The 72,089-nt window shown below is 39.5% G+C and overlaps 2 pseudogenes; one reads left to right on the top strand and one right to left on the bottom strand.

The window, feature by feature from the left end:
• LOC107077573 (zinc-binding protein A33-like) overlaps positions 1-1,847 on the top strand; it is a 13,516-nt pseudogene extending 11,669 nt beyond the window's left edge.
• A 30,912-nt stretch (positions 1,848-32,759) lies between these two features.
• LOC102686880 (zinc-binding protein A33-like) lies at positions 32,760-68,780 on the bottom strand (annotated as a pseudogene).
• Positions 68,781-72,089: the final 3,309 nt, after the last annotated feature.

Raw genomic sequence — 72,089 nt, 5'->3', positions numbered from 1 at the left:
TTTGCAGTCTTTCTTTGTTGTGATCTTTACTCTGTTATTAGCTGGAATGTTGTAGTCACAAAATTAGAATGACAATCCTTACTGGTGACCATTGTGTTCTTAAGAATTCCCACAGAAATATACCTCATGTTGTTATTTTTCAGAACTACAAGGAATCAAAGAGCAGGTATGTGAACTCTAGCCTGTCCTCCTGTCGTCCTCTTTTCTATTGTTCTAAGTTCAAACCCACAGCAGCACTGACTCCTGGATATAATTGCAGAGCCCAGTGCACACTGCAGGATTCAGAGGGGGTTTCAGGAGCATTGATACATGTTGCCAAGCAACTGAGCTCTTTAAAGTACGGAGTCTGGGAGAACATGCTGGGGATTGCTCAGTACAGTGAGTATAGGGATCACAAGGGGAAGCGGGATTGTGGAGTCAATCAGATAAAAGCAGTGAGAGTGTGACTGTCTGTGTAAGAGCCCTGGATTGATGTCACTGATGTCTTCAATTTGCTCTGCAAGTGTCACTACATCGCCAATTTGATGATCTTCTCCTTACAGTATCTGTAGTTTCCTTACTGTTTACCTGTTGTCTTCTTGCTTCACTGACTGGATTGAACTCGACAAAGCAGTGAATAGACTTAGAAATATTGTTATAGATAGAAAAGATTTAGCTTTAAAGTCTACATTTCCATCCACAGAAATTATGCAAACAAAAAGTCCTCTGTACTTTTCTGTATGAGTTTTTAAATTTACAAATATCCTACTGCCACTAACTATAATCTTCTCTTCTTCACTTAGAATTTAGTCTGTTAGTTGGATCATTGGCTTCCCCAGGCAATGCCTGGGTACTAATAATGGGTGTGATGTGAACTTTTTGATTAATTGCTCCCCTTTGAATCGCTCCATTCTGAATCCAATCTGAATCACTTTAGAACCAGTCACAGTCCATGTCTTGCCAACCTCTATAGATTGGCATATAGATATAGATTGTGCAGCCCTCTTTGTACCTGTGGGAATGAGCAAACTATGCTGCACATCTCATAGGACAGCCAAATCCACAGCCTCAGTGGAGGATTGCTCACCCTCAACAAAGCTGGACCAGAAGCTATTGGTTATGCAAGTGTTCATTATTCCTGCCTTCTGTTATTAGCTGATATCTCATTACAGGAAGAAAGAGCTGACGGCTTTTCCTTGTTTTTTTTTACTTATTACTAGTTAACAGTAAATAAATAACCCACAAAGGTATTCAAGATGCAATCAAATAATTTATTGAAAACCTATATCTTACATCTATTTATACTATGTGGTAGAGGAGGATAGTGATAGAACTTTTCTACATGTTACTTCAATTGTATGCTCTCTCATTTTAATACCAGATTTTATCATAAAGGCTATTGGCATGTCACTTGTTTATTATTCTTTCTCTTTCCATTTCAGTTTCTTTAACTCTGGATCTCAACACAGAACGCTGGCACTTCTTTCTGACCGAAGATTTAAAAGTGATATTTAACAACAGCTTCCTGACAAACCTGAAAGATTAGACTTAATGGATTTGTGCTGGGCTCTGAGGGATTCACCTCAGGCAGATACTGCTAGGATGTGGAGGTGGAAGATAAAACTTGCTGGGTATTGGGTGTGGCCAAAGCGTCCATCAACAGGAAAGGATTAATCACCAGGGGCCCTGAATTTCGATTCTGGACAATATGCCTGTCCAATGGGAACTACAGAGCATTAACCTCACCTGTGACACTACTCACTCTGGAGAGGAAACCACAGAGAATCAGAGTGCAGCTCGATTATGACAGAGATAAGGTATATTTCTATGATTCCAGTGACAAGACAAACAAGAAAAGCATGTACTGAGAGGGTGTATCCGATCTTCAGTTCAGGAAGTGATCCTGGTGCTCTGTTAATCAGGTATGTGAAAGTTTATGTTTACAATAAACATACTGAAGGATAGTATGGTGTGTTAAGGGTCAAGAAAATTCCATACAGTTAATTGCAGATGCACGTACTCAAATGGGAATTATTATTTTTTTGCAGGATACTCTTATTTGATTGAAAATGGTCTTTTCTTACATAGCCAAATTGATTTATACAATATTGAGCAATTCACCATTTTTTAAAACTCAATGGTGTATGAAGTAGAAAAAAATTCATACTTACTATAAGATTCACTGTATGTGAAATAATAAGTATGTTTAATATGAAGTGTACCTCTACTTTATGTAGCAGAATTAAAGGAGAAATCGGGGTCAGGGCATATAATTAGGAAATAAGACACAAGGACTGTGTGGGCATCCCTGTTCTTTATAATGTTGAGGATCTTTGGGTAACTGGTCTTCACCATACAGGCTAGTGGAAACACACAAAGTTACAGCCAAAAGAGATATAACAGGACCTCAGAAACAGAGTAATTAATGTTTATTAGTTTGGAGAGGGATACAGAATATTTTCTAAACACTTGAGACTCCATTCATCCACTATGAGACAGACAATCTATGGATGGAAAATATTAAATACCAGTTACAATACCCAAGACCGGACGGTCAATATTAAATCACACTCTGTTATTAATTATTTAATATAACATAAATAATATATAAAAACTTTACATGCAATATTGTATTTCTTATTTGATAATAAGTCTACCCTTATTTGGGTATTAAGGTATAACAAGTTTATGCTTGCTTTAAAACTTGTGTAACAATGTAGTGATGTTGCCAACAATGTAGGAATCTCTTGCAGTGAAAATCATCTGGCACAGAGCAGTTTGCTGCTCTCTAGAGAGTGGGGATTGGTTTTGCTCAGCTCAGTAACTGTCATGCATTTTTTGCATGTTTTTTTTTTACATTTTGAAACTAGTTTCCCTGGTTCTTCAATATGTACAGATTTGGGTTTTGCAAAGGGCTTTCGCAAAGCAGGGAGCAACATATTTACAGAAGGAATTAAAAAAATGTATACTTGTGAGCAGAACAGTGCACATAACTGCACTTCCTTCTCTTTCACACACATGTATCTGAAGAAAAATATATGCAGTGCCTTATGAAATGAACAGTGAAATCTTAATTATGGAATTGTTATATGAAGGAAGCAAAATTAACAGACATCTCTCTAGCTCAAGTTCAAGTCTTATTACTGAGTACAATGAAATGCTTACTTGAATGTTTTCCTCACATGACAAATGGCATAATAGATTATTTGAAAAATGACATTGACATAGAAAATGACATTATAAAAGACATCACAATTCTTGGAGACATGAACAGGGTAGTGGCTGTAATTTTAACCAGCATTTAGAAAGCAGCTGTGCGCAATTCAGAAGAAGCAATATTTTCAGTTCAAAGCAAAAATTCAAGTAGTAGCAGTCTTTTGAGTATAGAGCAAAACAGAAGGGGAATAAGTGGGGGGAGAATTTAAGATGTGAAGTTTAGGAGTCTTATGGCTGTGGAGTAGAAGCTGTCTTTGAACCTAGAGGTCCGGGCTCTTGGTTTTTGATTCTATTATTCACCTTTCTGAAGCAGCGTGTGGTCTGGATGGAAGGGAGTTCTGTACCAGTGATGGCCTCAGCTGTCTCCACCACCTTCTGTAATTTTCTTTTTTCTTTCATGAGCAGTTACCAAACTGTAATGCATCCAGTGAGAATACTTTCTAGTACGTATCTGTAGAACTTTTTGAGTGTTTGTGAAGCCATACCAAATCTCTTGAGTCTCCTGAGGAATTAGAGGCACTGGTGTGCTATCCTGATTGCTTTGTCAATGTGATAGGACCAGGTCAGGTTCTTGGTGATGTGAATGCCCAGGAACTTGAAGATTCTGACCATCTCCACAGCAGCCTCATTGATGTAGATGGGGGTGTGACCTCCTCCCTGCTTCCTGAAGTTAACTGCCAGCTCCTTAGTTTTCTTGAAGCTGAGGGAGAGGTTGTTGTCCTGCCACTATACCACCTGGTTCTCAACTTCTCTTTTACTCTGTTTCATCATTATTTGTGATCAGACTTACAATGGTGGTGTCATCAGCAAATTTAAAGATGGAATTGGAGCTGTATCTAGTCATACAATCGTGGGTGAACAGGGAGTAGAGCAAAGGACTGAGCACACAGTTATGGGGGACTCCTGTGTTAAGGATCGGAGTGGAGAAGATGCTGTTGCCTATTCTCACAGATTGAGATCTACGTGTCAGGAAGTCCAGGATCCAGTTACAGAGAGTACTAAGAGAAATACTAAAGCCCAGGCCCGAGAGCTTGGTGACTATCTTGGAATCCACTGAAGTGGATCAGAATTGTCAATGAAGCCAGAGTTAATGTGTGTCATTATTAACCTCTCAAAGCATTACATTTTAATGGATGTGAGTGTTATTGGGCAATGGTCATTAAGACACATTACCTTATTTTTCTTTGGTACTGGAATAATGGTGGTCCTCTTAAAGCAGGTAGGAACAGCAGACTGTAGAAGATAAACGTTAACTCTAAATACATTCCCCGGAATCCTACAGAGATGAACTGCTGCATGTCATCATTGTCTATATCCAGTAATTGGGATTGGTCAGGTAACTACATGAATCATAATGAGAACGTCTCACCTTAAAGTTCTGAGCTCAGAGTCACAGTGGCTATCATCCTTTAGGACTATGGTGATATTAACACAGTTTTCCTGCACATACTGTTCTTGGTTCTTTGTGTTGTAGACATATTCAGTGTATCCTCTCAATGTGATTCTTCTCCTGATGGTGGAAGATACATAGTGAAAATGCATATGAACCATTCACTCCATGGGTGAAGTTTGTACTAGCATTACATTAGAATATTATGTGAGTTTGGATCTAGTACATCGAACAAGTGTCTTTCTTCAATGCCTAACTGGAGAGAATATTCAGAATGTGATTGAAAACATGTGGCCAGAAAGGAGTAGGATACATGATTCTGTTGAGTGAAAAATAATCTTATATACAGTATGTATTTTGCTACTCTAAGTTAAACTCTCTAAATAGTACTAATTTTGCCTTGCCAATCAGATATGATGCATGCATTTTAAAAAAATATTATTTTTTAAAAATTTGCAATACATTTTCAAAGCAAATGCATGAGTGAAGCTTTCGATCTTTAAATACAGATGCAGCCATTCAAAGTGCACGCCGCAGACACGTACCGGAGGTAATTGGCTACGGCCTCGCGCATCGTGACGCGCAATGACGCAAAATACCGCGGTACGTGATTGGTTGACCGACAGGGGCACTCATGGTGCGTTGGTCGGTCGTAGAAAGATTTAAATGTCTTTACTGTGCCCGTTTAAATATTGAATATTTATATGGAATTTTACCACTGAAGGAAAATCTTAGTAGCTGAGCATAAAAAGAATAGGAGCATACCGTAACGCGTGTGAAGGCCATAAACGATATTAATTTTGGAACATAAACATACAGTTTATGGCTGGTCTCGGTACTTTAAAGAAAACATACACACCAGTATTCCATTTCTCCCTAAACATTTTAAGCATCAAAGTCTTTAACTAACGTGATACAGAGGTCAACAAGCATACTTTTAGAATTTGATTAAAAGGGAATATAATATGGAATCGCGTATCTAAAGAAATTAATAGGGCTTTTTCAATGTAACCTTGCCAGTAGCGCTGTGGGTTAGGTTCCTGGCTCCCACATCACACGTTAGGTGTTCAAATCCAGCTGGAGCCATTACTTTTTTTTAACAAACATTTCTTTAAAAAAATAAAACGTTTCCCTGGGTCAGAGATTAAATAAAACTTCACTTGCACCAAACAAATTTATATTTCTAAATATCACAACATGATCGAATTTAAGTCATTTTAATAACAATGAATAGTCACCTATGCGTTACAATATAAACATTTATATTGATTTAAATCGCCTTTAAATCGCCTTTATTTAAAACCCATAAATAAAGCTGATACTGTTTAGACTTTTAATTATTTAAATCTGTATTACAGCAGCACAATGCACAATGCAACGTAAATCGCTATCTTTGTCTTCTGCGTAATAATGTTCACTTCTCTGTCCAGCAAATTAACAATAGTAATAATAATGAACTTTGTTGTATATGGCGCCTATAAAGGTGGCTCCACAAAGCGCTTTACAGCATAAAAACAATAACAACAATACTGTTAGGCTGGGCACACAATTTTTTTTTTAAGAAATACAAAATGAGATATAATGATGTGTTCCGGCTTAGACATTAACGAAGAGCATACCACGTGGGCGGCGTAGTGGTTGGCTCTGGCTTTCCCATCTACTGTATACACTGCAAGTACAACTCCCCTCTCTGCAGAAGTGCTGGCTGTGATGAATTTTTTTCAAAGTAGAAGGGGGCGAGATTTCCAGCGAAAGACACCTCCCCCCCTCCAAAACCAAGGAAGTACAGTACTTACTAGTTAAGAAAGCTAGGCTCCTCAATGAAATCGCTTTAACATGGTAATGCGTTGGTGTAACAGTCCGGGCGTGGCAAGCTTCTAATGTCAACCCGACTACGGCGAAAGGAACCCTTGTTTCATTGGAAGACAATGAACATATTCTAGCCCTAAATGAATTAATAGCAAACATGGTTTACATAAAAGACATTTTTCCAAGAAAGTTTAGCCTTTGTCACTAATGAAACCACTAAATAAATACATAAATATAGAAATCTTAAGATTTTTCAAATACATGACTTTGCTAAAATTTTGCTAAAAATAAAAACGATTACAAACGCCAGCGGAGAGAGAGAGTGCTTACTTTATCACCAAAATACAATGCTTTTGACAAAAATACAATGCTTTTATTCATTCTTAATCAGATGGTGAGAGTGAAGGGGGAGCGATAAGTTTGAAGGTGAGGAAAAAGAAGTGAAAGAGGGGGAAGCTTAATTGACTAGAACAGGGGAGGGGTGTTGGTTTTGCATAAGAGGCGGGGCTATGGAAATGAGGTCTATTTGGGAATGTGGAGTTACATGTTCTGGCTGTTTGTGAATTATCGTTGTTGATTATGGAGTGTTAAGGTATTGATTTTGTGTAATGCTTTATGTTGAAAATTGAGATGGATTTTGTTTATGATAAAGAGGATAAACTGGGATGGGAGGAGGGTTTGGTTTTGCATAAGGGGTTGGATTATGATAATTAGAAGAATTTGAGAGAGTTTGCAGGCTGTTTTTGGTTTGTATTTCGAATAATTCGTACAAGATATTGAGATTTGTTGATAATTGGAGGATGGTTTTGCATTAATGGTTTGATATATTTGATTTTGTATTGAGGTTGTTATCTATGTTTTTGGTTGGTATTATGTTTATATGGTTGTTTTTGTTGGTTGGTCGTTATTATTATGTTTATTGTGTCATTTTTTATTATTGGGTGTCATAATCAAAAGAGAGAGAGAGCAAGCGCCTTCTTTTTACTTTTGTAGCCAAAGGGCCTTGCAGATTAGATTCCCTTCCCCCTATGGAAAGACAGACACATGTTTTCACAGTTTAGAAGTCGCTATTCAGACGCAGGTGAGCAGCCCCTAGATAAAACAAAGATAACAATTTATGTTACATTTGTCTGATTGTGAATCAAAAAATACATTTAATTAACTGCTCTCGGTGACAGCTGACAATCCTCCATACACTCAAGTGAAAAATTAGTAATGGCAATGTAAACGTCGTATTTACAATTTGTTGATAATAGAAATGTTAAGTTCTCTAAAGCTTTGTAAGGCAGCAAAAGGCAGCAAAAGATTCGAACACCCTATATTGTAATGAGCTGCTGAGCTGAGAATGGGTTATGTTCCTGCTGTCAGAGGGGGTGGAAAGTGCCCACAGTCATTTAATTAGTATTACAATTCACACTGATTCCCTTGCGAAGATATGCACATAAGAATATTCGTGCATGGTCAAAAAATGTCATTAAGCACTTAAAATTAATATGGTTAATAAGAGTAAACTGTAACATGCTGCAACAAGATCGGCTAAACTGGTATCTATCTCTTACACCTGAAATTGGAGCTGTTCGCAGCGCAGTGAATAGCGACTAATAAGTCTGTCTTTCTGTGGGGGGAAGGGAATCTGATCTGATCTGCAAACCTCCAACAGAGCTGTTCAATCGGTTTTTGTCGGGCACCTCAAGTGTCAGGTGTAAGCGATAAATATATTTAGCTGAAAAGCTGTACAACACAAAACATTTCGTTACTCTATTTTAAAAAAGTCACAACTCTAAAAATATTTGGTGCCGTCGTCTCCGCTTTAAAGGTACCCCCGTGCTGGAAGAATTTCACCTCGGAACGTTTTCCCAGTGTACATATAGGCACATCCTGGAATTTTGACTTCACGGTGTAATGAAGAAATTTTAAAGACTACTTAGTGTGGATAAAAAAGCTTGGATTCCCATGGACAGTATCTTATACAGTACACATATATTTTTCTATTGTCTTTGTTGATCTCTTGAGGATCCTTGTGATATTTTGAACTCTCATTGAATGATAAAAGTGTTGCAGTTTAAATAATTTTCTTTGTTAGAAATTATGAAACGCTCTGTTAAAAGCAAGGGAGTTTTTATATCTGTTATAATAAAAGAAAATGCCTGACGAACTAGGGATTGAACAGTTTTTCAGTACTTGTACAATCAATGGAAATGTTCAAATAAATGTGCTAAAGAAATAAACAAAAAAGTTATTCCTTTATCATATTGGCTAGCTAATGTCCCATCCTTGTTAGTTAGATCAACAGAATGCTGTGGTGGGTATTACTTTTTGTCGATGAAAAAATAAAGTCGTTACAAATAGTGTGGATCAGCGTAATACTTTGAGTTTTACTGGTGGAGCTCATACAGCTGTGTCTGGATATCTTGGTTAAATATTCAGCTAGTGTGTATTGTCTGTTTGGGGTTCTGTAGCATTCCACACGGCTCGGCAGCTTGTTCCCCCCTCCTGCTGTTTAGGGAGAAATTGAGTATTGGTGTGTATTTTTTCTTTAAAATACCAATAACAGCAACATACAGTTTACATAATATGTTTAAGTTCCTAAATTAATATCGTTTATGACTTTTATGACCTTCGTTATGCTCCTCTGCGTTTTATGCTTGGCTACTAAAATTTCCCTTTTTTGACCGGGGCGGGGGACATTCGCGAATGTGAGTCTGATTAAGAATGAATAAAAGCATTTTATTAAAAACGCACTTGCGTTTGTCTGTGTGCTGACAAAGTAAAAAACCATTACTTTTTGACAATGAAAAACTGTGTGTGTGTGTCTCTCTCTCTCCGCTGGCGTTTGTAATCGTTTTTATTTTTAAATACATTTTAGCAAAGTCATGTACCATAAAAGTATGATAATTAAAAACCATTAATACTTTCGCTGGAGTTTAAATAAAGTCGATGTTTTCTCTTTTTGGCTAGACTTGACTATTTAGCCATGAGATAAACAATACTTTGTCATTAAACAACTTTATCATAAGGCGCATTTATGAGCAATCTTATTTCTTATTTCTGAACATTATTACGCAGAAGACAAAGGTAGCGATTTATGTTGCATTGTGCATTGTGCTGCTGTAATACAGTTTAAAATAATTAAAAGTCTAAACAGTATCAGCTTATGTATGGGTTCTAATTTTAATATTTTTTAATTTTAAAAAAGTCAAAAACCGCACTCAAAATGCAATTTAGCGCTTTCTGGCAAGAGGAGACACCCAAATTAATAATGTAACATGCTACTGTTTGTGCATGAACATAGTTACTGTATACTGTTATTTCTTTAGAAACGCGATTCCATGTTTTTCTTTAATCTCTGGCGGGACCGGGCGTCCATAAGAATCAAGTTATAGGATTCATTGCGCTTTGACAGAAACCAAATTATATCGTTATTAATTTCTTTAGATACGCGATTCCACATTATATTCCCTTATTAATCAAATTCTAAAAGTATGCTTGTTGACTCCCGTATCGAGCGTAAAAGCTTAAAATTACCACTTTTTATACACGTTATTTCACGTTAGTTAAAGACTGCGATGCTTAAAATGTTTAGGGAGAAATGGAATACTGGTGTGTATTTTTTTTAAAGTACCGAGTCCAGCCATATACAGTTTACATACTGTATGTTTATGTTCAAAAATTAATATCGTTTATGGATTTCACACACGTTATGGTAAAATTCCATCTAAATATTCAATACTTAAACGGGCACAGTAAAGACATTAAATATACATATTGTATACAGTACAGTATACATGTTCCTAAATCAATATCTTCTATGAGCATGTGAAAGGCATGCTGAATCGGAGATTCTCAAAAATTACTGTACTTTGCATGATTGGAAACAAATGCATGATTGGATCAACGAAATGCTGTGGTGTTACTTTTACAAAGGTGAATGAAAAAAAAAAGAATGTGGACCAGGGCAATACTTTGAGTTTACAGCTTGTCCAAGGTCATTCATTATACTGTAAATACTATTAGTAATATCTTCGGTAAAGACTGATGGCGACAGCTCAAACATGAGAGGTTGAGCTTTTTTAGCTCCACCTTCCGGAAATTCAGGATACTATTATTTCATTTGCAGTATCATGCGGTTTCATGTGGCACTATGTGAGAATATACGGTATCAATACCGTAACTTGCGGTATTCTGCGTCAAGCGCACCAGAAAATAATGTGGTATCGCATTAATGGCTGTATCTGTAGCAGTCAACCCCAATTTTTGTTCATTGTGTCTGCAGTTTCAAAACAAAAGCTTGAGAGAAAACAGCAGTTAAGACAAATGGTAATAGAATCTACATGAATACAACAATCAAAGCACTGACTGATAAAGAACTTTCTCCAACTCAAATTTAATATTACTTGCTAATTGCAATTACTGTAAACTTGCTTCACCATTTAACAATATTCCTATATCTGTGTCCCTTTCTAATTCTTGTCAGTTAACTTGATTGTGTGGCATTTGCCTTTTGCATAGAGTGCAAATCACCTCTTTGTGATTTTTTAACTAATTTATTTTTCTTAATTTCTCCCATAGACATTATGTCTTACAAGTACGGTACTGTATATTTTCTTTCTTAAGTTGGCTTGGATAAAGATGCCTAATAATCAAAGCAATGATAAGAGCATGATTGTCACAGTGGGGCTGGCTGTGGAGGATTGGGATCCTATGCGGTGCTCTTAGGAAGGATAACCGTTAGACGAAGGCATATTCCGAGTAATAGCGACGTCCACAATCCGGGTAGGCGTGTAGAACCGTCGGTGTTGACTCAGAAGGTGTAGGCGTAGTTGAGGTAACAGGCAGGGGTCAGAATCTGGGAAGGCGTTGAAGAGGCGTCGGCGTTGAATCAGAAGGTGAAGGTGTAATCGAGGAATCAGGCTGGGGTCAGGATCCAAGAGAGCGTTGTAGAGGCGTAGGTACGAAATTGGGAGGCAAAGGCGTAGTCGAAGAATAGCAGGGTCAAGGTCCAGGAGAGAAACAGTAGAATAGCAAAGGAGTTGGTCAAACTAAGCTCAGGGAGAGAATCTCAATCGTGAGCACTGACAGGGGGTTTAAATAGAGGACAGATTGATGCGTGCACATTTGGTATGGGGAGAGCTCGTGGGAATGTGGGAGCGCTTGCCTGCGTGAGAGCGATTTGTGACAGTACCCTCCCCTTCAGGGGCGCCGTAGATAGAGGAGGAGCACGGGAGTGAAGAAAGTCTGAGATAAGGGTCTTGTGCAGGATGTCCCATGCAGAGCCTCAGGTTCTCTCTGAGGTTCTCTCCTCAGGACCATAGCCGAGCCAGTCGACCAGATTGATGCAAGACCCAGAAAGTTACTGTATGAATACCATGCCCAAATATAACTAGCCACACTTTCATGCAAACAATAGTCAACTGAGATAATCCCGTAACACACAGTACCTGCTTCTCATTATTTGCTATTATTGGTTTGTGTGTCATGGCAGCACAGTGGCACTGTGGTTAGCCACCATTGCTGCCTTTCAATGCTGGGGCCCAGGGTTCAGTTTCTAAACTATGATGTTATCTGTGTGGAGTTTGTATGTGCTCCCCTTGTTCACATGGGTTTCTAAATACAGGTTCCAGGTCCTCTGGTTTCCTCACACAGTCCAAGACATAAGTTTAATTGGCTTCTGGGCCCTAGTATGAGTGTGTGTTTGTCTGCCTCTTTCCCACCTTGTGCCTGTTGTTTGCCAGGAAAGGCTCCAGCTAATCTGAATGAAGCATTTAGTAAATGGATGGATGGTGTGTATGTATCTGTATGCACAGCTTCAGTATGGTTCACACCCGACAAATGCAGATAAACTACCATGTTTAGTTTGGTGACATTTCTGTGTACATGGACAAAAAGCAAGGCAAATTCATGTTGGTGGACAAGATCTACAAGTACTTGGGAGACTCTATTCTCACTGTGATAACAGCTTCTAAGATGTTCTTGATTTTTGCTGGGGTATTTTGTCAAATTTTGTTTTGTATGTTTATGTATGTATTGTTCATAGCTATTGAGTTGCTAAACCTGTCCAGTTTTTTAAAGAACCAAAAAACACTAGTATGCAGAGAACCATATTTAATGCCCTTGACTATTTTCATCAGACTTGTTCAGCACAAATAGACTGAGAACTCAAATGCAGTGTCCAGAGGATTTCTGGCACCTCACACTCCCACACAAGGTCCCCTCTGGGCAGTGCTTTAGGATTATCAGAGGAAACAACAAGTTTCACCAGTTTCCCTTCTCTCCCTTCTCAAAAGTACAGCAACTTCTAGCTTTGAAAGTTCCAGCCCAAGTGTATCTCCCTGCTGAGCATACAGTACTTTTCATGTGTCATTTATGTTATGTCAATAGTCAAAACTAACAAACTATACATTTTATACTATATTAAACAGTAGTTTATACTGTACATCACTCTGATAGGAAATGTTTTCATGAAACGCATTTGGAAGTGAGCACAGATATCCAAAGTTTCTTCACACCCAATAACATTTTCATTTTAGAGACCTTTTTGTGATATTTACTGTATTTGTTGACATTGTTATTAGATTGTTACATCCCAGTGTGTGGTGTGTGTGTTTTGTTGCTGTGTTCCATACTTCCTGACCTTGATTGTTCTCCCTCCCCCATTGGTCCATCATTACATCATTGTTTCTGTGTGACCTCATCTTCAATTAACTCTCAGCCAATCAGAACGCAGATTATACAGTATATTAGTTGGAGGTTTTCAGAAGGAAAGGGCCTTTTGTTTGACTTTGGTCCCGCTCGGCTTGGCTTCGGTTTCATCTCGCTTTTGGTTTTGCTTCAGCTTCGTTTTTGCCTCATGTGTGCGTGTTTCATATAGCTTTGTTGCTTTGTGTTCTCCTCGTACTTTCGTGTTTGTTTGTGTTTATCCTTGTTTAGCCATTACTTTGCCCAAACATTTATTGTTGTGCATTTGATGAATAAACTTTGATTTGATTTGATTTGATCCCTCACTTTCTTAGCCAGCTCCATTTTAATTGTTGTTTTCTTTTATTTGGCACCACTCTAGTTCTCTACTCCTGTGTGTTATTGTGTCCTTTTACATACCAGTCACTTATTCACCTTAAAATAATCACTTTTGTATCAACACTTGTTATCACGATTCCTAGTCCCTCACCAGAACCCACCTGTATCCAGAAACTATCCTAAATGTTACACTCCTTTACCCCTAGACACTTGGGGTCATAACAAGATTAATAACTATAATATTATGAAACTGACTGGAAAATCTCTGTTATAGCTAGTGAAAAAAAATAATTTTCAGCATTCGTAAAGGGCTCAAAAATGTTTTCAATCTCATAATATTCAAGAGTAAAAATGCACTAGAAACAATGACGATGATTATGACATTGTTTTTAGGGGTTGGTTTAAGGTAGATTTATTCTAAACCCCAATCTCTCTCCAAACATAAAAATGGACCTGGATGTTTTGTTCTTCCAAGGACTGTATAAGTACTGTTTATTGTTTTTCCTCTGTTTATTGAATTTATCATCTCTGAGCAAAACATCTTCTCCACTGGTTCATTCCCAAAGACCATAGGTCAAATGTCACTATCCATCACCAAAAGAAGGACCCACTGATAATTGATCTGTAGGGTGTAGGGTAGGTACCAGAAGCAAACTTGCCATCTTGGCCAATCAACAAGTGGTGATATCTCTCTATATAATTTAAAGTAATTTTTTACCAGTTAATAACTGGTTCTCTCAATCTCTCTCTAAACTGACCAAATGCTTTTACAGACACATGACTGCAAGCTGTCCAAGTCAGGACTTAAACTTCTCTCCAAGAAGCTAGGCAGAGAGAGTGAGTTAGTGTAGTGGCGAGGCTTATTAATAAGAAAGAATTAAGTGTTCTGAGCCTTCCCAAATGAGGCCCCATTTCTCTGTTCATCTCTGTGCTGCAGCCACAGAGAAACTATTCATGCAGGCTGATTTAAGGTTCCTTTGATAAGGACAGCTCCCAAAGGGGGATGCACTTAGCTAAGCCTGGCTATCATGATCAATGGTCATCCATTGGCGCCTATCTGTCTAGGGAGTGCCAGATGGACATCTGGACTGCATTCCTAAGTGTCAGGAGTAAGTGACTCATATCTCACCTTGATCAACCAATCAGGGACTGGTAGGGCCGAGTAACCCACGTGGGACTCTGATGCCCATGGAACTTTCAGCCAATCAACGAGCTGAAGTTCCTCCAGGTAAAAACAGGCAACACAGAGAGCCTGAGAGATTCAGTAAGATTCAGGAGAGAATTCAGTGGACTTTTCTAAAGGGAATTCAAAGGAGAATTCCAGGGCAGGACGGCCCAGGAGCAAAAGGCTCCCAAGGGCAGGACATTCTCGCAGCGCGCCTCCTGACCATCCTGAGACTCAGCCCGGACAACCACGGAACGGCCAGTGTGTCCGAGTACCAGAACTTTCCTTTGTTCTAAGAGTCTAGAGCGGAGGTTGCCAGAGAGTAACCAGAGGATCCACCCGAGGTTAGCACCAGCAGCAAGCCTCGTGAACAGGTCGGAACTGTGGACAGCTGAATCACTATTCAGAACTAGCTCTTCATCAGGAACGTACCGGTCCTCTTCCTGACTTGCTGGGACCCACAGTCATCTTTTTTCCTGTGGACAAACTTTGCTAGTTAAAGCCAACACTAACTAACCGGTCAGTGAGCATCAGCAGCGCACCGTCGCAAGCAGCACAGCACAGCCTGGCACCGAGCCAGAGAGCGCGGATTGGACAGCAACAGCCTGCAACTGTTTCTTTGTGCCCACAGGAGATCTGAATCCCCAGAGATTGGATGAGTATTCAACTTCACTGCATTACAGCTCGAGAATTCAATTGTTATCCAAACCAGTTGATATCAATTGAATTCCTAAGAGTTATGTACTTGTTTGAGTATCTAATGTAGAAGTTATAACCAAGTTCATTTATGAAACGGTCTAAATGAATGATATACTGAACGTATGTCCTCTTGATATGTGTAACACTTCGTAACTGACTGAATATATACCTTTTGTATTCTGATAACCCTCTCAATACGATCTGTTAGTTTTACATGCATATTCTATGTATTGTGTGGTTTGATGGGTTTACTGAGACAATTATTTATTGTAGCAGTAATCACGAGGTTGTTCGTTGGGGCTTTTAGAAAATCAATCGTCAGAACAACTAACAACGCACACACACGGGTTCAATACACGGGATACATTTATTAATATAAACTGTGCACCAAACATATACTAGTCTGCCTGGATAAGAGCAGCAGACCTTACTGTGAGGGTTATCAATATACAAGGTATATAATCTCGAAGAGATGCAAACACAAAGAGATACACAACAGAGAATATATGTCAATATATATCGTTCGGTTACCAAATGGCTAATCAGTGTTATTACCCACTGTTACTCTAAACTCGGAAGTAAATACATTACTCATGAATTAAATTGATAACAACTTGTGTTGATGTACAATTGAATTCTCGAGACGCAATGTAGAACATGGGGTTTACTTATCCACTGTGTTTGGATTTGGAATTTCCCGGCACGAACACCAAACCAGGTGACAGGCTCTGTTGCAGCCTCTGTTCCAGCGGTTGTCCAATGGGCGTTGTGTCGGCGTCCTCTGGCTACCGGCCAACCAGTCGAGGTGCAGCTCGGAGTAGGACGGGCGGAGGAATCTAACTGCGGCGCGCAGGGCAGTCGTTGCTCCGAGGGGATCTACCAGCAGTCCGGCTGGCTAGTAGAAAGTCTCTATCCACAGAGTGTGACCGCGAGTCCTCACAAGTCACTCTTTTGCCTGGGAAGAAACTGGTTCATTCCCGGTCCAGCGCTGCTTCTGAATAAGCTATTCAGGTTGTCGACGAGGGTCCAACTGTAGGCTGCCGTTGATCAAGTGGAGCATTCACGTTGGTAGAATTCTGAGTACGTACGGGATCCTCGGCCTCGCGCTTAGAACAAAGTCCAAGTCCTTTTGCAGACAACAGCAGTTGTCACGTGATTGTCTCTGAGGATGCACGAAAATGGCCAAGGAGAGCCCAGAACTGAGCTTGCGCTCCCTTTTTGATCAAGACCCAGATGTGTGCTGATTGATTGAGAGTTTGGCGGGCATTGGAGACCCACGTGGTATTACCACGCCCTGCCAGCCCCTGATTGGTTGGTCAAGGTGAGATATAAGTCACTTACTCTTGACACTTAGGAATGCAGTCCAGATGTCCATTCGGCACTCCCTAGACTGATAGGCGCCAATGGATGATCATTGATCATGATAGCCAGGCTTAGCTAATTGCATCCCCGTCTGGGAGTTTGTTTCTTATCACAAGAAAACATCTTAAATCAGCTTGCATGAATTCTTTCTCTGTGGCTGCACCACAGAGATGGAGGGTGAGATGGGGCCTCTTTTAGGAGCATACCAACGCTTAATTCTGTCTTATTAACAAGCATTGCCGCTACAGTATTAATAAATGTATCCTCGTGTATTAGTACCTGTGTGTGTGCGTTGTTTGAGTTATGTCGCATGGTTGGATTCTAAAGCCAGCAAAAGAATCAATTTTGTGATTTACTGCTACAATTAATAATTGCCTCAGTAAATGCCCAAACCCTACAGAACTGGTGCCTTCAGAGAGCCACTACATTTACATTTTGGCTATGGCAACGTTACATATTTGGCGTCCCTGGGCCGGCTATGATTACATATTTGGCGTCCCTGGGCCGGCCAACGTTACATTTATGGCGTCCCTGAGTGGTTATGATTACATTAGTAAAATACAGAATTCTGGCCAAGAAATTATCTCTGAAATAGAAGAAATCTTGTGTTCACAGTCCTACTATTATTTGTGCCTGATCAATGAAATTAGACAATTAGAATCTTTCTTTTTGTATTTCTGTATTTGCCCTGAATTGTTATTTATATAATTTCCCTGAATTTTCCTGATGTTGTTTGTAAAATTCCTGTGCTCAGGGCATATAGGTGTATGGAAACCTGGAGTGTGACCCTTATCAGAGGATCAGGTATTTTCTCTGGAAGCTAGGTGTTTTTTGGAGATAGGAATATTAGCTGTGTTATTTTTTTGTTTGTTTTTGATGACAAGTTTATTTTGGAAAACCAAGATTGAAGGTGTGTTTTTTTTCCTTCTTTGTTTATGTTTATGGAAAATTTAAAATTAAATGTCTCCATTTTATACCTTAACACTAGAGAACAAGCCAGGAAAAGCCCAGTAGCTGTGACCTGCCACTACACTACAGAATCAGTACATAAACAACTGTACTGTATGTTAAAAACACAAACAGGCCCGATTAAAATGGTAGCTGAGATATGCGTAAGTGGAGACCAATTTAAATTAAAGCAAAATTACAGATTTTAAATAAAAAAGAATGTTGTAACTTAATTCCTCAGAAAATGGAATGTAACACCTCCAGCATATTAGTACAAACTCTGTAAAACACAATGACAGTGCTTGAACTCCATTGTTTGTAACATGTGACACAACCAATGAAAAAGTGAAAAACCTTACTGACTTAAAATTCTGGTTAAGACTGTTGTGCAATGGTTGACAGAAAATTGTCCACCGTTCTAGTTACTGAGTCGAACCAGGGCATTGGTCTTGAGCTGGTCAGGCATTTGGTGAAGTCTCCCAAACCTCCAGAGCAAGTGTTTGCCAGGTGTTGAGATCCAGATGGACCAAGAGCAAAGGTAAGGGAGGTTTTGAGATGGTTTTAAATAAATATTCAAATATCAAAAACCCTGGAGAAAACATATTTACTAAAAAAAAATTAATGTTTGTTTTTCGGTTAATTTGCAAATTAGAATCAGGGGAGACTGAGAAACAATATGAGTATGTGATTGCAAATCAGGTATTGGTCTGCAATCAGTTCCTGTTCCTTGATTATTATTATACAGGACATCTCCACACAAAGAGATTTCTACTTTCACTTCCACTTTCACACTTGTTATTCATTTACAATACAAGCATATGGCATAGACCAATGTTTCCCAACCCTGGTCATAGAGGATCACTACTGATTTTCACTCCATCTGAGAAATAAATCTCCAGTGGGAATCTATGTCTTCATTGATCTACTTGTTTATTTTTATTTAACATGCTTTTTTTGCCAAACAAAAGTATAAAAAATACCAGATTTTAAGGGTAATGTTTCCAAGTTCTTTCCAAGTGGTTCTTCAGCACACAGAAGCTTATGCAACCTCTCCTGAATGTGCTTGCTGTCATTTCTGACTTAATAACAAACAGGCAGAGGTGGGAATCTCTGCAATGCCCAAAAGGATCATTTATCTGTTTGTTACATTTCACACACCTGAATGAGTGTGGTTCTGAAGCCCAGAAAATTGTTCAGAGTTGTTACCAATTACAAATCCCATTTTATATTTCAAGATCTGATAAATAGCTTACAAACAGAAAACTACAATTGATAAGTCTGTAATTAAGAATGTGGGTGGAGCACAAAATAGCAGGCACAGTGTTCCTCAAGGACTACTGAAAATCACTGACTTTGGCTATAAATGTGATGAGATGATCTTGAAACACCATGCTCAAGGCAGTTCATCCTAAATTATATATATGAAAATAAAAAACAACATTTTACATATACAATGGTATTTCTGTTTTCAATGATTAACAGTGAGTTACTGATATATGCATATTCAACTCATATTTTGTATTAATCAAATGCATTTTTAACTTAGAATAAAAAATTTCCTGTTCATAATTGGGAAATTGATTTTCTGTATGAGGAAAAATCATACCAACCAAATCAATCAGACACTCTGATCAGCCAATTAATGGAGCTGCAGGCTCAAAATGTGATTTATGTGATTTCTGTGATTTAAAATGTGAAATAAACCCAGTGTTCAAATACCTTCTCAAATACCAAATAGAGCTCTGCTGTTAGGAAACAATGTTTCTAATTTTCATTAAGGTTGAATTTAATTAAAAAACACTTTTTTTTAGAATATTCCAAAATTATGGAATGTATGTGTCAGGTGGACTGGGAAAAGTAAGAGATGTGGATTTGAATGATCTGGAACAGAAGAGTAATTCTCTAAATGTTTTATTTCAGGATTTCCTCCCATATCCATGACAAGCTGCTCAGGAAATTGGTCAGAAGAGAATTTCTTGCAGTAAAGCTGCAATTGTCAACATCTCCTCTTTAGCAGCCTCCATTGAAAAAATCCCTCAGACCTTTTCTGTCTATGTTCTTTATCCCTACCGCACCAGTAAGGTACAGTCTAAGAGAGGATGTTTCAGACAATTACACATTACTATTACTATTACTATTACTATTACTATTACTATTACAATATTTATATGTTCCCACTTGGTCTGCTATCAAGATCACATGGTCTAAATTAAAAAATATATATCATTTCTATGCTGATGATACTCATACTACTGTATGACCTACAGTACATTCATATTAAACCTGAAACTTAAGTGGCTGTCTCCGCTCTCTAATTGCATCTCTGACATAAAATACGAATGACTCAAAATGTATTTAATTTAAGCTGCAAAAAGACTGAAGCCATGCTTCTCGGCACCTCACAACATTGTAAAGCCGATGCGGTAACCCTACCTGTGGATAGCACTGTACTTGAATTTCAGTCTAAATTGAAGAACATGGGAGTGATATTTAATCCAGGCTCAACATTTGATCCACAACTCACATCTCAGCCTTTCTCGACAACCTTATGAGAAAACTGGTTGAAGGGCTAATACATTAATCATGCCCTCCAACCTTTTAACGATTTCCAGTTTCAGTGCCCAGAATGTTACATTTTTACCATGGACATCACATCCTTATACACCGTCATTCCCCACAATGATGATCTTACAACCCTCAAACACATGTTGCACATTGCTTGATCCACCCACCCACACTCTTGTATGTCTTGTATGTCTTTCTCTTTCGATAACCTTTTTTATCAGTAGGTTAGTGGAGTTGCCATGGGCACCAGGATGGGATCCAGCTATGCCAATATTATTTGTCAGCTGAGTAGAAGAATGCTTCTTCGCTTCCTAAACTGTCTTTGTCCTTGACCTCTAAAGGTCAATGACTGCATCAGTGCCACCTCATGCTCTAACGACCAGCTAGAGCATTTCCTGCATCACTTCACCAACTTCCACCCATCCCTCAAGTATACAGTTGACATATCTTCCACTGCTCTTCCATTTCTAGACATAAACCATCCACGACTCTCTACTTCTGCCTATTACAAACCCACAGATTCACACAGCAATCTCCTGTACAGCTCATTTCACCCCACACATACTAAAATTTATTTCCCTTTTTCACAGTTCCTCAGGCTCTGCTGACTTTGCAGTCACAACATGGATTTCCAAAACCAAGCTCTCTAAATACACTCTTTTTTCTTTAACAGAGAATAACCTACCCATGTTATTCCTGAGCCAAAAACAGCCCTCGGATCATCAACTCAATTAGGAACTCCCACCCTCACAACTGCATACCATCGGTGCTTCCCTACCACTCTAACACCCATTCTATCCCCATGACCATTAATGACAAGTTCCCCATACTTACATACTTACATACTTACAGGAAGATCCCTCCACTGGTGTTTTTTTTTTCTGACCAACCCATCATTTCATATTGCTGACCACCTAGTCTGTGTAATCATCTTGTTCACAGCTCCCTTCACCACCCTGAGTAATAATCCACACCTTGAGGAGATTGCCTCCAACTGGTGCTTTCCCCTGCAACAGAACTTGCTGCTGCAATAAGCCACGTTGTTGTTCGAGTGAAGAACCCTATGCGGAATTGGGGAGATGAGTCAGGAGAGATTTCTGACAAATCCAAAACGTTAGACAGAGGCGTAGTCGAGAGCGAATTCTGGGTTCGATACCAAAGATTATCCACATGGGGAAAGGCAGGCAAATCCAAAGCGCTAGATGAGGTCAAAGGGAAGATCCAAAAAAGGCAAGAGGAAGTTTAGGTAATGCGAGGCAAGGAGTTCTGAAGAAGCTAACAATACCGATCAGTGTTCAGTGAAGTGGAGAGGGTTTAAGTAAGTCTGGAAGTGGAGGGTGTCTTAACAAGTGAGGTGCTCTGATTGGATGGAGGGATAGATTGGCGGGGTTTGAGGAGATTGCCTCCAACTGGTACTTGACTGGGACGAGATGGTTTGGCAGCGGACGTGACAGCTGCAACACTTTTAAATATATATTCAATGCCACATACATTTAAGGCTCCTCTAGACAATTCTGGATCACTCCGTTGACATCTTGTATCTCCAGCAACCTTATTTACTGGATGTCTTGCATAAAATGCCCAGCTATCTACATGGGTGAAACAGGAAGGAGACTGAGAGACCATTTCAGGCCATATGTCAGGGCTGTGAGGATCAAAGATCGCTCCAAGCCCATAGTTTCCAACTGCATTCTCGAAGAGAGGTTTTGGAACTCCTATTGCTGAAAGACATCCGAAAACCAAAATTATCCTGAAACTAGGATCACACCTTCCCCCTTCTCGTTTCCTTCTAATCCTCTCTATTCATTTGCAGGTTTTGACTTCTCAGCTTCTCACCTTTCTCAGCTTAATACCACATGAGTGTCGACTCTGCTTCTCTCCTGCTCCCGCCTCCTCTCCGCTCCCGGCTTTTGTTTTAACTGCCGATTTTCCTCTCTCTCTCATATGGAAGAAGGATCCACAGCTCAAACATTGTTTCTTTTATTCTCTTTTCAGCATGGAATAAATCTTAACTTGTTCGTTATTTGACCTACAGGTGCAACATACTGTATTGTAAAAAAAAAACCAATATCACCAAACTACATCCTATGTTGTCGCTAACTGTTGTTGTAAAGCTGATCAACAATTTTGTCTGGTCTACCTCCTGTAAATCTCCTTAAATTGATTACTGTAATGCTCTACATGCAGGGTTATCTAAATAAACATCGAACAAAATTCAGTATGTCCAGAATTCGTCTGCCGGAATTTCAAACAAGGCTTTGAGTACTTGCACTGGTTTCCTTTCAGATTTTGTGTAAACTTCACCTAAAAGGCTCAGCATGGCTTGGCACATCAATACCCATCTGAGTTACTGCCATCCTACTCCCCACCTCGCAACCTTCATAAATCTAATTCTGGTCTCCTGTCTATCCCCGAAGCCCATCTCCACTCAATGGGTAACAGGGCCTTCTACGCCATATCACCCTGCAACTCACAACTGGCAACCCACTGAAGCTAAATAAGTGTGAGCCTGGTGAGTACCTGGATGGGAGACCTCCTGGGAAAAACTAAGGTTGCTTCTGGAAGAGGTGTTAGTGGGGCCAGCAGGAGGCACTCACCCTGCAGTCTGTATGGGTCCTAATGCCCCAGTATAGTGACGGGGACACTAAACTGTAAAAAGGCACCATCCTTCATATGAGATGTAAAACTGAGGTCCTGACTCTCTGTGGTCATTAACAATTCCAGGCTGTTTCTCAAAGAGAGTAGGGGCCCAGCATCCTGGCCAAATTTTCTATTGTCCTTTACCAATCATGGCCTCCTGTTAATCCCCATCTATGAATTGGCTTCATTACTCTGTTCTCTCCCCACTAATAGCTGATGTGTGGTGAGCATTCTGGCGCAATATGGCTGCTGTCACATTATCCAGGTGGATGCTGCAAATTGGTGGTGGAGGGGAGTCCCCATAACCTGTAAAGTGCTTTGAGTGGAGTGTCCAAAAAAGTGCTACAGATGCAGCCATTCAAAGTGAGCGGTACAGACACGTACCGCAGGTAATTGGCTGTGGTGTCGCGCATCATGACGCAAGATGACGTGGGGTACCGCGGTACGTGATTGGTTGACTGACAGGGGCACTCGTGGTCCGTTGGTCTGTCGTAGAAAGATTTACAGTACAGTAAACGTCTTTACTGTGCCCCTTGTAGATATTGAATTTTACCACTGAAGGGAAATCTTAGTAGCTGAACATAAAAAGAATAGGAGCATACTGTAACGCGTGTGAAGGCCATAAACGATATTAATTTTGGAACATAAACATACAGTACTGTATATGGCTGGTCATGGTACTTTAAAGTAAAAAATACACACCAGTATTCCATTTCTTCCTAAACATTTTAAGCATCGAAGTCTTTAACTAAAGAGATACCGGAGTCAACAAGCATACTTTTAGAATTTGATTAATAGGGAATATAATATGGAATCACGTATCTAAAGAATTTAATAACGGTATGCTTATATTCGTGTACTGCGACAGGGCTGTGTAGGGCTGTTTCGCCTCCCTCTTCATGTGACTTCCCCTGTAGCCTACTGGTCTACGTGCCTGACTAACAACTCACAGGTTGTGTGTTCAAATCCAGCAGGTGCTGGACTTTTCTTTTAACAAACATTTCTTCGAAAAAATAGAATAGCGATACTATGGACAATCAATTGATTTTTATATTTCAAAATATCACAACATGATCGAATTTAAGTCATTTTTAATAACAATGAATAGTCACCTTCTTCCCTTCTGACAACGGTCCCTGCTTCTGCTTCCAGCTTCTATTGTGTGTGTGCAATAGAGTAAATTTGTATAGAGAAATGGAAGCTGGACAGTATGCATTACAATATAAACATTTATATTGATTTAAATCGTGTTCTGATTTAAATCGCAAACGCGTGTTTAATTATGTGTTTTTTAATCATAATCAGGCTAATGCATTTCTACATTTCTGTATGAACCAGCTTAGAGGTTCATACAGAAAGACGGCTTGTGTTTAAATTGAGTGTAAGGTAATTTATGCTTCTAAAGTCATGGTCAGCATTTATTATTGTACTGTGCTGTAAACTTCTGTGTTTACTATTGTTTTGTGCCTAGTCACATTATTTTATAGCGTTTTTTTAGCATTATCAAATCTGGTGGCGCTGTGTGTTAGTTTCCTGACTCTCATGTCACATGGTCTGTGATTGAATCCCAATGAACTATGACTTTATTTTTTAACAAACATTTCTTTGAAAAAATGAAACGTTTCCCTTGGTCAGAGATTAAATAAAACCTCACTCACACCAAACAAATTTATATTTCTATCACAACATGATCGAATTTAAGTCTTTTTAATAACAATGAATAGTCACCTATGCGTTACAAAATAAACATTTATATTGATTTAAATCGCGTTTTGATTTAAATCGTAAACGCGTGTTTAAATATATGTGTTTAAAGGCGAAACACTGTATAAAAGCACTGATTCTTATGGAGTGTGTTCCACTGGGGATTCAAAAAATGTATTTTAAATAAATTGATAAAGCTTAGACTGACTGTATTCTAAACTGTATTACAACAGAACATTGGACAATGCAACGTAAATTGCAAAAATGCACTTGGAATCTAGCACCATGCTGCCATGCATGATCAGAACAGATGTCTGTGCAGTTACCCTAAATGCGAGCTGCCTGAAAAATTCCACTGTGTGTGCAGTTTGCCTGTCCACATGCCATCTGCACGTTTTATTGTCTCATCTTTCTCTCTCGCACCACTTTTGTTCATTCAATATCTCAGATCCACTGCTACTTCTTGAGAAACACAAGGTCATATTTTTAAACAATTATACAGGTGTTTTTTCATAACTATCTTAATTCATTGGACAACTAAATTATTGATATCACTTTATATTTCCAAGTACCATTAAACAAAGCAGAAGAAGTTACACTGGTGTTGTAGGTAGGTTAGGTCCCCTTTTCAGGCCATAAAGGCCCATGGGGGAATGCGCCACGATTTTTCCTCAGTAATCCAACACAGGAAGTGAAGGTGATGTGGTCAGCAAGGAAAGCTGACTGAGTGGACATGGGAGTCATCTGGAAGGAATTAGAGCAAGCTACATGACTTGCCCCTACCTCGGAGTGAACCCAGGACCTTCTGGTTAGGAGCTAGATGCCCTTACCATCTGAGCTACCACAACTCCCATGCTGTTGTACCTAGTCAAATTATTTATTAAAAGTAGGTACAATTTTCTTACTCTTAAGACATTAGATAAGATCACTTTATTAGCCATATACAGTACAATTTCTTGCATTAGGAATTTGTCTTTTTGTATACCTCAACTTGCTCTCCATGAGACACAGCCAGGGAGAGAGAAGCTTGGGGTCAGAGTGCAAGGTCAGCCATTTATATTGCAGCCCTAGAGCAGCTGGGGTTAAGGGCTTTGGTCAGGGGTCCAATGGAGCAGGACTTCTTTGCCAGCTGCGGGACTTAAACCAGTAACCCTCTAACCACAGGCTCAGATGCTTAGCCCCAGAGCCACTGCTCCGCCCAGAAAAAGGCTAAACGATAAGAAGAATAAAGGTAAATTAAATCATGTGGTAGTGATATGTTTAATGTTGAACTACCTGCAACCCAAAGTAAATAATACATTGAGAGGTTCCCATAAACATAAGATATAACCGTAATAAAGCTCACTATGAAGATAGGCTGTCCATTTAAAACCAGTGCAGTTAATTTATCGAAATATAAGTTTTTTGGTTTTAGTGCTTTCTGTGGTCTGATGTGTTTCTAAAAACTCTCCAGGGTCATAAATTCATCTTTTACACTGCTATTTAGTTCTTTTCTGAACTAGAAAGTGTCACAGGCTTATATTTATAACCCATTTAATATTAAATCCTCACATCTGAAGAAGGCTCCACGGCCAAAACATTGTTTTCTTTCTTCTCTTTTCAGCATGGAATAAACCTATTACTTGTTCCTTTGCAGCCTACGCATGCTGACGCAGCTACCCACCTGAACTACTTCAACCCATTTAATATTGTCTTACAGAATATGCAACATTTTTTAGAACAATCAAATCATATTAAACACATTTGGGAAAGTAGGAAAATGTATTTAATATTGTAATAAAGGGTTAAAGTAATCCAATAAATATATTTTACTCATGGCTCTAGAAGAAGGTTTGATTGTCTTGTCTAACTTTCTTCCAAGAGTTTGCATGGAGAAGAAACAACTGAACAGATCTTACAGGAGGAATCCTTTCTCTTTTTGTACACAAAGAAGCACACTAGCTGTATGTAGTGCTTTAAATAAGATGGGTGGATCCCTCCAGCATTCATTTATTTAGAGAATAAGCCACCACTGTGACAGAAACTTCCACACACTGGCATTAAGACAATCTTGATATTTCCATGTCACATGACTAAATACTTGTTGAGAGTACTATGCAGCTTTCTCACAAATCCAGTATTGTTTTGTACTGCAAGTATCATCGTTCAGTTTAGAAGCTGTTATCTCCCCACAGTCTTGATTTCCTCGTAGGTCATTCGGTTGTTTGGGATTCCAAAAGCTAAGCAAGAAGAGACAATAAATGTGTTTTTAATACAATTATATTTCTCCATTGTGCACAAAACCCAATTTTTCTTCATGGATATTAATGAGAATTTCTAACTTTTAACCATTTAATTTATGCACGTGGTTGTTTTAATGTAACATGGGAACATCCATTGTGGATCCCGTGCAAACAATGATATTACTTCCTAGTTATATGCTTGTCCTTGTGTCACTCTGGTATGATGGAATAATCATTCTCCTCAATACTCTAACAACATAGATAAGGGGCTCCAAACCCTGGAAGATCACACACCTGCTTATTTTTTCAAGCTCTTAGATACACAATTAAATCCTTAATTGTCATAATAATAGGATTAATTTGGACACTGCCTTTTAACTACTACATTTTCATAAGTAAAGGCCCTGCCTTTATATTTTAATGACCTAAAAAAAAGCTAGCGATAAACTACAAATACAAAACTTAATGGGAATAATTGCTGTACCTCTGGTTCACTAACCTCCCATCCAACCACTTCCATGCTTTTGCTTTCCCAAGAACGATTAACCCAATCCAGTGATGTGCTGAAACTTTGTCACGTAAATAAATTTGTAAACATAAATATTTCTGTGTTACATCCTGTCTCTGCTTGAAATACAAAGCTACATTATTGTCTTAATAGCTCTCCCTACAGTACATTTAAGGCATTGATGAGTTGAACTAATAGCAAAGTTATTTAACGGGTAAAACTTTTTCATGGTGAGATCCATAATCAATATACAATTAAAATAAATTTCTGTCGAGTAAATACTGTGTTTGCATTGAACATGGTTTGAGAAGTTGTCAGGAGCTCAGCACCACAAGAGGAACATAGACATTTTTTTCAAAAAAGGTGAAAAATCCAAGATGGTTTTATTCAGTTTTATTAACACTTACCATGTTCGAAGTACTATTATAGCAAAAGCTGTACTTTGCTTTTACCACGTCTTACCTTTGCAGTAAATAGTTAATATTGGAAGTTACGACCCCATGTGTCTAGGGGTAAAGGGGTGTAACATTTAGGATAATTCTTTTGGAAGCAGGGGGGTTTTGGTGAGGGACTAGGAAGCGTGATAACAAGGGTAAGGAACTAGAGTGGTGCCAAAGGCTGTCTAGGAGAGTTAGGGAAAGCTAACCTAACAAAAGAAAACCCGAAACACACGGTCTTCGGCGTCTTCAACACCCTAGCTAACCTACACTGACTACCCAAAACCATACAAGACAAACAGCACTCACCCGTACTAAACTAGTGTACTAATACAAAATCAACTAAGTGTGTAAAGTGTAACCAACAACCTACCTAAACTAAACTGATATACAAAAGCTCACACAAAAACACAAGTGAACCAGGAATACAAATAAGGGAAAACAAGAGTAATCAACAGGAGCAGGGTACAAAAGAACACAAAAGTTGAACATGTAACATTGGGGTAAGGTAATGGCAAAACAGGGATGAACACACAAACAAACAAAAGTACAAAGAAACTAACGTAAAACCAACAAAACAACAAAGCCAAAGCTATACAAAAATACACACACACGAAGCAAAACAAACCAACAAACGAAGCCGAAGCAATAACCAGAAGTGAAGCAAAGCGAAGCGATAACCAAAACCAAACGGGACCAAAGTCAAACAAAAGGCCTCTCCTTGCTGAAAACCTCCATGTTATATGCTGAATAAGATGTGTTCTGATTGGCTGAGAACTAATTGATGATGACATCATATTGAAACAGTGGTGTGATGGTTGGCCAATGGGGAAGGGAGAACAATCAAGGGTCAGCAGTATGGACATAACAGAAAAAACACACACAGAACACACACTGTGACGTACAGTGCCTTGCGAAAGTATTCGGCCCCCTTGAACTTTTCAACCTTTTGCCACATTTCAGGCTTCAAACATAAAGATATAATTTTTTTATTTTATGTGAAGAATCACCAACAAGTGGGACACAATTGTGAAGTGGAACGAAATCTATTGGATTTTTGAAACTTTTTTAACTAATAAAAAAATGAAAAGTGGGGCGTGCAAAATAATTCGACCCCCTTGCGTTAATACTTTGTAGAGCCACCTTTTGCTGCGATTACAGCTGCAAGTCGCTTGGGGTATGTCTCTATCAGTTTTGCACATCGAGAGACTGAAATTCTTGCCCATTCTTCCTTGCAAAACAGCTCGAGCTCAGTGAGGTTGGATGGAGAGCGTTTGTGAACAGCAGTTTTCAGCTCTTTCCACAGATTCTCGATTGGATTCAGGTCTGGACTTTGACTTGGCCATTCAAACACCTGGATACGTTTATTTGTGAACCATTCCTTTGTAGATTTTGCTGTATGTTTGGGATCATTGTCTTGTTGGAAGATAAATCTCCGTCCCAGTTTCAGGTCTTTTGCAGACTCCAACAGGTTTTCATCCAGAATGGTCCTGTATTTGGCTGCATCCATCTTCCCCTCAATTTTAACCATCTTCCCTGTCCCTGCTGAAGAAAAGCAGGCCCAAACCATGATGCTGCCACCACCATGTTTGACAGTGGGGATGGTGTGTTGAGGGTGATGAGCTGTGTTGCTTTTACGCCAAACATATCGTTTTGCATTGTGGCCAAAAAGTTCGATTTTGGTTTCATCTGACCAGAGCACCTTCTTCCACATGTTTGGGGTGTCTCCCAGGTGGCTTGTGGCAAACTTTAGACGAGACTTTTTATGGATATCTTTGAGAAATGGCTTTCTTCTTGCCACTCTTCCATAAAGGCAGATTTGTGCAGTGTAAGACTGATTGTTGTCCTATGGACAGACTCTCCCACCTCAGCTGTAGTTCTCTGCAGTTCATCCAGAGTGATCATGGGCCTCTTGGCTGCATCTCTGATCAGTCTTCTCCTTGTCTGAGCTGAAAGTTTAGAGGGACGGCCAGGTCTTGGTAGATTTGCAGTGGTCTGATACTCCTTCCATTTCAAGATGATCGCTTGCACAGTGCTCCTTGGGATGTTTGAAGCTTGGGAAATCTTTTTGTATCCAAATCCGGCTTTAAACTTCTCCACAACAGTATTACGGACCTGCCTGGTGTGTTCCTTGGTCTTCATGATGCTCTCTGCGCTTTCAACAGAACCTTGAGACTATCACAGAGCAGTTGCATTTATACAGAGACTTGATTACACACAGGTGGATTCTATTTATCACCATCAGTCATTTAGGACAACATTGGATCATTCAGAGATCCTCGCTGAACTTCTGGAGTGAGTTTGCTGCACTGAAAGTAAAGGGGCCGAATAATTTTGCACGCCCCACTTTTCATTTTTTTATTAGTTAAAAAAGTTTCAAAAATCCAATAGATTTCGTTCCACTTCACAATTGTGTCCCACTTGTTGCTGATTCTTCACATAAAATAAAAAAAATTATATCTTTATGTTTGAAGCCTGAAATGTGGCAAAAGGTTTAAAAGTTCAAGGGGGCCGAATACTTTCGCAAGGCACTGTATCATAGGCATTTTCTCAATTAAAATAAACAAGAAAATAATTTTTCATCATAGACCTAAGTGCAACATATACATAGTTCTAATGGTAGTGACGAAGGGCCAGTGTTCACTCTTGTCACATGACCTCTTGAGGGCTAAATGAAATCTCTTATTTGGCAACCTGTTGTATTTCTCATCCTAGAACAAGAAGTAATTTTCTTTGTACTTCTGGATGGTTTATATTGTTGTAAATAAGGTAAATTATTGTTACTTTTCTTATTGTTACTGTTCTTAGTTCTCAGTTTCTCTCTCCCCAATGTTCACGTACATAACTTATGATCTACAAACACTTTTAGACATCAGAACAAGATCCGCAAGACTATCACTTAGTCGGAACGATCTGGACTGCATCAGTTCCCACAGACTTCTCCGACAAGGCCTGGAAACCACGGTATCACCTGAACAAGGTCACCAAGCCAGGAAGCGTTGCAAGCAATGTGAACGATAATGGAAACATGGTAAGCAGGCTGGGGTAGAAATTAGACTAAAGACCAAACTTAACAAACATCCTTTACCAACCATTTGTCACGCCCTCTGCAGCCAGAGGGCGCTCCTTCTCTGTCCTGTCCCTAGTTTCCGGTCTGCTGTCCTTCCTGTCCCTCTCTTTCCCTTGGGCTATATATTTCCGGGTCTTGCACTCTGTCCTCGCTCAGCATTGAGGTTCGGATGTCCTGAGACCCGCCTAGCACCAGGGCGCCCCACGTCCGCTCCCTGAGGGCATAGGTTTCTATACGGCATTCCTGAACTCTTTGCACTATGAGCCTGCCTTTTTCCCGTCTCGCCGCTACGCATATGGGTCTTTTTCCGCTCTCCTGCTCCCCACGGTTAGTCCCTTTGGACGTCCGTGACACCATTTTACTCGCCAATGTATGTTTTCTAGACAACAAACTTGGTGAACTGAGACTCTTTTTTATTTTCACCGATTGTTCATAGCGATGTCATTCATAGCGATGTCACTTTTTGATCCTTCTATGTCGGCTCTTCCTATCATTGTGAAGCAAAATTCACCAAGCGTTGAATTGTTTCCCACTAATAAGGAATGTGAGCTGGGATTAGACCATCATGAGACAGGTTTGTTAAACCCTACTGATGATGTGTTGTTGCAATAGTTATCCTGCTCACAGTTAATGGCTAACAGACAGTATTACGTATTTGGATATACACCTAGAGGGGTTCTCTGTCGTCCGTATGGACAGGACTACAGAGTCTGGTAAAACCAGAGGTGGAGGAGTATGCATTTTTATCAACAATGCGTGGTGCAACAGTGATCTACCATCACGAAACACTGCTCACCCGATCTAATGATCAAATGTTGTCCTTTCTATCTGCCAAGGGAATTTACAAGTGTCATTATCACCGCCGTCTACATCCCCCTGATCCTAATGGCAAAGAAGTTCTAGAGGTACTATGCACCGCAATAAACAAACAGGAATCTGCACATCCCGACGCATCCTTTATCGTCGGAGGTGACTTTAATCATACAAATCTCAACTCCGTTTTCCCAAAATACCATCAGCATGTCTCCTCCCCAACGAAAGGAGAAAACACTCTGGACCATGTTTACACTAAGATTCAGAATGTTTACAAGGCAGTACCCCTCCCCCACTTTGGAAACACACACCACATGACTCTGTTTCTCCTCCTGGAATACAGACAGTTTCACAGGCTAGTGAAACCAGTGGTCAGAACGGTGAAAGTGCGGCCTGAAGGAGTTGAATCAGTACTGACTGGGATGTGTTTAAAGAGGCAGTCACACAGGGATCACACACTGACATACAAGAATATGCATCATCAGTCACTAACTACATCAGGAAATGTGCTGCTGATGTGACACTCACAAAAGAAATAAGAACCTTTCCTAATCAGAAACCATGGATGAACAGTGAGGTTCACATTCTAATCAAAGCAAGGGATGCAGTGTTTAAATAGGGCAATAAATCAGAACTAAAGTCAGCCAGGATCAATCTAAAGAATGGTATTAAACATGCAAAAAACACACTCAAACAGGAATTAGAGGAACACTTCAGCACTAATGACCCATGGTGCATGTGGTAACGTATACAGACCCTCACACAGACTACAAAAGGAAGAACATCTGTGCATCTGCCCATGATGCCTCCCTGCCTAACATGCTCAACAACTTTTATGCTCAGTTTGCCAGCACCACAGAACCAGTCAACAGAGCTGCACCCTCCGTAGCTGACCAGGTGCTCTCACTGTCTACAGACGAGGTGAGGAGATCCCTGCTAAAAGTGAACACACACAAGGCTGCAGGACCTGACGGCATACCCAGTCACGCCCTCAGAGCCTGCGCCAATCAAGTGACAGGTGTATTCACAGACATTTTCAACATGTCCCTGGTCCAAGCTGTAGTCCCCACCTGCCTCAAGACATCCCAATACCGAAGAAAACCAAAGTGATGTGCCTTAATGACTACTGACTGGTGGCAGTAACCCCTGTTATCATGAAGTATTTCGAGAGGCTGGTCATGGGGCAAATCCAGACACACTGAACCCATACCAGTTCGCCTACTGGCCCAACAGATCCACAGATGACGCAATCTCCATTGCCATACACACTGTCCTGTCCCATGAGGATAAAAAGAACACTTACACAAGACTACTATTCATCGACTTTAGCTCAGCTTTTAACACCATCATTCCAAAGAAACTAGTCAAGAAACTCAGTGCACTGGGTCTCAACACCACACTCTGCAACTGGATTTGGGACTTTCTGACAGGCAGACCTCATGCTGTCAGGCTTGGAAACCACACCTCCAGCACACTAACTCTGAACACTTGGGTGCCCCAGTGGTGTCTGCTTAGTCCATTACTCTACTCCCTCTACACCCACGACTGTAAGGCCAAACACAACACCAACCCCATCATGGGCAGAGGCACTGAAAAGGAACTGTAAGAAATGAAAGCACTTTGAGTTTCTCTTTCTCGGGTGCAGGCAAGTTGTCTTTCCAAATTCCTTCCAGTACAATAATGACTGAATTGAGCCTTGACTGCATAATTTACAACACTAGTACTGGTAGAGCAGAGCACTTCAATTTTTAACGTTAAGGGCTTTTTAGTAGTTTAAACCATGACAGCTTCACCCACTTCCAAATCCAAATATAACTGTCCAAGATGATAACCTAGGGCAAGAGTCTTCAACTAGAGACTAGGAGGGCCCTAGTGATTTCTGGTTTTCATTCCAGCTATATGGGAATATCTGAGTTAAATCAATCAATTTTCTTAAACAGAAGCAGTAAACCGGTTTTAAAGGTCTTTGCTAACTGTTCATTTGAGACAGGGGTTTCCTTTCCTGGTCCTGGAGGGCCAGTATGTACAGGCTAATATTCTAGCTCAGTTTGGATATTCATGTTAAATCTCTGCAGGATGTGGGTCCCTGATCTAGGGTTTATTTTCTACACAGATTCAGGTCTGCTTATTGACCATTTTTGTTCATATGAGATGTCTGAGTTCTTACCATCTCTTCTTCGGACTTAATCACAGCAAGATGAAAGCCCTTCTGGCTGCAGAATTCTTTAGCACCATTCCAGTTTTTCTGGTCTTCAGAAAAGTAGTAACACTTCCCCTTGAATCGGCTCCATCGGCAGACATTTCCTAAATGTAAAAGCTATATGCTGTCCTTACTTAATCTTAAATATTTCTGTTTTAGAAAGTCATATTTCAATATGGCAGATGGGATATAACAAGGCTCTAGTTTTATAATGATTTGAAATCATAGCCACTGGAGAACATATAGTATATATACTGTATGTAACACCTAAAATTTATAATTATGCTGTATGTGGCACTAGGCATTAGGTCTGAACCACTTTCACAGGCAGTCCCTTCCAAACATTTTATTCTCAGATCCCAAACTAACACCAGCCCACTTTGCCAACAAACTGGTCCATGAGTTTCAAGTCATAAGAGAATTTTCCAAAGCTTTGTTATTTCTCTCTAAATGAAGAGATGGACCAGCCTGCATTCTCTTAAACATTTCAAAAAACTAAGCAAAACTTGTCAAAACCACTAATTGGTCATTCAGTGGCATATTACAATATATCTATAACTGAATGTAACTCAATTCTTAAAACTCTGTATAATCTACTCAGCCATGGACACTGACCTGTTTTCTGTGGTTTGAACAATCTGAAAATCTGAAACAATGAACAAAGAAATCATCAAAAGAAAAGAAAGAATTATCAAAAGTGACACTCTGGCCACATTCCATTGTATAATGGTATACAGTGCAAATTTAATTTAATGCAAAGTTAAAGAATTTTAGATAACTTAAGAATCATGGTTATCTGTTATAAAGAACAGCACAACACATTCCAACATATATATATATATTAGTTTAAATTGTACACCAAAGCACAATACAGGGGAAAAACCTCTTTAATAGGGCTGATGATACCTGCTTGAGTACTGTACATTAGCAACTAGAGTCAATGTGAATAATGATGTTATCATTAATCATCAATGATGCATCCATTATTGGATAGCTATTTTATATCCGTGAGGGTCGCAGAAACCAGAAGTCAATCCTCTTGATGAAAATGTAACTATTAATAATTGAGCTGGATTAATATATACTGTATATAAAAAATGTATAAAAAAACCTTAAATGCTAAAAAAGTAGTTATGAGTTGGTCTTAAGAATTTGGGCCGGTAGTTACAAACTCATACCCCCTGAAAGTGTAGAAAATGTTTTTTTACAGAAACGGTTTACAACATTGGCAAGCAATGGCCTTTTCCACATCTTTTTAAAATTGGATACGCTGGTTAGGAAAACTCATAACTTTCATGCCTGATGTCAAGGTACCTGAACTAGGTCCAGCTCAGCTCATTTTGTTTCTCATTTATTTCTTTATAATAAAGATTCAAGAGATTGACAAGTGTTCTTCATTTCAGAAACCATGGCAGAAACAGGCCAGTGCTATGTATCATAGGATTGGTCTATTCTGTGTGCTGTTCTCTAATAACTAGATAAACTGTTGAAACATGTAAAGCACAATGCCTACCTGCTTTGAGCGTTGACTCTATTGTGTCCAGTCTGGAGAAAATGTGAGAAACTTAAAAATAAATAATAATAATTAAAAAACAGTAAGAGCAACAAACAAGAATTCTGATAGTTGTGTAAGGGTTCGGTTTCCCATGGCTAAGGAGAAGCTGAAGAAGACTGAAGACTAGAGAATGAATAAATAATAATTGTCATTATTAACATTTATCTTGTTAAAGGAAGATTTTTGAATTGACAAATCAGTTAATACTACTATTCTTACATACAAATGTTGAGAACAAATCTGTATACAGTGTATATGACCATGTTAATTGCAGTCAAAATGAATTTAAACTAATAAAACTTTTCTGATGACCTGAAATACTAAGAGAATAAATACATTTAGCTTAAGGATCTGTGTACAGTATATTTTATTTTCCTGTGAAATTTTGGCCAGATCACCTGTAATTGCATGGGTGAGTGTAGGAAAGCTTGATGCAATGCTACAAGACAATGTGTTAATAGCTGATGAGTTGAAAAACATTCAAAACAACTCATTTGTCTACTTACGCTGCATGCATGCCAGAAAGATGACAAGAGCAAAGATGAGGAACCCAGTTGGCAGTAGAGTGTATAGGACCTTAAGACGTTTATTCTTTCTGTTAAAACGATCTGTACAACAACCAAGAAGATTGACTCCAGAGTGACAGAGAAAAACAATTTCCTTCTATAATATGACATTTAAACACACAGCAATCTCTTTATGTGAACAGCATTTTGCACAAAAATATATACGAAGTACTAGTATCTGCTAGAACTTCGTTCCAGGCCAGTGCTGTATTTAATTTGCAAAGCTTAAATATTTCATGTGATTACTGTGTAGGTTTATTCTCCTATTAATGGTGTTATGGTTTTCTAAGTTTATTTTTGATTATGCTTTTAAGCCTCAAAATTGCTTTGTGAAGACCATCTGTTAAGTTAAAATTAATTGTTAATTCATTTTAAAATTAATTCGTTAAGTGTACTTCAAGGTTATATTGTTATTATTTTCTTAGCAGACTCCCTTATTCAGGATGACAACTTCATCTTGACTTAAGCAAATTGCTGTGCCTTATTTAAAAATTGGAAGATAGGATACACAGATGCAATTGGTTTCTCTCCCCAGACATGGTTAACTTGTGGATCCTGGATAATTAAAAAAGAACTTCATAATTTATCTTCATAAATTCTCTGCTCGCAGTATAAGGTCTCTTCTTTAGTTCCATCTGTTTTCTGTACTAAGCAACAATACAACCACCATCTCTAATGCCTTTAGAAATAATGCCTTTTGCTGGATTTTCCTTCATTTATTAAATGTCTTTCTTCTCATTGATAAACTCCCAAAATTGAAACCTTACTTATAAAATGTAGTGACATTGGCATTGTTTTCGTAAAACCTTGGTAAACACACATAAAAGTATTTCTCTTAAGAAAGCCTTAACTGGCTGGGAAATAGGCTCCTTCTCATTGTTTCCTCTTTTCTCTGAATTAACATTACTTTTTTGTTTTTCTGTTTGAAGCTTCTCATAAATATGATCATTGTTGTCATCAGCATCTTGATCTGTAGGTGCATATGATAAGAAAACAAGCCTTGTTTATTACTGTACCCACACATCTGAAAGAAGTTAGTAAATATTAATAATGTGGCTAAAATACTGAGTTTTAAGACAACCCTCATCTTGTGTTTTTTAAAACATGTATTTAAAGCATATTAGCCTGTGAAAAAAAAAATTCAGCAGTTACAGACTGATGAGCATTTGTCAATTTAATTCTAGACTGAGTGTTTCTATTATACATATTTTTGACAAATCAATAATTCTTTTGACAGCCATATGAGAGAAGCAGTTTATTAAATAATTTAAAGTTAGAACAAGAAGGGTATGTTAAAAAAAAACCAATGTGGCACCTATACAGATGGAATTTTTTTTTGTTTTCATTAGATGTAAAATATATTTTTTCATGTGAAATGAAAATGAAATGCATTTTAGTATACTTTCTTAACCATGAATTGTTGCTTAAATATATTTACAATATATTACAAAATGCATTTTACAAACCAAGGTATACACATTTTATATTTTATTTTTATTTATTCAAAATATATAGTCATTTTTTTTAAATAAAAATACATACAGTATAAATAAATACATTTCAAAGCAAGAAATAAATACCAATAAATATAAATAAAACACATTTTCTTTTGGCTTTTCTTTTGCATGGTGTAATATTGACACAGTATACTGCAATACAGTGGTACAGACTCTTATGAAATTAATTGTGTTTAACTAATTCTTTTAAACATTTGTGTAATTATGCACAAAAATATTTGTAAGCAACATAATGTATAAATACAATAATTGCAATATGCTTATTAAACACTATATTCACAGCATTTTGTTATGGAAATTATGTTAAATTAATTTAATTTATTTTTAAGTTATTTATAATATATTGTCCTTATGATGAAGACAGTCCAAACATAATATGTTAACAACTTTTATTAAAGTTACATTCTTTCAATGTTATTACATTTTCATCAGTAAAATGTCAACAACACTGCCATGAAGAATCACTTTTGGTTGAATCTTTGCTTTAATTTCTAAAAGACACAAAGCAAAAGATTATTACTGAACACAAACAGATGCCATTCAACTAATTGTGTGAATTGACTTAGTAATTTTGTGCACCTGAACTAATTTACGGAGTGAACATGCAATCAGTATACTTTAGTTTTGGATTTTTTACGTTTTTTGCTGAGATTATTTTCCCATAAAAGGGCTCAGTTGGAGTATTCTTTTTTTTTATTTTAATACTGTAATGAAAAATACTCTAATAATGTGTATATACCTGTATCATTTTTAATGTAACAAAAAAGAAAATCACTGGAAGAAGGCGAATATTTTAGCAAGCCATTTTATATTTATTTACTATTGGTAAAGCAAAATGTTCCTGAAACCAATGTACAAAGTACAGTTATATATATAAAGTCATATTAATGTCATATTTTTATACTTACATAAGACAAGAGATGAATATACAAAAAAACTAAGAATCTTCCAGCTGCAGGACTGTGAAGTTTGTTTTGTGGGGCAGACCAAATTGAAGTTTAAACTTTTCTCCTAGGAACTTTGGAGGATTTTCTTAATAGTCTTCCTACAGTATATTACTGCTTCAACTGTTTACCTGAAATTATCAATGAATTTAAGGCAATATCCCACCAAATACCATTAATGTTTATGATTTGAAATAGAGGATTATTTTATGTTCTGTTACTTACTTACCTCTGTATTGTTTCCTGGAAATTGCCTGGATGTTTCGAGACACTTCACAACCTGCCATTCTGTGTGAAGAGAACTCTGTACCTTATGACTTTCTGCAATTACCTGCCCTCAGACTGTCAAGGAACATATTTTCTCAGTGGTTTCTGAGTAGAATATTATACATTTTATACATCACAATATCACAATATCTCTCTTAAAATCATTTACACCCTCGATAAGGATGTGGTTTTGTACAAATTTGCAATTGGTTTAGTGACAGACTACTTTTGCATTAGAAAAATGATGATTGTGTAAGACCTGTTTAACTAGGATACAGTACATTCTATGATTTTAATGGTTTATATATGAGTTAATAGGACACCATCCCATCATTCAGGAACAAGAGTGGGTCTAAATGCTGGACATCAGCAATATGCTCAAATCTCCTTTGCCCCATTGCTCTACAGTTGTATTTCCCAATCCTGTCCCTGGGGACCACAAACCCTCTGGATTGTTCCAGTTAAGCACATAATTAAATAACTTAATCGACCTAATAATAATCAAAATGAACACTTTTAAGAGTGAAAATTTTAATTCAGTTTTAACAATTTGAAAATGCAAACAAAAATCAGAAATTAAAATATGTTGATTACTTTGATTTTAATCAATAAGCAGTATACTGTATAACAACAACAAACCTAAATGAGTTTAGGTGCACAAAAGTACTTTGACAGGTCACACAATAAGCTCAATGACATCTGTCTGTGTACAATAATAGTGCATGGAATGACCTCAGAATTAATACACCTGACTCAGGGTAGTCTTTCATAACAGCCCAGGTATATGAATTTGGGTAGCTGCTCTTATTTCGCCTGAGCATTTGATGTAATTTTCTTCTGACTAAGCAGAAAGGGCTCCTGGATGGGTATGAATGAGGGACAGTTCTGGAAAAATGTACTTGTTAGGGAAAAATTGCCTGGGCATTAAAAGGAGGCTATATAAGCACAACAAGAACTAGTTTTACTCTGTACCAGCATTTCATCCATAATCAGGGTTTAAATGTTTCCTGATTGTTACAAGTATGGTGTACAATTCAGAGCTAAGTCCCTTAAATAACAAATTGAAGAGGAAAACAAATTTGTCATTATGTTTATGATGTAGGAATAGATTACATATAAAAACCAAAAAATAATAAATACAATCATAATGTCAGATGTGAAAGGAGCTTTTGTTGTTGATTGTAAGTGCTGTTGTCATGCTGACTGAGAGAATAGGGAAATCACTTTTCATAAGCACATAAGACAACTAATATTTTATGAGGACACTGGCAGTAGAATAGTGTCTGTAATCAGTGAGCACAGTGGGGCAAATCCAATGATGTGTGTGAACAGGCAATTATTAAGTCGAAATCCTCCTGAAGTGTAGTCAACCTGTAGTTTGGAAACAGTGGTATCTGTTTAGTCATTAGCGTACATTCCTTTGCACAGATTTGTACAGTATATTTGTCAGGTTATATGTGCAGCTGAAAAGGAGCTAGAAGAACAATAACCTGGAACTCTACAGGAAACATAATGACTAAATAGTCAATGAACAAATGTTGCTTTTTGTTACTGTCGATGCATACTGTACATTTTTCTTCATCTGGTGGATAAGTCAAAATCTAGCATGACGCATACAGTAGATATAAACTAAATGCAAACTAAATATCTGTTGAAGTCTTACTACTTAAAGTTGAATCTATGAAGAATAGTATATCTTTTCAAATGGCAGCTGTGTGAACCACTTTGAAATCTTTTTTTTTTGTAATGATGACACTACACTTTATCAGTACAGTTACCAAAAAGTAAACTAATTCATGTAAACTTAACTTACACTAAAAATAAGCCTATTTTCTGCAATTGACTGAACTGCAGTTTTGAAGTGCAAAATGTTCCAACTGTGATGTTTGAAGCATTAAGTAATATGATAGTAACCTCTTCAATAAAAAGTAATAATTTTATATATTTATTCTCATTTAATATCTCTGAAGGTATGCAATATTTTTTCCATAATGTAATATTACTGGAATTTTACCTTTCTGAATTGAAATGTATCAGTCTAACAATTTTACTTTTTATTACTAGTATTAAAACCATGTTATATAATGTCATTAAGAGAGATTCATAACTGCATTTTCTTTGCCTACTTAGGCATTTTGTATTTTAACAGTTTTGACATAAAGATTAAAATCATAACACCTCTGTAAGTAACACTAGTTTGAAGCAGATTTTTAATATTTTGCAAATAAAGTGTGAAAGATTGTATTACTGATTCCATGCAAACTTGCTTATTTCAGCAATAACCAATTCTAAAACTATAAAACGAGAGGCAGCGCTGCATTAATGTGAGCCAGAATGCAAAAAAGTACTACCCCTGTTGGTTAATTTCTGCTATTTTACATAGATTTATCTGGACCAATTTGCACAGGAGCAGATGCCATGGGATATCACCTACACAATTACAACCCATGGGAGAAAAGGCCACAACTTAAAATCATACAACTGTAAATAATATAAACATTTATTCTTTTGCACAAACCAGTGATCCTAATGTTTGAAATCAAAATGTGTTTTTATGATTACTTAAGGAAAACACATTTCTTATCTTCTCTTACAGTACATCACTTTTCATGTCTTTAATTTATTAAAATTGCAGTACTGCAATATAGATTTATACATCTTAACATACTCAAAAATAATTTAGCATTGTAGGGGGGGTGCCAATTAGCCTGACTTCTGTCTTGTCACAGTTTAGATTAAGCAAATTTTGAGTCATCCATGTTTTTATGTTGGAGATGCAATTAGAAAGAAAAGATACACCCACATCAGTGTTAAGTTGGTATGGGTGTAGATTTGAGTATCATTATCATAGAAGTGATAGGTCAGGACATGTGATCTTAAAAGCTGACTAAGCGGAAACATGAAAATGCTGAAAAGTAGGGGGCCCAGTTTCAAGCCCTGAGGAATATCAGACTTGATTAATCCAATTTCAGACCTAAATCTGCCAAGAGAGACAAAGTGACAGTGATCAGTGAAGTACTGAACCAAGAGCAGTGTCAGAAACTCCAAACACAAAGCACTGAGATCACGAAGAATAAAAAATAAAAAGAGAATTACAATCAGAAGCTATTAGATGATCGTTAGTGATTTTGACCAGAGCAGTTTCTGTGCTGTGAAGTTGTCAGAAGCCACACTGGAGGGGTTTTGTAAAGGTTTTTTGCAATGAGGTGGTTATTTAACTGAATTGTAACAGCACATTCTAAATTTTTGCAAGAAAGGGTAAGTTGGAGATGGGGCAAAAATTGTTTAGATTGTGCAGAGACATGTTTGGCTTTTTTGACAAGGGGGTAATGGCAGCAGTTTTGACGACCTTTGGTACAATACCTATGCTCAAGGACTCATTTATTATACTGAGGACAATGGGACAGAAATAAATGAAACAGGATTGAAATAAAGTGGTGGGAATGGGATCTAATAGGCAGGTGGACATGTGGTGGATGTGAAGCAGAAAAAAAAAAATAATTAAGAATCGTTATGTGAAATAAGTACTTTAAATCCCTAACTTACTTAACACAATTAAGGGGTGATTAGAATCCAGTAATCAAATAATAGGGTAACAAAGGACAGAATTTAGGTACAGTAGCTCTGGCTTGCATAATCAGAAAGAAAGAAAGAGTTTGGGCTACACCAAGCAATTAGTGGACATGTCATGCCCTGATCAAGAGACATTTCAGAGACCTCAAAATAAGAGTACTCAATTCTAATCATTCTAGAGGAGTATACAAAACATCAATTCTAAACATCAATTCATCCACTATCATACAAACAGCCTATTTAAAATATTTAAGACAATGATGTCTTCAAGATAGATAGATAAGACTATCTATTGATCCTGAAGAGAAATTGAGGTGTTACAGCAGCCCAGCACAAGACAAGTAAAAACAGACAACAGAATATTAAAATATGTACTGTAATACAAAATAAAGATAAAATAAACACATAGTTAGATGTGTGCAAAATATGCTCATAGTCACTTAAAATAAATACATAAAATATGTGCAAAATGTGCATAGGTATATACAGATTGAGTGTCCAAAAAGTACAACATGCTGTCCATAGACAAGCAGATGAAGGGCTAACAGTCCTAGCCTGGGGCAGTGTTATACACCCTGACAGCCGCCAGGAGGAAGGACCTGCGGAAACATTCCCTTGAACAACAGGACTGGTCACCCTTCCGTGATCTCCGCTACAGCATCCCAAAAATCATCTAAGAATTTGATTACTGGAAGAATGTTCTGTGAACAAATGAGTCAAAAGTGAACTTCTTGCCAGAAGTAGAATTGTTTTCTGGTAAAATTTAAAAACTGCCTTTTATTGAAAAGATGGTAATTGTGGTAGTGTTTGGCCTGCTTAAATTCTGTCAGTACTCCAAGGATGGTAGTGATAAACATGAAAATTTGTTTAATTTTTTCTAAGTCCTAAAATAATCAGTAGAATAATGTTTCTGATATGTTCAGGTTGTCATAGTGTATTTTTGGAACCATTAGTCTTTGACATTTTTTAGGATTTTCCGAAGATTTGGGAAGTGCTCTGTTTTGTTGATTTGTAGCTGTAAATACAGTGCCTTGCGAAAGTATTCGGCCCCCTTGAACTTTTCAACCTTTTGCCACATTTCAGGCTTCAAACATAAAGATATAAATTTTTTATTTTATGTGAAGAATCACCAACAAGTGGGACACAATTGTGAAGTGGAACGAAATCTATTGGATTTTTGAAACTTTTTTAACAAATAAAAAAATGAAAAGTGGGGCGTGCAAAATTATTCGGCCCCTTTACTTTCAGTGCAGCAAACTCACTCCAGAAGTTCAGCGAGGATCTCTGAATGATCCAATGTTGTCCTAAATGACTGATGGTGATAAATAGAATCCACCTGTGTGTAATCAAGTCTCTGTATAAATGCACCTGCTCTGTGATAGTCTCAAGGTTCTGTTGAAAGTGCAGAGAGCATCATGAAGACCAAGGAACACACCAGGCAGGTCCGTAATACTGTTGTGGAGAAGTTTAAAGCCGGATTTGGATACAAAAAGATTTCCCAAGCTTCAAACATCCCAAGGAGCACTGTGCAAGCGATCATCTTGAAATGGAAGGAGTATCAGACCACTGCAAATCTACCAAGACCTGGCCGTCCCTCTAAACTTTCAGCTCAGACAAGGAGAAGACTGATCAGAGATGCAGCCAAGAGGCCCATGATCACTCTGGATGAACTGCAGAGAACTACAGCTGAGGTGGGAGAGTCTGTCCATAGGACAACAATCAGTCTTACACTGCACAAATCTGGCCTTTATGGAAGAGTGGCAAGAAGAAAGCCATTTCTCAAAGATATCCATAAAAAGTCTCGTCTAAAGTTTGCCACAAGCCACCTGGGAGACACCCCAAACATGTGGAAGAAGGTGCTCTGGTCAGATGAAACCAAAATCGAACTTTTTGGCCACAATGCAAAACGATATGTTTGGCGTAAAAGCAACACAGCTCATCACCCTCAACACACCATCCCCACTGTCAAACATGGTGGTGGCAGCATCATGGTTTGGGCCTGCTTTTCTTCAGCAGGGACAGGGAAGATGGTTAAAATTGAGGGGAAGATGGATGCAGCCAAATCCAGGACCATTCTGGATGAAAACCTGTTGGAGTCTGCAAAAGACCTGAAACTGGGACGGAGATTTATCTTCCAACAAGACAATGATCCCAAACATACAGCAAAATCTACAAAGGAATGGTTCACAAATAAACGTATCCAGGTGTTTGAATGGCCAAGTCAAAGTCCAGACCTGAATCCAATCGAGAATCTGTGGAAAGAGCTGAAAACTGCTGTTCACAAATGCTCTCCATCCAACCTCACTGAGCTCGAGCTGTTTTGCAAGGAAGAATGGGCAAGAATTTCAGTCTCTCGATGTGCAAAACTGATAGAGACATACCCCAAGCGACTTGCAGCTGTAATCGCAGCAAAAGGTGGCTCTACAAAGTATTAACGCAAGGGGGCCGAATAATTTTGCACGCCCCACTTTTCATTTTTTTATTAGTTAAAAAAGTTTCAAAAATCCAATAGATTTCGTTCCACTTCACAATTGTGTCCCACTTGTTGGTGATTCTTCACATAAAATAAAAAATTTATATCTTTATGTTTGAAGCCTGAAATGTGGCAAAAGGTTGAAAAGTTCAAGGGGGCCGAATACTTTCGCAAGGCACTGTATCATAAACCCAGTTCACTGCACTCATGTGTGAATATTCTCTGTCCCTCTCCTGCTGTTTACAATTTTGTTTGCTCTTTTTTACTTTTACTTCCATACTGGCTCTGTGGCTAAGGATCTGTGCCTGTGGCTAGAAGGTTGCTGGTTCAAATCCCACAGCTGGCAGAGGAATCCTACTCTGTTGGGCTCCTGAGCAAGACCCTTAACCCCAACTGCTCCAGGGGTGCTGTACAATGGCAGACCCTGTGCTCTGACCCCAAGCTCTCTTCCTGTCTGTGTGTCTCATGGAGAGCAAGCTGGGGTATGCATTCATCACCTTGAATTGGAAATGTGTATAACTGTAAAAAACAGCGAAAGCTCCAAATCATTTATTCACATGAGCAGTGTTGCACGTTGTTATAGATACCTTGACTGGACAGATTCGCAGAGGAGTAGGATCAAAGCCAGGAAAAAAGGGAAAACCCTTCTTATAAATGAGTTTTTAAAAGTGTTAATATGTATCTTGTCTTTGGGGTCAGAGAATGACATCCCCCCGTCATAGTCCAGCTGCACTCTGATCTTCTGGGGTTTCCTCTTCAGAATGAGTTGTGTCTCTGGTGAGGTTAGAGCTCTATAATCTCCATCACGTAGACCTATAACCCAGACACCAATCAGTGATTGATCCTTTTCTGTTGATGGATTCTTTGGCCACACCCAACCACCAGCAGGTGTTCTCTCCCATCTCAACATCCCAACAGTGTCTCCCTAAGGTGAATCCTTCAGAGCCCAGAACATACATATAGGGATCAAACCTCTCTGAGTTGTCAGGAAGTTGCTTAATCCATTTACCACTATTTCTCACACTGGTCATATCCTGGGATATAAAGAGCCGGGCCTGTGCTGTGTTAGGGTCTAGAATTACAGGAACTGAAATAAAAAAAAACAATTAAGAATGTATAATTCATCCATTTTCTAAGTTTTCTTCTAATTCAGGGCCCTGGGGAAGGTGGTGCCTATCCCAGCAAACAACGAGTGCAAGGCAGGATACACCCTGGACAGGATACCAGTCATCGCACAGCACACACAGACACACAGACACAAAAACACTTACACCAATGCCAGTTTTCCAAGAAGGCAATTAACCTACCAATATCTCTTTTAACTGTGGGAGGACATCAAAGAGAATATATAAGTTTCCCAAAACATATTGCATTCACTTCCATGGATTAATGAGAAAACATTCAGGCTTACCTAGGAATTGTATCAAATGCTTTCTTTAGGTATGAGATGAGTGAACATCAATCCAGTTTTATATTAACTTTTATAAACACTCATTGACTGCCAGTATATTTACTACAGGTGACTCACATTTCAGTGGCTATTTTCTTTTCTGAAATCCTGCCATTTTGGACTTTGCGCTTAAAATCTATCAACCATTGCCCTTTTTTAATCAACTACAGAGATCCAAGTGCACAGGAAGAAAGAAATGCAGAGTGACTGAAGAAACAGAACAAGGATGCTGGTGTACTGGGTGCAGTATCAGAGACAACCAATGTTTTTAATTTGGATGAATAGTATATAGGTAGTCAATGTAATAAAAATACAGTACTATTGCACCAAAGGCACTGACAGAGATACAGTGATAAAGTATGGGTCATAAACCACTGAGCACAGCAGTGCACTGAAGCAAAACTTGTCAGATCCAAAGGTGTACTATGTTATGGAATGACTGAACCTAAGGTTATGGGAACAGAAGGTTATAAGAAAAAGCACAGCACTAGAATGGTAAATGTCCAGGAGCTGAGGACACTAATGTGCAGAGCTATTGAGTTATTTAACTAGGTGTAATGCAAGATAACCACAGAGTGTAGGCACAGTAGTCTAGCACTATATGGAAGGTCCAGAGTACATGAACCAGTGTAAATGAGAACCTGTAGAAGCTGGAGCATAGAATCCACAGCAGCAGGTATATCTGATCCTGAAGGACAAACAAATACTGTCTAATCCAAAATAAGATAATTTAATATTTCATGTATATTCTTACAATAGAATATATCACTGATATAGAATAGCTGCATGAATCCTGGGTAAGTTGAAGTATTAGTTACTGTAGTTTAAGTTACATTGATGTTCTCTGGGTGCTAGGTCATATTTGAAGTTACTTGGGTCACAGAGGATCTTACTTGAGTAGAGTTGGGCTGGCCAAGGTAAGATCTGAACAAGTGGATCACACAAGTAGCTTGTTTGCCAGGTCCGATGCTGTATGTGCACTGCTAAGAAACAGGAGTGTCTTACTGGACTGAGACAAATTGAGTGGAATGCTTTTGCACCTGAAGAGTAGGGCTTTGCCTGACAAGTAAATAGTGTACTTTCTTGCCCTAAAGAGGGAAGCAGGAATATAGACTGTAGAAGGACAGGTAGCTCAGGATCTGGAAGAGGAATGTAATGGCAAACTGGGTGTTACTGTGTCAAGGATGTTATGATTTGGCCTGGAGAAACATCCCTGGTCAAACCTGGCTTAGTGAGGAACTCTTCTGGTCTCAATGCCTTTGGGCTAATTAAGATGGTAAGCAAAAGAGCAAGGAGGAAAGGGTTGTTCAGTCTAAATCCAGGCTCTTACTTCCATGTGAGTTGAGATGGGAGTTTTCACTAACGCTGAGTCCTATGCATGTACTGAGGGGCATTACAGGTGCTGGAGAGGTGGGCTGCTTGGTACTTCATTTATCAGGATCAATAGGGCAGAATTATGCTGTCAAAGACTATTGGAAGTGTTTTTATGAACATATTGAAGGTTATTGAAGTGGTTTCAGTAAAAATACTGTAGCATTTGGACGTTATAGAATGAGTCTAATTGAATAGTGCCTGGTTGTGTCAGAGTGAATACTGATTAGTGAAGAGAAGAAATGGGTGACAAGGAGCTAATCAGGTTGATGATTCTAGTGCTTGGTGATTAATGAAGAGTAAAGAACTAATGAGAAAATCTAAATCCTGGACAATGATGGATGTGAGGAGTCATGGGTTACAGCAGTTGTCGTACTCACATGTGGAGGTGTTAAATGTCTTGTGTGCATGTATTGAGAGTAGCACATTGCCAAAAGATAATTGTAAAAAAGCTGGGAAGAAGCCTGATTAGTATTCTCGGGACACAAAATAATCAAGGCCCTGGAGGGGTCCAAATCCAACAGTAGAGCAGACTCGCTACAATTAACATACAGTATAACACAACTAGCAAGTAGCTCAGGCTAGAGGAGTTGCACCTGATTGACTACAGAATTCTCAATATTCTCTCTGCACTTTGAAAACCTCCCCCTTATCATAAGGGGGAGGTTTTCAAAGTACAGAGAGAATATTGAGAATTCAATATTGAGAATTCAATATTCTCAGTACTGTGAGCCCCCCCCCCAGTACACACAGTACTGAACAATTCCCAACATCTTCTTCCAGACTCTGTACTTTAGTGAGCCTGGGTGCTTGGCAACATCTGTCAGTGCTCCTGAAACCCCGTCTAGATCCTGTAGCTTACACAGAGCTCTGCAATAATATTCAGGAGTCAGTGCGGCACCTGGATTGTTTTAAAAACCTAATAAAAAGATAAACGGGCTTATGGCTACATACTGTACCTTCTCTTTGTGGTCTTGTACATCTGGAAAACAACATTATATGTAATTCATATTATTTTTGAGAAAGAAAAATGTATGTATTGTTCACACAGCACAGATACACATAATATCTGTTACATATAAACGTAGATGCATTTATTTTATTTAATGGAAATTGAATATTTTCATACTGATAAAATCTAAAGCACACACAAGAGGAAACAGTATAATGTGCTGTCATAGCTACTTTTCTGCCCTTTTAACATAGAAATTTGAATTTTGAACCTAACAATGATACAGTCATTGCATAAATATTAAATCCCATTATTAAATACTAAACATTTTGTATGTTTTCTGGGACTTGAGGAAGGACTCCTGGCTTAAATCAGATCTTTTTCATGTAGTTCTACAGTTTCTATTAATCTAAAGGAGATCGTTTTCAACCATCTATGTAGTGGTAAAATATGTGGGATACACTTTCACCTAAGGTACCATGTCTGAAGGCCTTCTTTCCTCCCATCATGTCAGCCCATTGCATTGGAGAGCAGCATGCACTGCCCACTATTACCTCTTATACGAACTTTGGAATTGATCACCAATCAACAAGCATGCAGACATTGTAATGTGATTTTGTACTTTCGTCACATCCAGGCAGTGGTGATGCACGCGGGCTGTGCCTGGTATGTCACTATTTGGACAGGACTTGTCCCATCTGTCTGTCAGATCAACTATTTGGCTGCTGTAGAGCACAAGTGCACAAAGAAGCTCAGACTAAATACTGTGCCAATCATTACATCACATATAACATCAAGATGATCCAATGATTGAATGGATGTTCGTCAGCTGAGGTCATCAAGACACTCTGTGAGGGTGCAGACAGACATCTGGAATTATTCTAAGAAGAATCAGCAAAAGAACTTTACACTGCAACCACGGGGCTCACCACACAACCTACAGGATTATAGAAACTCAATGTTGTTGGCTTGACATGACCCTCTTTATTTTGCAGAGCATATTCCCAAATCAGCTTGGCTTTTGCCTTATTCTGGAGCCTGTGGCTTAGCTACTGTACCTTACCCAAATACATATACCAAATCTGATTTTTTGTTCTCATTCTGCTGGAAATGTAACTGATGCCGGTCCTGTCTTCCATGTAGTGCATAGTTCAGGACTATGTGCAGATGGTACTGTATAATCCGGAAGTGACTGGAAAAGGGCTACGGGGAAAATACTGTGAGGAAAGGAAGAGATGGTGAACAGGGGGTGGTGCCGACAGTGAATCCAGGTGCAAGGGTGGAAAGCAGGCAAACAAGTCCAAAAACAGTCCAATGTAGGAAATCTGGGGCGCAGTCCAAAATCCAAAACCAGGGAATCCATCCAAGACAAGACAATTAAAAACAGGAACAGGGATATGGAACAAGGAGATTAAAATGGAGTGACGAGGCCAGGTGCTCCGAGCTCAGCTTGGTCAGGACGCTGTAAGGAAGCCTATGCCTTCAAGCCGCAGACATAGGGCAACTTGATGCTAGGGCCCCTGTCTTCCAATGTAGAACCCTGAGCTTCCGCAGCACTGGGTTTAAATAATGAACAGAACAAGGGGCAGGTGAACGTGATAATGAAACTAAAATACAAAAGGGTTGGAGCGACCTTAGAGGAGGAATGAAGATCAGGAAACACCTCAGTTCCATAGGTAATAATAATAATAATAATTGCTTACACTTATATAGCGCTTTTCTGGACACTCCATTCAAAGCACTTTACAGGTAATGTGGACTCCCCTCCACCACCATCTATGTGCAGCATCCACCTAGATGATGCGATGGCAGCCATAGTGCGCCAGAACACTCACCACGCTATCAGTGGGGAGCAGGTTACACTCCTACTCTGCCTTTGGTATAGATTCCAGGTTACTCTTCCCTTCCCAAGAATAAGCAGATGGATTTTTACTTTCTGTTTTTTTGTTTTCTATTGTAAACGTTGCGTTTTTTTACAAACTGTTTACCTCAACTTCTACATTTTTTTTTCACTGTTTAGTGTTGAAAAAAATGTTTTGAGTTATTTATGTTGCTATTTTATTTTTGGGCACTCAGATTTTCTTTCACCGCCAGCAGCCATGTCACCCTGCAACTTACAATTAGCAGACTACTGAAGCTAAGCAGGTATGAGCCTGGTCAGTACCTGGATGAGAGACCTCCTGGGAATAACTAAGGTTGCTGCTGGAAGAGGTGTTAGTGAGGCCAGCAGGGGCTGCTCACCCTGCAGTCCATGTGGGTCCTAATGCCCCAGTATAGTGAAGGGAACACTATACTGTAAACAAGCGCTGTCTTTCGGATGAGATGTAAAACCGAGGTCCTGACTCTCTGTGGTCATTAAAAATCCCGTGGTGTTTCTCGAAAAGAGTAGGGGTGTAACCCTGGCATCCTGGCCAAATTTCCTATGCTTCCTAATAATCCCCTTCTATGAATTGGCTACATTACTTTGTTCTCCCTCCCCACTCCGACGGCAGGTTGAGCGACGCGCCGGTTGGCGTGTTCTCGGTTGCATTTAATGGCAACGTCAGCTCAAAGATTTGGTTCAAACCACCAAATGGAGACGGGCGTGCCAACAAGCGGACCCTGCTGATGAAGGGATTAGTGCTAGGATGAGAGAGAGATTTTCTTTAACCATAAAAAAGCCAGCTGTATAACTTAGCACCCTTGAATTGTACCACTACTATGGTAGTGTTGAAAAAAATTGTTATTTTTGCCGTTGCTAAATCCTAGCTCCTGTAGCACCTCAATGTTAGTTACAGTGCCTTGCAAACATTTTTCATTTTCTTGTTTAAAGCCTACAGTGAAGGTATTTTTAAGAAACAAATAATCACAACAAATGCAACAAACTGTGGAAAAACAAGGTAAGGTAAAACAAACTTTGTGAGGTTGATGTTTTCTTCCTTCTCTAACATGTAGCTGCACTGAAGAGTTACCTTTGGAAACCTGAATGACATTCAATATGGAGGAAGTATGCAAACTTTACACAAAAGGTACTGCAGGTTGAATTGGAAGGCAGGATCAAAATGCTGGGAATCAGAAGTGTCTTCCCTTACTGTTAAGTACAGTATACTTTTTAATTCTGAGAAAATTATATTTGATTAAACTTATTATTTTTTAACTTCAGTATTACAACAAAGACTCAAACAGCCTGCTCTATTTTAGAGTACATAGTGGCTTCATACACTTTCTTATACACATCTACTTATAAACATCTACTGGGGTCTTAACACCATCTTAATACCCATTCTCTCTTAGTAAATATCAATAAAACTCCATTCAGGAGGATTTATATACCAGCTCTGTCACCCTGAACACATTGTTTTATAATCCACTGTTATAGACACCTTCACAGGGCAAATTCTCAAAGGAACAGGTTCACTTCCTGGCCTGAAGACTGGGAACACTCTTTCAGCAAATGTGTCTGTAAAAGTGTAGATGGGAGTCCCATCACTGGGGTCAGAGAATGACACCTTTCCCCTTTCATAGTCCAGCTGCACTCTGATCTTCTGGGGCTTCCTGTTCAGTGTGAGTCGTGTTCCTGATGAGGTCAGTGCAGTGTAATCACCTCCACAGAGTCGTAGAGCCCAAATTCCTTCCTCTGGACACAGACTGATTGATCCTTTTCTATTCATGGACTCTTTGACTAAACCTAAGATCCAAAACTTTTTTTCTTTCACCTCAACATCCCAGCAGTGTCTACCTGAGGTACTGTATGAAGAAAGATGTGAAGACGAGGGTTTGAATTTAATCCTTTCTGTAGGGGGTTTAGACTTCTAAGTCACAAGCTGGGGTTTATGGCAGGAAAGGGGGTTAACTGATAAGGATTGCAGATGCAAGCTAGGAACCCCCCTGGGTGTAATCTTAAACTGACCATTTGTCCAGAACATCGTAAACTGGCCAAATACCATGAACCCCCTCTTTACCATCAGACTGAGTGACGTCAGAAACGGAGAAGAAAACACTATATAACCCAAAAGTTTGTACCAGTACGGTGAACAATACTTCGGTTTTGTTGTTTCTTGCGGGAAACAAGACTTCGGCTTTATTGTTCTTTGCATGCAATAAACTCATCTGTTTTACTTCATCTCGGGATCAAGAACCTTATTCGTTCTGTAACAACAAATTTGGCGTAGTCGGCGGATGCTCCAGAAGGCGCAGAACTTCCCATCGGCAGGAGAGACGGTCAGCACGCACATTACTAAGAGGTAAGGACTCCTCTTTTAAAAAAAAAAGTCCCGACTCTCTCTGACCGATTGGGAAGTCTCTGCTCCCTGCGAGAATCGCCCGAGATGACAGAGTAAACGTGAGTTCCCGAATTCCTCTGGCCTGGGGAAGACACCGGTGTATGTAATGGGTTGTTTGCTGTAAGCCCAGAATTTGGTCTGGCAGGGGGTCCGCGGTATTGTGTACAGGCGTTCGAAGCTGGTGTATGCCTTAATTGCGCGTGGAGTTTTTGAACGGGTTTTGGACCCTTACCGCGAAGTTCAGGACTGGTGTGGGCCTTAATTGCGCCCGGAGTTCTGAAGGTCAGAACTGGTTTGGGCCTTAATTGCGCCCGGAGTTCTGAGGCTCAGGATCGGTGTGGGTTTTAATTGCGCCCGGGGTTCTGGAGCTGAGTGGTGCATTAAATGCATGTAGTTCAGGACTGGTGTGGGCCTTAATTGCGCCCAGAGTTCTGAAGGTCAGAACTGGTTTGGGCCTTAATTGCGCCCGGAGTTCTGTGGCTCGGGATCGGTGTGGACCTTAATTGAGCCCGGGGTTCTGGAGCTGAGTGGTGCATTAAATGCACGTATAATCCAGGATTGGTGTGGGCCTTAATGGCGTCCGGGGTCCTGAGATTAGCTACGCCTTGATCGTGCACGGATTGGCGTGGCGTGGTTTTTTGTTTTAAAGGAAACAGGAGTAGAAGAGATATATATGTATGTATGTTTTTGGTGTTTTCCTTGTTTGTGAAATACATATACACACGCACGACACTAACATAAACACACCTCATAATAAAAGAGCAAAGCATTAAGTATCAGGATTTAAAGGACGTTGAGACCACCCTGATTGAGCTCAGTGCGTAAGTCCACCCCGGGGCAAAAGCAGCAATGCTGGCGTTCTGGGGATGGTGAATTACTGATCAAGAAAGGGGGTTTTCGAGGTCTCGTTCCTTACCTGTGAACAGTGCAGTGTAAGTCCTCTCTAAAGTCTCGGAGAGGCATTTAGATCTGAAGGTAACAGACGCCCTTGGCTGAATGAGTGCAGGAATGCACAGGTTTTTCAAGTGAAAGCATCCCCTTACTGTATGAGCTGTTACCTCACACACGACAAAAGTAAAAGAGACCGAACATGTGTGCTAACTGATGGTTTGAGAAAGTGGTGGAAGAGTCTGTTTATATATCGGAAAAGTGTAAGTTGATGGAAAAGAAGGAGAAAAATATGGGAAAAGCTGAGTTTGTCAGAGGGAATTTGGGGCGAAGACGCCTGTAAAGAAAGCATATGAGTATTGATTGGCAAAAGCACAAGCATGTAGCTCCCACCCTGGTGCACGGCCGGCACCAGTGGTGGCAGATACATGAGAAAAAAAAAAGAAATTGGGATGTGACTTAAAGTGTGTTTACGGGGAAAACAAAAACCTGGAAGAAAAGATACTTTACTCACTACGAAAGAGTATAAACAAAAGCGAAAAGAGGCAGTGCAGGAGAATCAGAAACTGAAAGAAGAATTAGTTCCGGGTCACACTGCACTAGTTAATGTGTTATATCCTGCTCTCCCATAGGGGAACAGACAGGCAGGAAATGAAAATAATTGGGATCAATTCCCACAGTGACCATATGGAGACAGGGGGTCTGAGTGGGATGACACCTGGTACGAGTGTGATAGAGACGGAACAGGAACTCCCTTAAACAGAGGGCGCCCGCAGACCTGTATTCTCACCCTAAGTGGGAGAGGGCCTGATGTAGCGGGGGCTGGCGCTGTTGATGACAGCGACACTCTAAGTGTCTAGCACCCCGTCGAGGGGGTCCACACTCGCACCTACCTTCCCTGATTCCCCCATAAGATCAAATGCAAAACCGGAAGATATTGACCGGTGGGTTAAAGCACCGCACCCGAAATTAGAAATGCAGTGAACCTGCAGTGCGCTTCAGGAATTAAAAGGATTAATGTAGAAGTAAAACAAGAATACAGCACATTGTAGTACGAAGAGAAAAATATATTCTTGATGTGTATGTGTGTTTTATGAATTTGTGTGCTGGCATGTATGTGTGTAACTATGAGTTTTGGTATACTAAATGACGGTGTGAGTGTGTTTAGCCAGCGGGACTGGCTAGAGACGTAACTAAAGAGACTTGACAAAAAATCAAATTAAGGAGATTGGAAAATATAAGAGCGTCTGAAACATAAGTACAGTACAGGTGGACGTAAAAGTAGTTAAACAGTTTTCGTATTTTTATACAATTAGTTGCAATAGTGGAAACAATTTGGTTTTATTCGAATGTCTTGAAACCAGACATGCTGAAACACTGTAGGTCTAGAATCGAGACTGGGGAGAATAACGTCTTGTGAGAAGATCTGTTTACCTAACGATTAGATCCTGTAAATCCCTTGTAGCCTCCCTAAGTCTGTCCCAGTCCAGTGGTTAAAAATGTACTGTTAATGGAGTGTTGGTTTCTCTGTTAGGGGATACTGGAGCACTACTGTCATGCTTGTTTCACTCCTCTGTTCAACAGTGTGCTATAGATTAATGTATATGGGAAGACGGCAGGAGGCCACAGGAGTATTGGGACAGCAAGTTGAGTACAAGATTTTAATGGGTGGTTTTATTCCAGATCTATTGGGGTGGAATATTATGCATTACAAAGAATGACTATCCAGAACAGGGTATCACGTGGCTTTAACTGACTGTGATCACTCAGTATGTTGATGGTATTCTGAGTGCTTCCCCTGACGAGGAAACCCACAAGTCTGAGTTGCTTCACTTTAGAGTGTCTAATAGAAGCAGTTATGATAAGGCCCTTTTGTGTCTAGCATTGTGGAATTTTAACAGGGCCTGGGTGCAATGTTTTTACGGGGTGAGCACAACTCTTAACAGATCTGCTTAAGGGGGGAGTGCAGTACAAGGACAAGATTGCCTGGGTTCCCGCAGCAAAAGCCGCCTGTAATAATTTGAAACAAGCTCTCTTACAGGTGCTGAGACTGGGGTTTCCTCAGATGGATCAACCATTCCTTTGTATTATTGCAAGTTGCTGACAGAGGCCACCCAAGGAGCCCGCGACCAGGTCCTGGAGGCGTGGGGACCACCACCTGAAGGAGGGCACAACCTCATCCTAGGAGAGTGGGTGTGGATCAGGAAATTTCCTTCACAGGTTCTCCAGCCCAGGTGGGACGGACCCTACCAGATCCTGTTGACAACCGAGTCTGCGGTTTGAGTGGAAGGAAAAGATCGCTGGATCCACGCGTCACACTGCCGACGAGCCTCATCCCCAGTTACAGACTCAGAATGAAATCATTTCTGTTAATAACGATAATTGTTGCTGTAGGACTATGTTCCGCAGGGATTAATGATCATCTCTCCCACAAAGGAGAACATGGAATTAATTCCTTTTTAGGCCTCTCCTATCTGACAGCTAAGAAAACCAACCAAAGTGCCTGCTGGGTGTGTGCCGCATTACCCAAATATGTACAGGGAGGACTTCCTATGGGGGCCATTCCTTGGCGTCTCGAGGAAGTCATAGGCATGATCATTTGGAGGGATAATTTAGGAGATTTTAATATGACAAACTATGGGGGTTGCCATAACACGACTTTAACCTGCACAACATTACAATATCTACAGGAGCGAGGCTTAGAGCCCACGAGTTTCACAGGCTCTTATGCTCCTAAATATAACAGAAGCCATACACCACTGTAGTGGTTTGATGGGTTTACTGAGACAATTATTAATTGTAGCAGTAATCACGAGGTTGTTCGTTGGGGCTTTTAGAAAATCAATCGTCAGAACAACTAACAACGCACACACACGGGTTCAATACACGAGATACATTTATTAATATAAACTGTGCACCAAACATATACTAGTCTGCCTGGATACAAGCGGCAGACCTTACTGTGAGGGTTATCCATACACAAGGTATATAATCTCGAAGAGATGCAAACACAAAGAGATACACAACAGAGAATATATGTCAATATATATCGTTCGGTTACCAAATCGCTAATCAGTGTTATTACCCACTGTTACTCTAAACTCGGAAGTAAATACTGTACATTACTCATGAATTAAATTGATAACAACTTGTGTTGATGTACAATTGAATTCTCGAGACGCAATGTAGAACATGGGGTTTACTTATCCACTGTGTTTGGATTTGGAATTTCCTGGCACGAACACCAAACCAGCTGACAGGCTCTGTTGCAGTCTCTGTTCCAGCGGTTGTCCAATGGGCGTTGTGTCGGCGTCCTCTGGTTACCGGCCAACCAGTCGAGGTGCAGCTCGGAGTAGGACGGGCGGAGGAACCTGACTGCGGCGCGCAGGGCAGTCGTTGCTCCGAGGGGATCTACCAGCAGTCCGGCTGGCTAGTAGAAGGTCTCTATGCACAGAGTGTGACCGCGAGTCCTCACAAGTCACTCTTTTGCCTTGGAAGAAACTGGTTCATTCCCGGTCCAGCGCTGCTTCTGAATAAGCTATTCAGGTTGTCGACGAGGGTCCAACTGTAGGCTGCCGTTGATCAAGCGGAGCATTCACGTTGGTAGAATTCTGAGTATGTACGGGATCCTCGGCCTCGCGCTTAGAACAAAGTCCAAGTCCTTTTGCAGACAACAGCAGTTGTCACGTGATTGTCTCTGAGGATGCACGAAAATGGCTTGCGCTCCCTTTTTGATCAAGACCCAGATGTGTGCTGATTGGTTGAGAGTTTGGCGGGCATTGGAGACCCACGTGGTATTACCACGCCCTGCCAGTCCCTGATGAGGTGAGATATAAGTCACTTACTCTTGACACTTAGGAATGCAGTCCAGATGTCCATTCGGCACTCCCTAGACTGATAGGCGCCAATGGATGACCATTGATCATGATAGCCATTCTTAGCTAATTGCATCCCCGTCTGGGAGCTTGTTTTTTATTAAAAGAAAACATCTTAAATCAGCCTGCATGAATTATTTCTCTGTGGCTGCACCACAGAGATGGAGGGTGAGATGGGGCCTCCTTTAGGAGCATACCAACGCTTAATTCTGTCTTATTAACAAGCATTGCCGCTACACCACCATACCTGACTCTAAATAAGGTACGTGAGGGAAACATATGTTTTTAGCACACTAATGGTCTGCACTTGGTTGGATGGAGTTGTTGCAACCTTACCATCGCTGCAAATATATCCACCTCTACCTTCCAAATTCCAGGATGGGATCGGCACACCCTACAATTCGGTATAAGCTTCTTATTTTCAGAGGCATGGGGAGCGCCAAACGGAACATACTTCATTTGTGGAAAACGAGCCTACCCATGGTTGCCAGCCCAGTGGTCTGGCTCATGTTATTTAGGATATGTGGTTCCTCATATCCGTGTTCAAACCCACAGCCCCTTCGGACCTAACCACAGACCACAAAGAAAAACTGGCTGATTAGGAATATTATTTAGGTATAATATTTCCACAAGCTGGCATAAACTTTCTGAGTCGAGAGTTAATTCAAATGGCCTCGACTTTAGAGGAATTAGCAAATTCTACCTCATCTAGTCTGAAGGCTGTTAATGATGAGATGGTAGCCCTCAGAACAGTGGCCATGCAGAACCGACTAGCTTTAGATTATGTACTGGCGGCCCAAGGAGGAACTTGTGCAGTAATTGGCACTGAATGCTGCACATATATTCCTGATAATTCTGAGCACATCTCAGATCTGGCCCAACACATTTACAATGAGGGACAGAAATATCAGGACTATTATACTGAAAATTGGGGAATTGGGTCTTGGGTAAAGTCTGTGTTTGGGGCCTGGGGTGGAACCTTTTTACAGTGTTTATTTGTAGGAATAGTATTGTTTATATGTTTAATTGTAATCATCACGTGCACAAAAACATGTATCACATCTTGCTATAACCATGGAACGTACAATGTCATGGCAATACATACCTGTTCGCCAAGAAAGGAAAGATCTGCCCTGACATTGTATATATAAAAATAGGCTACACTGACGTATACCATATTTTATAAGGGGGGAATGAAGAAAGATGTGAAGACGGGGGTTTGAATTTAATCCTTTCTGTAGGGGGTTTAGACTTCTAAGTCACAAGCTGGGATTTATGGCAGGAAAGGGGGTTAACTGATAAGGATTGCAGATGCAAGCTAGGAACCCCCCTGGGTGTAATCGTAAACTGACCATTTGTCCAGAACATCGTAAACTGGCCAAATACCATGAACCCCCCTCTTTACCATCAGACTGAGTGACGTCAGAAACGGAGAAGAAAACACTATATAACCCAAAAGTTTGTACCAGTACTGTGAACAATACTTCGGTTTTGTTGTTTCTTGCGGGAAACAAGACTTCGGCTTTATTGTTCCTTGCATGCAATAAACTCATCTGTTTTACTTCATCTCGGGATCAAGAACCTTATTTGTTCTGTTACAACATGTAAATCCCTCAGAGCCCAGCACACAGAAACGAGAATTAAATCTCTCTGGGTTGTCAGGAAGTTGCTGTCCTCCAGCTTTGTATGTCATACTGGTTAGATTGTTGGACACAAGAGTCACAGGAGCTGACAGGAAAATCAAATAACAGAAATCAACCCAGACCGACTGAAAGAAAAATATAATAAAGCCAAGATATATTGTTACACTTTGTGCATTGTGGAATTTAACTGTAACTGAAACATTAAACGTTTTATTGAAATGAAAAAATTGTGATTTTAGGAAAAATGAATGAAGGAAGGAACCATACAAACAGAAGCACAAACAACATCTGAAAGGGTAACCTTATTTGAGCATTAAATCTAAAATAAAAATGTGGATTTTAATATGAAACTGCTAATTCAAATTTTGAATTATCAAGTTTATTAGTGTGGCTGCTGCAATGAAGTGCAGGGAGCAATTTTAAACCCAGGGCTCCAACACTGTGAGGTAGCAATGCTAACCACTGTGCTACCATGTGGTCTTCCCAAACTGGTCATGGGAAATATGAACAAGTTCTTCCTTATTTTGTAAGTCAAGTTCTCATCTAGGGCCATCTCTCAAGCATGTGATACAAAGTAGGAGGAGGGAGACTACAAAGAGAAGAGCAGTTAGTATTCTATTAACTGTACTGCATAGGAGAATAATGGGATGTGGTTAGCGGCCTCATATCAATTTGACTTGATCTCAACAAAGAGAAAATAAATGAAATCATAGCAGAATAAAGACAAATCAATAAAGAGTAAGGAAACTTTACACAGACAGCCACAATCTCATTTTTCTACTTGATTTTTCTACTTGGATTTTTCTACTTGATTTTCATAACTCTCAATATACAGCACTTCCACATGGCAGACCATCTTAAGATAAGGTTGCAATTACAACTAGCCTGCCAGTAGTGGAAACTGTATGGCCTCCAATCTTTGTAAACAGCCACAGAAGTTGGTAATATATTCATTATTGTATGATTTATTCCTCAACTATGGTCATGAGGTTTAGGTACTAAACCAAAAGAATGTGATTGTGGATACAAGCACCGGTAATTAGATTTCTCCATAGTGCTGCTTAATCTCCATGTGTCACGATCGTAAACCCCTCTGCTTAAGGACGCTCCAGCCCTTCCTAGTTTAATCTTGATCACCTGCACCTGCCTCCAGTTCCTGCCCCTGTCCTGTAAAAGCCAGACGTTCCTGCCAATCTGGGCTCAGCTTTGGAACATGGAAACCTGGAAGTCCGCCTATCAGCGAGTCCAAGATGGGCTCGACGGCATAGGCTTCACAACGGTGTCCTGACCATCTGGGTTCGGGACTGGGCCTAACCCCCTTTTCTTCCCCCGACCCTTCGCCAGATCCCGCTCTGGTTTTTTAACTTTGTTCATCTGTGTCAGGATATATCACCCTGCTTTGGACATTGGCTTTCTCTGGATGCGCTCACAGACTCCTTTGGACTAGTTTACCTAGGACCACTCCCCCCCGAATACCAGCACGCCTTGGACACGGCCCCTGTTCTTCTTCCAGCCCCAATTCTAGTTTTTTTCCCCATGTTTTCTCACTCCTCTCCGGATTGTGCTGTCTGCATAGGGTCCTAAAAAATGCTTCGTGTAACCATGACAGGGTGAAGAGCTTGGAAATCCAGGACTTTGGTGCAGTGTTGCTGCTCCTCAGGATGCAGAGGGTCCAGTAAAGGTGTTTCTGGCATCTGATAAGTATGCCTTCCTGTAGGTGTTCCAAGTAGGGCCCAATGGGAAGAGAACTCAGAACACAGAACACACTGGACAGATTATATCTCTTCAGTGGCCTGGGAACACCTGAGAATTCCCCAGGAGGACCTGGAGACTGTTGCTGGGGAACGTCTGATCGACTATCACCAGGAGTAAGCAATTAGAAAATGGATGGATATACAGATGCAGCCATTCAAAGTGCACGGCACAGACACATACCGGAGGTTATTGGCTACGGCGTCGCGCATTTTGACGCAAGATGATGCGGGGTACCCCGGTACATGATTGGTTGACCGACAGGGGCACTCGTGGTCCGTAAAATTGTTTTTACAGTAAACGTCTTTACTGTGCCCGTTGTAGTATTGAATATTCATATGGAATTTTACCACTGAAAGGAAATCTTAGTGCCTGAGCATAAAAAGAATAGGAGCATACTGCAACGCGTGTGAAGGTCATAAACGATATTAATTTTGGAACATAAACATACAGTATATGGCTGGTCTCGGTACTTTAAAGAAAACATACACGAAACATGGTTTCATTATGACCAGAATTGGTCTTGAGATATTTTTAACTTGGTTTACAGTATTTGAGAGGTATGTCTTACCGATACTATGTAAATACTGGTCACGTATATGTTTCTAGGTTTATATTATGCATTTCATACGGTCAAATTACTTTTGAGCAACTGATAAGAAGCGCGAAACGGTATGCCCGGGGCGTTTTAGTTTCGTTTTGTTTGGGGACTCTGCTTTAACAATGTCGCCGTGGATTGATTAGAGATATCAAGTACATACAAGTCATTTTTTAAATGTTGTAGTTCGTCTTGTAAAAATGTTACGAGTACATCATCTGTCAACAATTACACAGGTTCTGTTTCCATATTGTGGATTTTGGTTACGTAATATTATTTTCTAATTTCACGTTGTGAATATATGATTTGGGCAAACAGAGCCGCAAAGAAGTACATTATGGGTTGTTGTTTTTTTTTGCAGTTTTCTCTAGAACAAGTGATGCTTAAACCTTTGTCTGATTCTTGTGAAACTATCCACACGACAGTTACCTAGGAGTTGACTTCAGTGATGTCACTGATGGGATGTTTCTAAAAATCCATCCACTGTAAAACGTCTTCTCCAGTTGTCCTGCATATGTATTCGCTAATGAAGCTGTGTGTTCTGAGCCTGGTTCTCTACATTTCTGTATGAACCAGCTTAGAGGGCTAAAGAAAGCTTGTGTTTAAATTGAGTGTAAGGTAATTTATGCTTCTAAAGTCATGGTCAGCATTTATTATTGTACTGTGCAGTAAACTTGTTCTGTGCCTAATTACATTATTTTATAGCTTTATCAAATCTGTACATTGTCTGTCGATAATGTTTCTGTAGTGCTTTTTCAGCACTCAGCATGTGACTGTGCTGGTGGCGCTGTGGGTTAGGTTCCTGACTCCTATGTCACATGGTCTGTGATCAAATCCCATGTAACTATGACTTTATTTAACAAACATTTCTTTGAAAAAATGAAACGTTTCCCTTGGTCAGAGATTAAATAAAACCTCACTCGCACCAAACAAATTTATATTTCTAAATATCACAACATGATCGAATTTAAGTCTTTTTAATAACAATGAATAGTCACCTATGCGTTACAAAATAAACATTTATATTGATTTGCATCGCGTTTTGATTTAAATCGTAATCGTGTGTTTAAATATATGTGTTTAAAGGCGATATACTGTATAAAAGCACTGATTCCCTTGGAATGTGTTCAGCCTGGGATTCAAAAAAAATATTTTTTTTAATCGTGTATCTATGGAAAATTGCAGTATAACTTTGTTCATGCACAAACAGTGGCATGTTACATTATTAATTTGGGTATCTCCTCTTGCCAGAAAGCTCTAAATTGCATTTTGAGTGCGGTTTTTGACTTTTTCTAAATTGCAACCCATAAATAAAGCTGATACAGTTTAGACTTACTGTATTCTAAACTGTATTACAGCAGCACATTGGACAATGCAACGCAAATTGCAAAAATGCACTTGGAATCTGTCCAAGCCCTACTACGAAAATTATTTAAACTGCGACACTTATCATTCATCTTTAAATAAACTTTATTTTATATAGCGTTTTAAACGAATAAGTAATTAGATTGCTCATAAACCTAATTGCTTTTTCTACATAAACACAGCGTGATTGCTCTCTGAAAATGCTTTTTCTTTATATTTAGGCTCAGATTTCAACTTTAGATCGTATTATTATAAACTTTCTTGGAAAAATGTATTTTATGTAAACCATGTTTGCTATTAATTCATTTAGGGCTAGAATACGTTCATTGTCTTCCAATCGAGTCCAGGCCATGCCTGGACTGTTACACCAACGCATTAGCATTTTAAAGCGATTTCATTGATTTATTTTAGTTAAAATTTTATATATCCCCTTTAAAAGTGGAATCTCAAAGCAAAGTAAATACCCAACACTGATTGTACCCATCTGTCATGCTAATAAAACACCTTGAATTGAATTGAGGGAGAGAGGGGGGGAGGGCGAGCGAGATAACCATGACGTAAGGCTAATAAGATACACTCCACAGACATTCACAACAGCGACATATGAAACATTTGCACATATAGTTAAGTTATTACTTGGTTTTCAAAGTGCAATGAAATACAATATTGTTGTTGTTGCTGTTCTTGTTTTTATCCTGCAAAGCATTTTGAGAAGCCACCTTTAAAGGCAATATATACTGTAAAAGCGCTGATTCTTATGGAATGTGTTCCGCCGGGGATTCAATTTTTTTTTTATTTTTTTGTAATTGCGTATCTAAGGAAATCTCAGTATAACTTTGTTCATGCACAAACAGTGGCATGTAACATTATTAATACTGCTATTCCCTTTGATACCCGACTAAAAAAAAATAAAAAAATGCTTTGAATCCGCGGCGGAACCGGGCATCCATATGAATCAAGTAACAGGTTTATTCCATGCTGAAAAAAAGAAGAAAGAAAACACATTCCATAAGAATTGACTGAGCTCCGCTCTGTACCATGCAATGATTCCCCCAGAGTCTCTGCCCCAGGTTATTTGGGATTTTAGACAGAGGGTAAAAAACTCTCTCTCTCGCTTGACCTCCCCCTCCCTGTGTATTGTCTGTTTTTTTGTTAACAAGGCTCGTCAGCTAATGTGAATCGAAACTTGTTTTTCTAGCTTTTAAAGTCATGCGATGTGTAAGCCACAATTCAAATAGAGAAAAAAGAGCTGACTGACAAGATTTAAGATGTGGCTGTCAATGTTGGATTAAAAAAAAACACATTGCCCGACGTTTGTTGCATTGCTTGAAAAATATCTTTATTTCGAGAGACTGGATAAGTAAGTCAAGTGTTTTTTTTTTAACTTCCTGAAAAACAACTAAAAATTTAACTATATGTGCAAACGTTTTATGATAAGTCGCTGTTGTGAATGTCTATGGACATGTGCTGGCTGGACAGGAGGCTCTACTGTACACAGAGAGGGGCAGGAGGAGGGGACAAGCTGATACATACTCTTAGAATTTGATTAATAGGGAATATAATACAAAAATATAGTACTAAAAATAAGATACACTCTACAGACATTCACAACGGCGACTGTCAGAAGATAGGACACAGCGGCTCAGGCACCTGCTGAATGGAAAAGGGGCACTTTAATGTTCTGTATGGCTAATACTAAAGCCAATACTTCAATACTTTAATATTCTTTTCTGTATGTTTAGCAATAGTGGGTACTGGCCTAATTCGTCCCTGCTCCCGTTGTTAGGTGTTAATGTGTTGTTAAGTGTGAACTTGTACCTGTTTCCCTGAGGTCTGGCTTTTTTTCTGGAAAACCATAACTCTGGTCTTGTCCAGATTGACTGTCGGCGCCCAGGTTTGACAGTGCTGCTCCAGCACTGCCAGGTTCTGGGGCAGCCTCTGTTCTGTGGGCGGCAGCGGGACCAGGTCATCTGCAAAGAGCAGGAACTCGATTTCCATAATTAATGCAGATCAAGGGACAAAACAACTATTGCGCCCGGGTCCTCAATGGGCTTTGACGTGCTAATGCGTTGGTTTAACAGTCCGGGTATGGCAAGCCTCTAATGTCTCCCGACTTCGGCAAAAGGCACCCGCCTTTCATTGGAAGACAATGAACATTCTAGCTGTACATGTGAATATAGCATAAATACACCAAGGGATTGGGTGAGCTCCCATCACAAAAAAACTGCGAACCTGCACTACAGCGACCACAGTACAGTATGGAGACCAAGATCTTTTACGGGAAGAGACGGGGTGCTTCTGCCGCCCCAGCTTCCAAAGAGCGAAGGGTAAGCAAATACAGCAGACTTCATCTGAAATACGCGATTACAGCGCATATTACAAGGTATTATTGCTGTTTTGAATTTTAAATTAAATTATAATTATTTCTTCGTAGCCTGTTCTTCAAGAAAACACCACACGGGCGAAACGATCTTCGAAATCTACCACCAAAACAGTAAAAAAGAAAGCACCTGTATGGAGACTTTTCGGCAGCAGCGGGAGCAGTACGACGCATTACTGGGGAGGATTGGGAGGCTAGAGACACTCCTGAAAATGCAGAGGAAGGAGACAGTATGTTCCAGCAGTCAAACAGTTGAGCAGCTGTCTCCCGAAAAGTGCCTCTCCCCGCCGCGCAGGTTGCAATGCCTGGCGGAAGCTCTGCCCCCCACAGAGCACACACCACCTCAGGACACTCCATCCCAACCTCTCCGCTCACCACCGCACAGGAATTTGTTGATGCTGTCCCCGCCGTCTATCTCCCCCCAGGAAGCACCGTTTACAGAGCAAAATTCAGACGCCAGTGGGATGAATAATTCTCCCAGATATCCAACTGTTACCCATCACTCAGGAGATGGAGGGGGGGTTGTACTTGCAGTGCATCGGCATAGACGGGAAAGCAAGAGCCGACCGCTACGCCGCCCTCGTGTTTCGAAATCTTGTGACTTTTGAAATTAACTGGGGGTGGACCACGTCTGTAAATTTCGATGAGTCCAGAGGCAAAAGTGCCTTGCCTTGCAATCTCCGGGAAACCATTAGTAGCATGGTGAATCGGAGATTCTCAACCCTTACTTCGTGCGACTGGAAAAAAATTTGTGATCAGATCAACGAAATGCTTTGTAGAAGGAGGCGTTCTTTTCCTCTAGTCTAACAGTCTGTCCACAAACAAAACATTCCTGTTAGACAAGAGGAATTGAAAAAAAAACAATTACTTTTGTCAATGGAAACCGGTGTGTGTCTCTCTCTCTGCTGGATGTCCCTCTCACTCTCTGCTGAATGAATAAAAGCATTTTATTAAAAACGCATTTGCATTTGTCTGGTATTTACTTTGGTCCCTTTTAACTGTTTTTCCATCTACTGTATTGCTTTGAGATAACACTTGTAACTTGACCAGGGGAAGGGTCATTCATAACAGGTATTTTCGGAATGACCTACTTAAAATACTAGATATGGACCTTAGCAAAATGGCTGCCAAAAAGAATCAGCTGACCGGTAAATGGAATGGGTCTACCTTGAGAAACAATGAGACACAGCTGAGCGCATCAGGAATCGAAATATAAGTGCCCCGGAGGCAGTGAACAGGGCGGAAGCCGATAAGGTGAATGCGGTTTGGAGGAAAAGAGAGGGAAGAGGTGTATGTTAAAGATCGGGCTAAAGAATAACGGACTACTGAAAGCAGAACAGGTTTATGGTTTTTGGATTACGGACACTGGATAAGGAAACATCTCGGATTGGCTTTATTACGGACTTTTGGAACTCGGATCGTATCAGGATTAAGGGAACGGATTACGGACTATGTTTGGAAGATAGTTGGAGGAAGAAACGCCATGAAACTCAGGAAAGAAAAGTGTGGTGTGAGTACTACTTTCATTTACATAAACTTTCCCCCGGAGACACCACACACTTTTAAAGGTGATATGTAAAATAAAGTTTTTTATTATTGTTATAGAGAAACATGATCAGATTTTCCCTGGTTCAGAAAAAAAGATCTAAAGTGCTACACCTAACTTTTTTAATTCGATGTATTTAAAGCAGTGAACTACTGTAGGTGTAACATAACATTCAGAAATACAATCGAGAATAGTTTTGTGGTGTTTGTTTAGATGAAACGTTCCTAAAACGTATAACGTAACAAAATTAAAGACGATTAAAATCTGTAATCTTTCCACTTGTACTGTATGTCATCGGAAAGTTTCTGCTTTGTGTAAGGATGGTATCAAAGAGTAATTTTAAGTGGTGAGAAAGCTGTGCTCAATGTATTTAAGGGACTTAAAAGTAAAAGGAGATGCTTCATATTGCTTGACTAATTTTAAAAACTAAGTTATAAATGCAGATGCTCCCTCGGTGCCGCACCGGGTGTAAATATCAAAATATATATCATCCCAGGCAGAGGCCGAAGAGCGCCCGGCTGGGGTGCGCGGGAAAGAGCAGGACAGGAGTGAAAGTGGTCAGGGTGGGGTTTAGGAAGGCGTACAGTCTGGGCAGGTATAGATTACACTTTTCTAAAACATATTTGAAAAATAAAAACCATTAAAATCTAATCCTTCCACGTTTGATCCCAAAATCCCACGAAAAATAAATCTAAACGGGTAGAAAGCTATGCTGAAAGTTTATTAAGATACTTAGAAGACAAAGATACTGTATCAATTTATGTTGCATTAGTCTGATTATGATTAAAAAACACATATAATTAAACACGCGATTGCGATTTAAATCAAAACACGATTTAAATCAATATAAATGTTTATATTGTAACGCATACTGTCCAGCCTCCATTTCTCTTTAAAAATTTACTCTATTACACACACACACAATAGAAGCAGGAAGCAGAAGCAGGGACCGTTGTCAGAGGGGAAGAAGGTGATTTGAACACATAACCTGTGGGTTGGTAATCAGGCACGTAGACCAGTGGGCTACGGACTGTGTTTGGAAGTGTTTTGTTTGTGTCCTTGTAGTCCTGTAAAACAACATGACCAATAGGAATTAGTTTCTTCCAGAAACAAACATTCTTAGTAAACAAAATACAAAGTTTGAGGGGCACACCACTTGAAAATATAGTTCTGTCAAGGGAACCTGGGAATTAGACTATTACAGATAAAGCAAGTACAGATTAGTCATTTTAGTAATTTTGAAAAATATAAACATTTTTTACTTATGTACAGAACATTTAATTTCTATGTAACTTAATGCATACCACTGCAGTATTAATCTCACTGAAAATTTAACATTCTGGGAAATTCTATGAGAATCACTAGTTGTCACTATCAGACTCACAGTATTGACTCCTCTATACAGTATTATAGCATGTTACAGTGCACATTCTGGTGTGTGAAGATAACAATATATTAAAGTCAGTCTGCAGAAAGGCTTACAGTATCTCTACCTGTAGGAATGAAGTGTTTTCAGCTCCCATCTACTGTTCTATGGTACTGATTGTGTCCGAAAGGCATGAAATCTTTCTTGTAATGCTCTCATTCTTCTTCATCATCTAACTTTTCTGCTCCTCTTTCTCTCTCAGTGTAGCTATCCTGGCTGACTCTTCTTCTCGTAGAAACTGGTGAAGTTTCTCAAACTCCAACTTTATCTGCCTTTGTATTTGCTGGGACTGACACTGAAATGGAAAATGTTGATAACTGGCTGACTTATTTGTGTGACCAGTCTGAGGCTCTTTTTGTGCCATGTGTTCTCTCTCGTACTTGAACGGCATTCAGCAGTATCTTTTAATATATCTTTTAACATAAGATAAGATCACTTTATTAGCCCTATACAATTTCTTGCATTAGGAATTCGTCTTTATGCATACCCCAGCTTGCGCTCCATGAGACACAGACACACAAACAGGGAGAGAAGTTTGGGGTCAGAGCGCAGGGTCAGCCATTGTACAGTGCCCCTGGAGCAGCTGGGGTTAAGGGCCTTGCTCATGGGCCCCAGTAGGATTTCTCTGCCGGCCATTGGATATGTACAGGCAACCTTCCAGCCACAGGCGCAGATCTTTAGCCACAGAGCCACCGCTCCAACCCTAATGAGCGGGTCTCCTCACAAATTACATTTTATTCAGTCTGTTTTATTTCGGCAACTGTGCAAATGCTTTTCTAGACTATTTTTGATTGGTAACAAGACTAATGTTTTTTTCTTTCTAAAATTATCTTGAAAATTTCAAATACAATTACCTTAATGTGATCTGGAGTTTGATCATGTGTCAATTTAACCTGATTAAAAGTTTCCAGTCTCCTCTGCAGTATCTTCAGATCACATGTTATCTCCTCCTGGAATGAGAAGATTCTTCATTGCAAAACCAGAGTGACACCAACAAAGAGAAATTTCCTGCTGATGGAGAATTCTCACCAAAGAGAGAATTCCTCAAGTTCAAGTGGTCCTGATAATCAGACAACTAAGGGGCAGGATAAACTAAAATACATCAATTTTGATAATTCATAGGACCATGGGTTATACTGGACTACTACATCAACATAAAAGATGATGATGTTTTACCAAAACATAAAACATATGCATCAAAAACCAGTGTCTCTGTCTCCAAATATCCATTTTTTTATTTTATTTTTTTGACAGCAACCTTTATGAAAAGTAACCAAAACACTACAGATACAGTACTTACCTGTAGGAAACAGAACCCATTTTCTTTTCAAGACCTGCATTAGAAACAAACCCTGCTATTCCCCAGCTTTCCAAAGAACCTGCAGCTATTGAGCCAGAGTAAGTACAGTGTTTTCATCATTAATACCCAGCAGAAATTAGATACATACAATAATCATGTTCAGCATTTCACATTATATTTTACAAATATTTAACATTTCTTCATCTTAAATCTGTGCTCAATGTCAGGGAAGACCAGGATTTCTGTTATTGGAGGACTTGTATGAATGGACTCTAATTACTCTGAATGTTAACAAATATTCACATAAAACTAATTTGGATTTTATTCGTTGAATAATATGTGATCTTTATTTGGATTAATTATTTGAATTCCTTACCTCAAAATACTGTCCAGCATCCTCCACTGCACATAGCTCATGGTTTTTGTGTTTTCTTGAAGTCTGACAAATAACACAGACAGGTTCTTTATCAAACAAACAGAAGAGCTTCAGTTTTACCCTGAGGAGACTGCAAAGCTCTTGAGACCCTGTTGGAGTTCTCTCACTCCTCTCCTGTAAGAAGGCCTTACACAGATTCTTTATAGCCTGGTTGAGGGGAGGCCGAGAAGGTATAGTCCTGCAGACTGGACATCCGTGAGAGTCTTTTTGTATCCAGTACTGTTCAAAACAGAATTTTAAGAAGCTGTGGTTACATGTCAGGGCAATAGGATCCAAGAAGACTCCTTGGCACACAGAACAAGAGATCTCTTCCAGAACAGGATGTTCTGCCATTCCTTCACAGCCTGACTTTCTTTTCTTCCAACTTTCCTTTACAACAGTATCTTCATGATTCTGCTTCACAAGTTCATTTATATCCACTTCAGTTTCTGTTGTTATAAGAGGTTAAACTGCCTTGTTTGAAAAGACTTTTGTCTCTGAAACTTAGAAACACTTTCCAAAAAGAACACAAATATATCCACAAGATTGTTGATTTACAAAAAATGATGACTTAAAAATTTCTGCAACACTTTTATTACAAAAAAAATATCTCAACAAGGAATCATCCAGTCTTACAACATTTCTGAATTTTCCAAACAAGGTATCATGTTCCTGGAAAGTCATAAAAGTGTTGTCAGTCATTTCAGCAATGAAAAATGAATAGCAGGCTGACATCTATTTTTTCTTTTTTCTTTTAGTTACCTTCTTAACTGCTGTGCACTAAAGCGATTTGTCTTTACACTATCTCAATCTTCAGAAAGATGTATGAAACAACAGAACTTTTATTTTACTTCTTGTATTAAGTGGTGTATTTGGACAACTCGTTTGTGTTTTAGACTCACATCATGTAACGGTCAGCCTTAATCACCCTATGGATGTGAATGAAGGTTGTGGAGTTTTTTTCTTGTTTACACTACACTGTCAGTATTATCAATTTTCTTGCAGGTGTAGGTATTATTATTATTGTAGGTATTAGAATTATTAATTGTAGCACCATGTCACAAAAATGATTCTTCTGATGGCTATTAGAATCCAACCTTGCAGGATAACCCAAACAACGCGCACACACACAGGTACTAATACACAAAACACATTTATTAATACATAAAATGTGCATATAAACATAACAGATCTTATCGTGAGGGTTAGCAGAATACAACAGGTATACTGTATATTCAGTCATGAAGAGTTACAAATACCAAGAGGGACATATGTTAAGTATATCATTCATTTATACCGTTTCGTAAATGAACTTGGATTACAACTTCTACACTAGATACTCAAAAGCAAGTACATCACTCATAGGAATTAAATTGATATCAACTGGTTGGGATAACAATTGAATTCTCGAGCAGTAATGCAGAATGTTGAATACTCATCCAATCTGTGGGGATTCAGATCTCCTGCAGGCACAAAGAAGCAGTGGCAAGCTTGTTGCTGTCCAATCGGCGCTCTCTGGCTTGGTCCCAGGCAGTGCTCGGTGCGGCTTGCGACATGGTGGAGATTCTTGAGGCGATTCGCTGCTGATGCTCTCTGAAAACCAGCTAGTTAGTGTTGACTGAAACTACTGTAGCGAAGTTTGTGCACAGGAGAAAAGTGACTGCGGATCCCAGCAGATCAGGAAGAAGACCAGTTCGTTCCTGATGAAGCGCTAGTCTGCCCTTGGGAACTGTTCTGCCCTTGGGAACTGTTCTACAGGCGCTCTGTGTTGCCTGTTTTTCCTGGAAGAAATGCAGGTCGTTCATTGGTTGAAAGTTTCATGGGCATCAGAGACCCATGTGGGGTTAACCTGCCCTACCAGTTCCTGATTGGCTGATGATGAGTAACCATGCACTCTGACCTTAGGGTTGTAAACCAACTTTGAATAACACTTTCCCTTGGAATCTCAGACTTTAAGGCGCCAGAGATGAACATTTATTAAGGTTGCTGGAGAATCTCAGCATCTGGGGAGCTGGTCCTTATCAGGACACTCTATCAGCTAGAAAAACACCTTAATTGTGAACCAAATGGAATGGCCTCTCTGTGTCAAGCACCACTGAGATGAAAGAGAGAGGGACTGGCAAGGGTGCAGTAAACTTAATTCCTGTATTTTAATAAGCCTCGCCGCTACACAAGCTTTCTGTGTCTTTCAGATTGATTTAACTTTACTTAGTAATTACAGTAAGTGTCC

The sequence above is a fragment of the Lepisosteus oculatus genome, chromosome 11, assembly GCF_040954835.1.
Source record: "Lepisosteus oculatus isolate fLepOcu1 chromosome 11, fLepOcu1.hap2, whole genome shotgun sequence".
NCBI classification, from domain to species: domain Eukaryota; kingdom Metazoa; phylum Chordata; class Actinopteri; order Semionotiformes; family Lepisosteidae; genus Lepisosteus; species Lepisosteus oculatus.
The sequence above is the reverse complement of the archived record's forward strand: the minus strand, read 5'-3'. Positions and strand labels throughout refer to the sequence as shown.